Consider the following 72089-nt stretch of genomic DNA (forward strand, 5'->3'; position numbering starts at 1 on the left):
CTGCCTTAGCCAGGCTGCAATTCCACTCAGAATAACCAGTTTGTTTTTCTTGGACATTCCAGGAACTAACTGGCCACCCCGTGTAAAACCCCAACAGGAATGTTAGGGGGGCCCCTTGCAACTCAAGCATTTGCTGCCTCGTTCTCCCTCAGGCGGGGTCGGGCCTCTCTGGGGGTCACTTGAGGGCTCTCCCTTTGCTCCCTGTGGCTCCTTTATCCCTGAGAGCCTGACTTGGTGCCCAGAGCTGTGGGGAGAGGTCGTCAAATGGGTAATAGGAGCACCTGATCCGTTCATCCACTGCTCTCTCCGTGCCCTGCTAAAGGCGTCGTTTACTGAACTGTCCAGTCCTTAACCACATCCCAGGAAGGTGTGTCGAAAGTGTTTACTGCTCCCATTTTACAGATGGTAAAGCTGAGGCTCGGGGAGGTTACCTAACTTCTCCCAGGTCACCCAGCTGGGACTGAAGCCCCCCCAGCACTGGTCCGAAGCCCAGGTTCCTCTTACTGCCCATCTGGTCATCCCACCCCTCCCCCAGCCTGGGGGGCGGTGTCCTTGTTGGTTATATTGTTGTGAAGGGAGTGCCCTGGGGACATCTGGGTGACAGCTGGTGAGAGGCGGTGCTGTCATCACAAGCCCCGCCTTCTGGTTTTGACACCCTCACTTTAGATTGGGTTGGCTTGGGGCCTTCCAGCCCCTGGGGGTTTTGCTGCTTCCGGGATCTGTTGAACCCCTGGCTCCCAGCAGGGCTAAGAGGCCCACGCGGTGAAACGAGCATGGGCAGGGCCCGGCCTCTCTCCAGCCTCAGCTTCCTCTCTGTAAAATGGTAATCGGGGATGGAGAGGGGGATGGGCACGGGGCTCAGATGTCTCGGGCCTCTGTTTGCCAGGCAAACAGATTCCTGCAGCTAGGCAGGGCCAGCAGGGGGAAAGCGGGTGCCTCTGGTGGGGTGGGGAGCCTGGAGCTGAGGCCTGGCAGGCGGACAGTGATAAGAGCCTTGTGAGGGCGGCCGGCTCAGGGGACAATGGACTTAGTGTGGGAGGCCTGGGCTGTTGCTTTCCCTCTCTGCTCCCAAGAGAGGTTTCCATGGCACCCAGACCGGACTTGGACACAAGTGTCAATGGAGACATTGTGTGGGAGTCCTTGACTCCCAGCCCCTCTCTGGGGGGTGGGAATGGTGGGGAAAACCCGCCCTAGGCCTGCAAATGGCCCCTAGCACCATGCAGAGGGACATTCTCTCCCACCCAGGAAAACGGGGAAGATGTTGGGGGTTTTCCTGGGAGGGGCCTGTGTGAGGTCTCCATTGAGGCCTGCTCATCCCGGGAGGGGGGCAGCCAGGTGACACTTATCCTTTTTGTGCATTTTTCCCAAACCTAAGCTAATAAATGAGCTCTCCCTTCTACTGACTCATCTGTAGGAATGATAAATTTTGGTGCCAAGTTTGGCAGAACGGGAGGCATTTTACAAATTACCAAGCCATGAGGACATGCCACTCACTTTTTTTTTTTTTTAAAGAAAGAAGCATTGTAGCTAGTTAACCTAGTTAAGCCTTAGTACAAGGCAGCTAATGGCAAATGCTATCATTAATGTACAAACAAAATGCTGCGACAGTGGCCTGGGGGTTCCAGGAAGGGTTTGTAGAAGAGCTGGTATAGGAGCTGGGCCTCAGCAGGTACAGTCAGTAGGAGCAAAGGTGAAGAGGTGGGAATGTTTAGGGAATCTCGGGGCATGGGAGTGAATAATGGAATATGGCCTGCCATTTCAGTAAACAAAGGATGTCACAGTCATCAGCCATTGCAGCCACCACTGGTGAGCTGGTGAGCCCTGAGGGAACTCAGGAAAGAAGAGAGTACCTGCCATGTAGCAGCCATCAGACTGCAGCCACTCCCCACTGTGAGCCCTGAGGAAACTCAGGATGCGAAAACACAGGATACTGGCCACAGATAGCTGAGGTGCAAATCAAAAGAATGATTTAGGTGAGCCCAGATTCTTGCATCTTTCCATACATAGAAAAGCATGAAATTCCTTAACCGAGATATTTAGTTTTCTTAACAGTAATCTTTTCTTCCTACTACCTGCCCTTTGTTGCAAAACTGCTATATATCCTAGCTCCCCGCCTAGTCTCCTGGGAGCAGTTCTCTCAGGGTTACTTGAGATACTGCCTCCCGGGCTTGAAGTCCTAAAACTTCCCACCAAATAAAACAGAACTCTCAACTTTTAGGTTGTGCATATATGTTTTTAGTCGACAGGCACGTGGTACCAGGTAATGGGAGATGAGGTTCCCACAGATCACATGACCCTGGATTGGGCTCACAATCTAGACTTTATTGGGCAGGTTGGGGAGACACTATTCAATTAAAATGGGTCTTCACAGAAATAAACCCATGCACCTGTGGTCAATTAATCTACGACAAAGGAGGCAAGACTATACAATGGAGGAAAGACAGTCTCTTCAATAAATGGTGCTGGGAAAACTGGACAGCTACATGTAGAAAAATGAAATTAGAACATTTTTAACATCATACATAAAAATAAACTCAAAATGGATTAAAGACCTAAATGTAAGACCAGATACTATAAAACTCTTAGAGGAAATCATAGGCAGAGCACACTTTGACATAAATTGCAGCAATATCTTTTTTGAGCTGTCTCCTAGCGTAATGGAAATAAAAACAAAAATAAACAAATGGGACCTAATTAAACTCAAAAGCTTTTGCACAGCAAAGGAAACCAGCAACAAAATGAAAAGACAACCCACAGAATGGGAGAAAATATTTGCAAACGATGTGACTGACAAGAGATTAGTCTCCAAAATTTACAAACAGCTCATGCGGCTCAATATCAAAAAAGCCCCAAACAACCCAATCAAAAAATGGGCAGAAGGCCTAAACAGACATTTCTCCAAAGAAGACATACAGATGGCCAAGAGGCACATGAAAGGATGCTCAACATCACTAATTACTAGAGAAATACAAATTAAAACTACAATGAGGTATCACCTCACACTGGTCAGAAAGGCCATCATCAAAAAATCTACAAACAATAAATGCTGGAGAGGATGTGGAGAAAAGGGAACCCTCTTGCACTGTTGGTGGGAATGTAAATTGGTGCAGCCACTATGGAGAACAGTATGGAGGTTCATTAAAATCTAAAAACAGAGGGACTTCCCTGTTGGTGGGTAATACTTCACACTCCCAATTCACGGGACCCAGGTTCTATCCCTGGTCGGGGAACTAGATCGCACGTGCATGCCACAACTAAGAGCCCACATGCACAGCTCAGAAGTCCGCATGCCGCAATGAAGATCCTGCACGCCACAACTAAGACCCAGCTCAGCCAAAATAAGTAATAAGTAAATAAATATTTAAAAAAAACAAAAACTAAAAATAGAGCTATCATATGATCCAGCAATCCCACTCCTGGTCATATATCGGGAGAAAACCATGGTTCGAAAGGATACGTGCAATCCAATGTTCATTGCAGCACTGTTTACAATAGCCAAGACATAGAAGCAACCTAAATGTCCATTGACAGATGAATGGATAAAGAACACGTCGTACATATTTACAATGGAATATTACTCAGCCATTAAAAAGAATGAAATAATGCCATTTGCAGCAACATGGATGGACCTGGAGATTAGCATACTGAGTGAAGTAAGTCAGACAGAGAATGACAAATATCATATGATATCGCTTATACGTGGAATCTAAAAAAATGATATAAATTAACTTATTTACAAAACAGAAACAGACTCACAAACTTAGAGAATGAACTTGTTAGCACAAATTCACGTGCCTGATACACAGTGAGGCCAAACAAGCCAAAACATCGGAGTCTGGAACAGAGAAAGGTTTATTGCAGGGCCATGCAAGGAGATGGGTGGCTCATGCTCTAAAATCCCCGAGCTCCCTGAAGGGTTTTGGCAAAGCATTTATTTTTTTTTTTTTGTACTTGATATTTACTTTTATTCTGATTACATAAGCATTGATTTTTTTTTTCCAAAAAATATGGAACGCTTCACGAATTTGCGTGTCATCCTTGTGCAGGGGCCATGCTAACCTTCTCTGTATCATTCCGATTTTAGTATATGTGCTGCCGAAGTGAGCACTGGCAAAGCATTTTTTCTTTTTTTTTTTTTTTGCGGTACGCGGGCCTCTCACTGCTGTGGCCTCTCCCGTTGCGGAGCACAGGCTACGGACGCGCAGGCTCAGTGACCATGGCTCACGGGCCCAGCCACTCTGCGGCATGTGGGATCTTCCCAGACCGGGGCACGAACCTGTGTCCCCTGCAGCGGCAGGCGGACTCTCAACCACTGCACCACCAGGGAAGCCCTGGCAAAGCATTTTTAAAAGCCAGGTTTGGGGCGGCAGGTTGCAGGGTATGTGATCAGCTCGTGCAAAATTCTCTGACTGGCTGATGGTGAGGTAACAGGGTGGTGTCACAGGGGTTAACATTATCAACCTATAGGCTCCAGGAGGCCTGGGGCTCCAAGCTCATGGCCAACAAGTAGTTAACATCTTCCATTTGGTAAGGGGTTTTCACATCTGTAAAACAACTCAGGAAATGTGCATCAAATACTGTTATCTATGTTCTTCAGAGAGGAGCTAAAGCAGAGGTTATGGGGGAAGGCCTGTCACTGGATGGCCCCATAAGGTCCAGCTTGGTTACAAACTTATGATTACCAGGGCGGGGAAGGGTGTGTGTGGCGGGGAGGGATAGATTGGGAGTTTGGCATTGACATGTACACACGGCTATATTTAAAATAGGGAACCAGCAAGGACCTACTGTATAGCACAGGGAACTCTACTCAATACTCTGTAATAACCTAAATGGGAAAAGAGTTTGAAAAAGAATAGATATCTGTATATGTATAACTGAATCACTTTGCTGTACACCTGAAACTAACACATTTCTTTTTTATCTTTTTTGGCTACGTGGCATGCAGGATCTTAGTTTCCTGACCAGGGATTGAAACCACGTCCCCTGCAGTGGAAGCATGGAGTCTTAACCACTGGACTGACCGTCAGGGAAGTCCCCTAACACAACATTTCTAATCAACTATGCTCCAATATAAAATTAAAAAAATTTTTTTAAATGGGGCTTCTGAAAGCCCACTCTGCTAAAGAGCTCTGATCAGGAACAATGCTCTCACATAACTGCCATGAAATGGCTAATTGTGAAAGCAGTCATCAATCCCATTTTCCCCAGTAAAATGTCCATCCCATATGAACCCGTGCCCTGCTGTACCACCTCCAGAGCCCTGGTGAGTGCTGTTGGGTGAAGTGTAGAGGGTGGATTTGTAACAGGGAAGAGACAAATCTGACCCCATATTGGATCTGTTTCTTATAGGTTAACATTTGCTTTCCTGTTGCTTTTCTTATTATAATCATACATAATGGCCTGCCACAGAGAACCCTGCCCCTCTGCCTGAATGTTAAACTAAAGGGCCTTTGTTCAGCTCACAGGGAGGCATTCTGACCCTGCCCACGTGTGAATGGCTGCAGGAAAGAAGAAATTAACACATCCCCTCCCCCATGCAGGCCATGCGAGATGCTTTGTAAGACTGATGGCCGTTTTACTTTACTTCCTCACCTCCCCCTCCCCCGGTTCTATAAAAGAATCTGACATCTAGACCCCATAAGAGGGTTATTTGGGGACCTTAGTCCGCCATCTTCTCGGTCTGCTGGCTTTCTGAATAAAGTCACTATTCCTTGTCTCAACACCTCATCTGATTTATTGTCCTGTCGTGTGGCGAGCAGAGTGAGCTTGGACTCCGCAACAGATTGGGGAGGGGAGACCAAATAAGGGACGGTGGAAGTAGGGACCGTGGAAGGAAATGGAGGGTGATAGGTAAGACACAGGGGGTGCAGTGACCTTGGCAAAGGCCTATTTTACAAACGAAGAAACTAAAGCTCAGATAGGTAATACAAGATCTGGCCTTGCCTCTCTGCAAAACTTGTCTTTTTCCTTTGAGACCCTGAGTGTCAGGTGAGCAATTCTCCAGGAGGACAGATGTGCAGGAGCATGGCGGTGGGGGGCATGTATGAGAGGTGGGCGAGCTTCTTTTCCCCCCACCCCAACCCCACGGAAGAAGATACAGGGCTCAGCAGGGTCAGAAGGGAAAGACCTGGGGGGCACACTTGATTCTTCTGCATCATCCTTTCTTTCCACCGGTGGCAGAGTGGTCCCCCAGGAAACAGACTCTGAGGTGGAGATTAGTGGGCAGGAAGTTTATTGTGCTGTTCCCTGGGCTTAATGCCCCTGGGATGGGGAGGTGGAGGCATGGTGGGGAGAAGCAGAAGCAAGCAATAGGAGAAACTGGGCAGCCAAGAGGTCTCAGCAACGGCCACAGCCCAACACACAAGGCACTCTGGAGCTGGGATGGCCTCTGAGAGCTGTCCTGAGTTGGAACAAGAAGGCTGGCAGCTGGGGAAATAGCCCCCTCGGTCCTGGAAGAAGGTCTGAGGAGCACTACACACAGTCCAAGTGGGACCAATGTCTCCAGCAAATGCAACTTCCCTCTGAGTTCGAGAGGTCACATTCCTGAGACAGAGAATGTGACTGACCCAGTTTGTTTTTCGGAGCCAGGATACACAGGTCAAAGGCCACTGACCAGCCCATGGACTGGCTGTGTTTGGGTAAGCCATGCAAGCTTCTCAAAACTAGAATTCCTTTCTTTCTTTTTTTAAAAACAAGTATGTACAACAGGAACTAACACAGTATTGTGAAGCAATTATACTCCAATAAAGATCTGTTAAAAAGAAATGAGTATGTGTAAGTTTTGTAGTCAGGAAAAAAAAATACATTTACGTTGTAAAAAATGGACTTTTGGGGGGCTTCCCTGGTGGTGCAGTGGTTGAGAGTCCGCCTGCCGATGCGGGGGACGCGGGTTCGTGCCCCGGTCCAGGAAGATTCCCCATGCCGCGGAGCGGCTGGGCCCGCTGAGCCTGTGCGTCCGGAGCCTGTGCTCTGCAACGGGAGAGAGGCCACAACAGTGAGAGGCCCGCGTACCACAAAAAAAAAAAAGGACTTTTATTTGTGCATTTATACAGCTGTGTGCTGTGAGGGAGGAAGGTGAGATAACTGCACGGTCTAGGAAGGGACAAGCTGGAACAGGCTTGCGTGGCCACATGCAAACCTATGACTGCGAACACCCGAAAGCCCTATGCTCAGTCTCAGCCAGAGAGAGGAATCTTGCAGATGCTATGTTGAGCAAGAGATGCCCAGAGAGTACATCCGGCATGATTCCATTGATATGAAATTCAAAAGCAGGCAAAACTAATCTATGGTGACGGAAAGCAGAATGGTGCTTACCTTGGAGGGGAGGATTTGACCTGGGAGGGAACAGAGGGAGACTTCTGGGGAGACAGAAGTAGTCTGTGGTGATCTGGACGGTGTTAACCTGGGGAGATCTGTCTATCTATCATCTGTCTATCTATCTATCTAACATCATCTATCTATGTAATAAGTCATTAGGCCACACTCTTAAGATGTGTGCTCTTTGTTACACACGTTACATTGGAATTTTTTGAAAAAACAATAAAAGAGCAATTTTCTACTCAGCCAGAAAAAGAAACAAAATAGTGCCATTTGCAGAGACGCGGATGGACCTAGAGATTGTCATACAGAGTGAAGTAAGTCAGAAAGAGAAAAACAAATATCGTATAATATCACATATGTGGAATCTAGAAAAATGGTACAGATGAACTTATTGGCAAAGCAGAAATAGAGTCACAGAGGTAGAGAACAGACTTATGGCTACCAAGGGGGGAAGGGAGGGTGGGATGAATTGGGTGATTGGGATTGACTTGCATAAACTACTGTGCATAAAATGGATAACTAATGAGAACCTACTGTTTAGCACAGGGAACCCTACTCAATGATCTGTGGTGACCTAGAGGGAAAGGAAATCTAAAAAAGAGTACATATATGTATATATATAACTGATTCACTTTGCTGTACCGTAGAAACTAACATAACATTGTAAAGCAACTATACTCCAATAAAAATTTAAAAAAATAAAAATAAAATAAATAAAAAAGAGCAATTTTCTCATGAAGTTATTTGCACTGAAGTTCAGTGGGGATCTAGGCCAAAAAAGACATTGGCTCTAATGATAGAACATTACGTTTTTCTGGAGGGCCAATGGAACCTTGAAGATACCTTCTAGGCTGTGGGATTCCATTTTCGTCAGCTCTCTAAATTCTCCCTCAGAATCTCCTGGTTCCCAGGCCACTAATATCCTGCCCCACATGATAGGGACTATTTTTAGAGATGATTCAAGAAAAACTTCCTCTGGACTCAGCACGACTCCTATCTCATGCCTGCAGAAGGGGGTGCTGGCTGAGTGCAGGGCTCCTTGGGGTGGTCTGGGCCTCCTGAAAAACTGGGTGTCCCCTGGGCCCTCTGCTTACTTTTAAAGACTCTATTCCAACAACATATCAAACACGTTAAACACAACCTGCCCTATGATAGATGTATGTATATATACATATAACATAATCACATATACGTGTGTGTATATTTTTTTTATTGCCAAGTATTTTTAACTGGCTTTAATAATTTTGCTTTTTAAAATAATAGGATATGAACAAACAACACACGTTATTTCTAGGCGATCTCCACGCACTCTTGCAGAGAAAATGTTACTTTCAATTCATTTTTCAAATGTAACAAAATTATTATAAATACTAAATTTACCAATTAATGTAGCTGACATAATGGTCCACTTTGTAGACATTTAATTAAACATGTATTCATTTTGATTATGCAGTTTTTCTTTGTATATTTTGGAGCAAATTAATTTTTTCCCTGGAACTCAAATTTTCCTGTGTGGATAGCGGTCAGTGGATAAACTGGGTCTGCCTGGGCTTACCTTTTGGGCCAGCTGGGTGGGCCTGGTCAGGCGCATGGAGATCAACAGCAGACCCCACAGCTGGGGTGGGCAGACAGGTTGTGGGTTGTGGGCAGTGAGCATGGGATGGTCTCAGAGAAGAGTCGGTCATTTCCCAAGAGCTGGTGAAAGTCGTCTTTTCTGTCCTGTGGTGATGGGGAGAAAGTCAAACTTAGAAGATCCTCGGAATCATGGCGTTCTATTGAGTCTGACCAGAAATATGAGTCTGATGAATCATTTTATTTATTTACTTATTTACTTATTTATTTATTTATATAACCGAGGCTTGCGGCATGCGGGGTCCTAGTTCCCTGACCAGGGATCGAACCCTCGCCCCCTGCTGTGGAAGTGCAGAGTCCCAACCACTGGACCACCAGGGAAGTCCCCTGATGAATCATTAAAATAAGTCCTCTCGCATGGTAGATCTTTATGAGCTGATGTGAAAAGATGTCCAAGGCAAGTCAAGTGGAAGAGGCAAATCTTAGCACAGTGAGTAGTAGCATCCTGCAGTATGTGTGTGTGTGTGTGTGTGTGTGTGTGTGTGTGTGTGTACACACAAGCACAGACAAATCTGGAAGAATGCACCAGGGACTAGAAACACTGATTATATCTAGAAAGCATAATTATGGGGAACTTTCACTTTCTAAGTCACCCATATCTGTGATGTTTGAATTTTCACGAGGAACATGTAAATCTATCTCTTGATTTATGTGATAAGTCCTGAAATATGTCAGTTCACTCAAGATGCTTACCTCAAAACTTCAAAATAAAGAAATCAAGAACACTAGCGATATATTCCAGTAGGTTGAAAACAGCATGCCAGGAGTGTCATTTCTTGTCATTCATTAAACATAGGCAGAAGATTACCCAAATAAACATATATGAATGATTATTCAAGAAAAAAAAAGGCCACCTGGCAAAGAGGGCACCTGCAGCAGTGAAGCTGCCGGTGGTGGCTTTGGCCTATAACCATTAAGAATGTGTTTCTCCTTTTTCTCTGTTTTTGAAAACCTTGCTTCCAAAATGTTTGCTGTGAGCGACATTTCAGTCTTTGTCCTTTAAAAAATTGTGCAGCTGTTTGATAAGGTGAAATTTGGTTGCAAGGTGAAGCTGGAGACCATTTCTCTAAGGGCTGACAACTTTTTGGTGATAACGTTTTCGCCACCTGTTCATCGAGGATCTCCCAAGGGTATCAGCTGACATTTTCTGTCCTGATATCCCTACAAGGTAAGCTCCCGGGGGAATACATGTCCCAAAGTGTCATCTCAGATCACACACAGGACACAGCTTCCAGGGTAACTGGGAGCCCATGGCACTTTGCATCATGCTGTGAATGTCACCAAGTTTCTGAACTTGGTGGTCATGGAGAAGACCCAAAAAAGGAAGGCAGGCAGGTTATCCCAAAACAAGCTCTGTATATTTTTAAGGAATTAATTTCTTTAGCAATTTTTTCTAAAATGTGTAGAAATGAATACTGTGCAAGTTGACTAATCAGAATAAGTCCTGCAAATGAAAATTTCAAAGGAGAGGCTCCAGCTCTGGGTGTCCAAGTTTCCATTGGTTGATTTGCTTATTCATTCATTCAGCGTTGGCTGCCCCTAAAGGAAGGGCTGAGGGAGGCTGATGCAGCAAGTAGAGTGAACATGTAGACAAGCCGTATATGATGGTAAAGAACTCACAGTCTGGTATTTCCCAAACTCTGAGCACCATGGTTGCATTTTTTGCTGTATCTGAGTACCACATGTACTATCGTTTACTTAAGATTTTTCTTTAGGGCAACTGATATTTTTTCCTTCAGTAAATTTGTTTCTAAGGGAGTCTAGGTATCTATTACGGACTCTTTGTGTCCCTCCAAAATTCTTATGTTAAAAACCTAACCCCCATGTGATGGTATTAGGAGGTGGAACTTTTGGGAGATAATTAGGTCATGAGGGTGGAGCCCTCATGGATGGGATTAGTGCCCTCATAAAAGGGACCCCAGAGAACTCTCTTTCTCACCAAGTGAGGATATACTGAGAAGGTGGCCATTGGCAACCTGGAAGAGGGCTCTCACCAGAACCCTGATCTCACACTTCCAGCTTCCAGAACTGTGAGTAATAAATTTCTGTTGTTGGTAAGCCACCCAGTTTATGGTGTTTTGTTATAGCAGCCTGAACTAAGAGAGTACCACTGTGAAATATAGATTGAATGTGATACTCATAATTTTTCTAATGTACATTAAAATAAATATAAACTATTAAAATGGCAGGACGGCATGTGGGATCTTAGTTCCCCAACAAGGGACTGAACCTACACCCCTTGCAATGGAACTGCAGAGTCTTAGCCACTAGACAACCAGGGAAGTCCCTAAAATGTTTTAAATACCTGCTCACATATCACCTAAAGACATCTTGATTATCACCCACAGAGTGAGCAGCAGTCAGGGAAACATTGACTTTGTAGAGGAGATTGGACATACACAATAGGCGTTAATAATCATAACCTAAAACAGGGCCCAATTCATGGGTGTGAGACCAGGGCAGTCACACAGGCCCCATGGTCAGAAATGCCCTGCATTGGGGGTTTAACGCTCTGTGGGCAGTCTTGAAGTTTTGTTAGTTTTTTTTAAATAAATTTATTTTATTTATTTATTTTTGGCTGCGTTGGGTCTTCATTGTGGTGCGTGGGCTTCTCATTGTGGTGGCTTCTCTTGTTGCAGAGCACGGGCTCTAGGTGCATGGGTTTCAGTAGTTGTGGCTCGCAGGCTCAGTTGCTGTAGCACGCGGGCTTAGTTGCTCCGCGGCATGTGGGATCTTCCCGGAACAGGGCTTGAATCCATGTCCCCTGCATTGGCAGGTGGATTCTTAACCACTGCACCACCAGGGAAGCCCTGTCATCAAGTTTTTGATTACTTTTTAAATTGAGATATAATTGACATATAACATTATATTAGTTTCAGGTGATTCACGTTAGTTTCATAATGATTCTATATTTGTGTATATTGCAGAATGATCACCACAATAAGTCTAGTTAACATCAGTCACCATTCATAGTTACAAAGTTTTTTTTCTTGTGATGAGAATCTTAAGATCTACTCACTTAACAACTTTCAAATATGCAATACAGTATTATTAACTATAGTCACTATGCTGTATATTACCTCCCCATGACATATTTATTTTATAACTGGAAGTTTATAACTTTTGACCACCTTTACCCATTCCTCCCATCCACATCCCCAATCCACCCCTTCACCACCCTACCTCTGGCTACTTCCAGTCTGTTCTCTGTATCTGTGAACTCAGTTTTGTCGGGTTTTTGTTTTTTGGTTTAGATGCCACATGTAAGTAAGATCATATAGTGTTTGTCTTTCTCGATCCGACTCATTTCACTTGGCCAAATGCCCTCAAGGTCCATCCATGTTGTTGTAAATGACAAGATTTCATTCTATTTTATGGCTTAATAATATTCCATTGTGTATATATCTGGTTGGATAGATGGATAGATAGATAGATACCATATTTTCTTTATCTATTCATCTGTTGATGGACACTTAGCTTGTTTTCATTTCTTGGCTATTGTGAATAATGCTGCAATGAACATGAGGGTGCATGAAGCTTTTAATAATCTTATCTTTGAGTTTGTATTTTCTTTTATTTTTTTAATTTTTAATTTTTAAAAATGGGATCTTAGTTCCCTGACCAGGCGTTGGGTCTGAGCCCCCTGCTTTTTTTTTTTTTTTTTTTTGCGGTACGCGGGCCTTTCACTGTCATGGCCTCTCCTGCTGCGGAGCACAGGCTCCGGACGCGCAGGCTCGGTGGCCATGGCTCACGGGCCCAGCTGCTCTGCGGCATGTGGGATCTTCCCGGACCGGGGCACGAACCTGTGCCCCCTGCATCGGCAGGCGGACTCTCAACCACTGCACCAGCAGGGAAGCCCAGTCCCCTGCTCTTGAAGCTCACAGAGTCTTAACCGCTGGACGGCCAGGGAAATCCCTTTGAGTTTGTATTTCGTAAGTGAAGTCCGATGGGACAGTGAAGCATGTCCTGGTGGCTTGGAGCCTTGGTTCACACACCATGCTGTCTTCCTTCACTTCCCTGGGATGTGGTCTTGGCTGCCCACTCCCCTGACCCACAGTGTTCCAAGGTCTCCCAGCTTCCCTCCTTGCTGCTGCCCAGAAACCACTGCCCCTCTTAGCCCTGGCTGGAGGGGCCTGGGAACACGGGCCCTGCTGTGTCTTGGGACAGGGTATGGTGGCAGCCGTCTCTGCCCTGGGCTGGTACTCAGCAGGGGCAGACCTCTTGGTCTCCCCTGATCCAGGTACCTAGTGCATCCCCCTTGGGGATTGCCCGTCTGCCATGGGTTGGGGCACAGGCCCACGGGAAGGGAGATGCCTGGCTCTGCTGATCCAGCAGCTGTGGTGGGAGGGGAATCAGTCAACCAGTGATGGGTGAGCGCCCAGTTGCGGAGAGCAGAGGTGGCTGGATGCCTGTGAGAGTCTGCCATCAGTATCGCCATGCCTGAGGGACCACCAACACTAAATAGAAAACAAAAACACCATGACAGGTCAAGAGAGAGCTTTCGGAAGAAAGGAAAAAGCTTTATATTTTAGCTTTATACCTTTAATGGTACCTTTTTTAGCTTTATACCTTTAATGGTACCTTAATTTATACCTTTAATGGTACCTTTTCTTTTTTTTCAACAGAGGCCCCTGTATTTTCCTTTTGTACTGAGCTCACAAATGAAGTAACCGCTCTTGACCCAAAGCAGCACCTGGGAAGTCTCACTGGGGCTGTGCAGGTAGTTTCCAGGGGGCACTGGAGGACGTTTCCTGGTGGCCGGAGGCTCCAGGGAAGCGTCGCGGTAGATGCAGCCCCTGCTTTGGGAGTCAGATGGGATTTGGACATGCAGGGCTGAGGCAAGGCGCACTTCGAGAAAAGGAACAGAGGTGGGAACTCAGGGTCTGCCCGGGGGACTGCAAAGGTGAGGTCTGGCTGGAGCACAGGTCAGGGAACAGGAACTGTGGGAAATGACTCAGAAAGTGGGTTGACTCAGGTCAACTGATGCAGGAAACTGGTTGTAGTCTGGGACTGCAGACAGGACGACCCTGATAGCTGCTAATCAGGGAAGCAACAGCTGGGAGACTATGATGGTGGTGATGGCAAAAGGCCTAGGAAAGGAAATCCAAGTCTGGGAAAGGGGTGAGATTGGACCCCTTGAGGTGATTATACAAGTAGCAAGTCACCCTTTTCTTTTTTTTTCTTTTTTTTAAAAAATTTTTATTTTATTTATTTATTTTTGGCTGTGTTGGGTCTTCGTTTCTGTGCTAGGGCTTTCTCTAGTTGTGGCAAGTGGGAGCCACTCTTCATCGCGGTGCGCGGGCCTCTCACTGTCGTGGCCTCTCTTGTTGCGGAGCACAGGCTCCAGATGCGCAGGCTCAGTAGTTGTGGCTCACAGGCCCAGTTGCTCCGCGGCATGTGGGATCTTCCCAGACCAGGACTCGAACCCACGTCCCCTGCTTTGGCAGGCAGATTCTCAACCACTGCGCCACCAGGGAAGCCCCCACCCTTTTCTTTATAAACCTTGAGAGGTGAGGAGCTGAATTGCAGCAAGAGGTAACTCTGTGAGGAGAGAATGAGACTAAAGGCAGGGTGGGGCATGGGGAGAGTCCAGAGAGGAAAGAGGCTAGATGTGTGTTATCCAGGCCAAGAAGAAATGATCTATCGCAAGTGTCTCCAAACTTTTTGGATCACACAACCATAAGGTATTTTTTTGAGCACACACCCTAAGATATATATCTTATTTATGCATAAATTATGCACGTGCACAATTCTATTATGGTTGTTATGAAACAAAAGCAAAACCAACTTTTAAAAGGATAACTAGGGAATTCCCTGGCGGTCCAGTGGTTAGGATTCCGGGCTTTCACTGCCGGAGATCCAGGTTTGATCGCCGGTCGGGGAACTAAGATCCTGAAAGCCACGAGGTGCGGCCAAAAATAAAAAAATAAAATAAAATAAAAGGATACCTAAAAATGAGGATAAAAAGACGTCCTGCTGTCCTCTTTCACCCCACAGGGGGCTGCCATCTTGTCCGTGCTGGAGCTCTGGAGCCTGGTATTTTGCCTGGAGGCCTCTTGCCCGGTTCTGTGTCCCCAGTGGCAGTTCAAGACTGTCCTCCCAGATCTTGTCAAGTAAAAGGGGGCTGGGCTTCTGGGCAGTTTGCATCGTACATGTGTGTGGAGAGCGTTGTGTGCAGAGTTGTGCAGAAGAGTCGGGCGTCGGGGCAGCAGACGCCGCCGAGCGTCTGGGAAATTCCTGGGCGGAGAAGCCTTGGAGGATCCTCATAGCACCCCCTGGGCAGAAACTGTTGCCTCGAGGTTACCAGTCACACAGCTTGGCCAGGATTCAGACCCAGGTTTGGCTGACTCCGGAGCCCGTGTCTGCCCCACTGGGCTGCATCACCTCCTCTGGTCAACTTTGGGTCGGGTCTGTGTTTCTGAAGAGGAGTAAGCTGTTGGGTTTTGCTCCATCGCCAGAGCAGGACTGGTTGTTGGAAGGGGAAAGTCACTGCAGAAGGCCCTGCCAGCACCCTGCCCACACTTGCCAAGGGCATCCACCTGCAGGCTGGGATCCCCATCCCAGGGTTTTGTCCTGGGGTACACTGGAAGTTGAGGGGCATTGGAGGAAATCTCCCCCCTCCGTCTCCTCTCAGGTGGGACAACTCTGAGGGGTGGTCCCCACTCTCTCCCAGAGGAGCCCCAGCCGAGTCTCAGATGCTCTTAGAGGCGACCTACCTAGTAAGGCACTCTGCTTGGGCTCCCTCCCCTTCCCTTCCATCCCTTCCCTGTTTCAATCCCTGTTCCTGGTATCATTTCTTTCCTTTCCTTTCTTCCTTTCTTTTTTTTTTGGACCGAGCCACATGGCATGTGGGATCTTAATTCCCCAACCAGTTATCGAACCCGTGGCCCCCTGCAGTGGCAGCACGGAGTCTTTATCACTGACTGGACCGTCAGGGAAGTCCCCTGGTATCGATTCTTGAACAAACTGCTTGCACAAGAGTCCTTGTCTGGAGTCTGCTTCTGAGGAAGCCAATCTCAGCAGGGCCATCGGGAAGGAGCCTTGTCTCAGGGGAATATAACTTGCCTGTCCCATTCCCTCTGCCTAGGCCTTGGCAGACATCGCCAATCAATCATGCCCTTCCTCTCTATAAGCCCAGATCTCTCCACGGGGCATCTCAGGACACTATTAACAATCGGTTGGAATTGACGAGTGAGTTGGAATCTGCTTGCCAGAGACGGAGCCTGAGTGGGGGTCACCACAGGGGAATATACTCCTTTGCTTCCAGCCCTTAGAGCAAAGAAAACCCACCACCAGGTGAGCAGAAGGGAGGGGGTGAAGTGGAGGGAGCGGGTGTCTCCCCTACCACAGAGCACCCCTCCCCATACAGCTTTGGTGACAAGTCCCAGCAAGCATAGGAACGGAGAATACAGTTAGAGGTAAAGCTAGTGCCATTTATCAAGTACCTGCACCCTTTAAAACCTCACTGCTAACCTTCATCTGCGACCCAGGCCTCACTAGGCAGCAGGTGCAAGTGCAGGGCCTGTTGCTGGTAAGGCCTGTGTTCTTCCCACCCTGTGCCGCCCTGCACACAGCACAGGGCCTCCCAGTTCAGCCCCCAATCGAGCAGCTCGTTATTATTTGCCATCACGCACGTGGCGAACGTACATCCCAGTTTGTCCAAGGTGGTCTGGCTCGCACAGCCCTTTACTCTTTTCATTCCAGCGTTCAAGCCAGGAGGGGTAGAGCCAGCCTTTGCCCCACTTCTATATAGTACAGATTACCGATATATTATAATCTGTATGTAAATACGATTGCAAATCTGAAATCATTTGTCAGACTACGTGCCCTGGTGATTTTCATTTGGAGACCCTGATTGTTGTTGTGTCTGGGCCAAACCTCCAGCGGGACTGGGGTGCCAGAGAAGGGCAGCGTCAAGGGGGTGTCATTTCTGAGCCACGGGCCTCAGTTAGGTCTTTGAGTTGGGCTTCCTTCTTTGGAAGGTGGCAATATCTAGGCCTTGGGAACAGAGCACTGCTTCCTCTCTGGAGTGTGTTATTGAAACACCCAGCACATTTGCATGCTTTTTCTCTGCATCTTTAACATTTCTGGGAACTGCTACAACTTTTTTTTTCTTTTAAAAATATTTCTTAAACTAAGGTGTCAGGCTTCTGCATTTCCATACAATTTGAATTTATTTGCATTCAGCACAGGTTGTAAGACCTGTTGTAAGTGCTTGGGATATGCACTTGGGTGGGCGAGACTCCTGGGAGAAGCTGCTGGCATTCTCCAGAAGCCAGAAGTTTACCCTGGAAGCTTTTGCTCAGGGTCCCCTCCTGCCCCCCGGCTGATCCGTCCCAACAACCCAGCTCTGGGCAGACCCAGCTTTTGCCTTTTTAAGGACAAGAAATCTTTCCCTGCATGCCCCATTTAAGACACATTATTTCAACACCTCCTGGAAGGGTGACAGAAGGCTCAAGCTGGGTGTCCCCGAGGGCTGAGGGACAGGAAGGCCCTAGGCTCCCAGAAAAACCAAGTTCCTTCTCATCTGGGCTGCACCAGTTCCTCTAGGTAATGTCCCCCCAGCTCCCTCCCATCTGGTCTTCCATCTGACTCCTAGTCCGAGATGATGGTGTTTAAAGTCCTGGCTTTACCTTTAGGGAAGTCTTGGTTTTACCTCTTCTATAAAGTGAGAACACCACCCTCTTCCTCCTAGAGTAGATGTGGGATTAAATGAAATGTGAGAGAGAGCCTGGGAGAGCTCTCACCGTGAGGCCTGCCCTGAGATGAGTGGGTACCCCGGAGGGGGTACGTGTTTACTGCCTCAGTGTCCATATCTGTAAATGGTGATGGTTACATTTCACTCACAAGGGATTCTTGTGACATGGAAATGAAATATTCCATGTAGAAACTCCCACCCAATAAGTGGCGGTAATTAGTTCCCCATTGCTGACAATTGCTCATGAAGCCTCTGTTGTCCCACCTAACCCCGGAACTATGTGAGCGATGAGATTTCTGAGCCAAACATTCTTAGGAAAACCAATGGATACCTAGCACTAACCCAGTGCCAAGCACTGGGGATCAGACATGGAGGTGAGAGATGAGACACCATGGCGTCTTTAAGGAGCTTGCACACAGACCAGAGGAGGAAGACAGACTGGTCCCCGCCATCGACAAATGTTAGGAGAAGGTGCATAGAGCAGAGCGGAGGCACAGCTGAGGGAGCGTGTCTGATCTGCCGGGAGCTGGGGGAGCTTCCCAAGGAGACCCTGGCACTGGAGTGATGGGCCTGAGCTTGTCAGGCAGAGGAGGGGGAGTAGGGATTCCGGGCGTGGGGAAGAGAGTGACAAGGATACCTGAGCGGGAAGTCATCTGGAGAGGTGTGGGGAAGTTGGGTGGCTTGGAACATAAGACAAGAGGTGAGGCTGGAAAGGGGCCAGGGTTTGGCTTTTGTTCCAGCATCACTGATAGAACATCAAAGTCCCTGCCATTCCCTGTTCTCTCTCTGTCTAGTGTCTGGGAGTTGCCTCTCTGAGAAGAAAGAATAAGGAAGGACTTGAAGGGGACAGGGAGACGGGGGTGGGGGTAGGTTTGACACTTGATACAGGGTGATCAGAGAAGTCCTCTTTGATAAGATGACATCAAAATAAAGGAGCATGTGGGACTTCCCTGCTGGTCCAGTGGTTAAGACTCCGTGCTTCCAATGCAGGGGGCCCGGGTTCAGTACCTGGTCAGGGGACTAGATCCTGCGTGCCGCAACTAAGAGCCCGCATGCCACAACTAAAGATCCCGCATGCCGCAAAGATGATCCCGCACGTGTTAACAGAGACCCGCGTGCCACAACTAAGACCCGGCGCAGCCAAATAAATGAATTGATTTTTTAAAAAAGTAAATGAGCATGTGACTATCCAGGGGAAATTGTCCCAGGAAGAAGGAGCAGGAAAATGCAAAAGTCCTAACGTAAGAATGTGCTCAGTGCATCCAACAGGGGCCAGTGAAGCTGAAGCAGAGTGACGTGGGGAGGAAGTAGGAGATCAGGTGAGTGGGACGGCAGAAAACAGATAATATAAGGTGTTTGGGCCATTGTAAGGACTTGGGCTTTTGCTCTGTATGAGATGAGAAGTCACAGGACAGTTTTGAGCAAAGGAGCAATTTGATCTGACTTGAGTTTTAAAAGGTTTACTCCAGTTGCTTATGTAGAAGTAAGGATGAAGGCAGAGGCAGGGAGACCACTTAGGAGGTTACAGCAATAATTCCGGCGAGAGTTGATGGTGGCTTGGACCATGTTAGAAGCAGTGGAAAGAAGCACTGGGTTCTGATGTATTATATTTTGAAGGTAAACCAACATGATTTACTAATTATTGCATGTAGGGCATGAGAGGAAGAAAGGAATCAAGGATGACTTCCAAGATTTTTTTTTTTTGCCTGAGCAACTGGAATTGTCATTTTCTGGGATGAATAAGACCAGGAGCAACACTTTGGAGGGATAGGAGATGGTAAGTTTGGGATGTCCTTAGACGTCCAAGTAGAGAGCTCAAGTTGTAAGTTGCAGATAGAAGTTTGGAGTTTGGGGGAAAGATCTGGGCTGGAGATCTAACTCCGGGAGTCATTCAGTCCTTGAGACTGGATGAGGTCAGTGAGGAGTGGTAGAGGGAAGGTCCAAGGTCTGAATCCTGGTGCCCCCCAACATTTAGGGTCAGAGAGATGTGAACAAGCAGACAATGAAGTCAAAGGAGATCCAAGGGGAGTGCATGTTCATACCAGGAATGTGTCAGGAAGGTGGAGTGAGCTGCTCCGTCAAAGGGTCAAACAAGATGAGGTCAAAGAATCGCCCATTAGATTTGGCAACAAAAGGTCCTCAGAAGTCTTGACACAAACAGTTTCAGTGGAGTGAGGTGACAGGGCCAGTGAGGGTGGAACCAGAAAGAAGGGAAGAGGAATTTGTGATAGGAATTGGACAACTCATAAGGAGTTCTGTCCAAGGGGAGCAGAGAGGGGAAACAATGTCTGAAGTGGGATGAGAGATAAATGGGGAGACATCTGTTGTCACTTCGTTTCTCTGTCTTGTCATTGATTAGGCCAGCTGTGCTGAGGTTCTGCCAGGCAAATACAACGGAGGATGTGGGTGTGTGCAAGAAGTCCTCTAACAATGAGCTGTGAACTCTATGTTGGGTCAGGAAGGGAATGAGGCAATGAAGGGTCTAATTATCAGTGAAAACGTGGTTGAGTCATAGATTGTAAGTCCCGACTGGAAGAAGAATTATTGCAGTCTGAATAAGAGAATGAGTGAGCTGGAGAGACAGAGCAGAGTGGCTGGAGAGTGGACCACTAGAAACGGAGATAACGGAGAACTGTAGTCGGTGATGGTGACAGGTCCCAGGGTATGACCATGGGAGGGAGTGTTCGGGGTGGAGGTGTCAAGGTCATGAGTGGAGAGTAGGTCATGAACTGCAAGGCTGGGTGCTATAGACTGAATGCTTGTGTCCCCCTCAAATTCTTATGTTGAAACCTAATCCCCAATGTGATGGTATTAGGAGGTGGAGCCTTTGGGAGGTGATTAGGTCATGAGGGTGGAGCCCTCATGAATGAGATTAGCGTCCATATAAAAGAGACCCCATAGCATTCCCTTGCCCCTTCCACCAGGTGAGGACACAGCAAAAAGATTGTCATTTAAGAACCAGGAAGTCGGTTCTTACCAGACACCCGGTCTATGGATGCCTTGGTGATCTTGGACTTCCCAGTCTCCAGAACTGTGAGAAATAAATTTCTGTTGTTCATAAGCCACCCTGTCTGTGATCCTCTGTTATAGCAGCGCAAATGGACTAAGACACTGAGACATGGGGAGGATCTTCTATGTGGATATTGAAATCCCCATGAGATAAAACAAAAGTAGTGCTGGAGAGAGTGAGTGTGAACCCCAAATCCTCAAGGAGCCTGGGGTGAGCGGATGCTGGCAACAAGCAAGGGGTCAGCTGTATTGTTTGATGAGATTCAAAGGGAGATTCAACCGGCTGGTTTTTTAGGAAGGAAGGAGGAGGGAGAAGGGTTTGGCAGCAGCACCGAGGAGCAAAGATGATACTGACCCTCCCTCCCCTAGGACCTGAGATCTGAGAGCCGGAAGGCCAGCAGCCCCACTATTGGCTGCAGGAGAGTAACAGCTTCATAGGAGCACTTTCTGAGCCGCTGAAAGGCTCTACATATCATTTTCACATCACATAAAGTGCTTGAAAGACAGTACTTTCTGAACCCACACGTGATGCTGACACTGGAAATTTTAACCCAAACCACAATTACCCATTCACTTAACATTAGGACAGTTTTTCTCCTCCATGTACCCTGTAGGTATATATATCTGTCATCTTCAGAGCTTTTTAAAGGTATTTTTAAATGACCTTTAAAATCCCTGTTTACGAAAACATGCAACTCTTTTCCTTGTGAGGTCTTATCTCCAGGGAGACTTACTAAATTTGTATTTAAAGTTTTTTGCCTATGTTTTTCACCAGTGTCATCAGATGACCTTTATAAACATACAAACAAGCACTGGTTGAGGTCATTTCAGGCTAAAGCATCTTCCCCAGACAGTTGTCATAACTTAAGAGGAAGGAAGGAAGGAAGGAAGGGAGGGAGGGAGGGAGGGAGGGAGGGAAGAGGGAATGAAGAAAGGAATGGGGAGGAAGGAAGCAAGAAAGCAAGGACCCCCATGTAAGACTACTTGGAGTTAGTCTTTTCTGGGGGATCATTTTCAGAGAAAAGCAGGGCCAAGAAATATTTGTGGAATGAATTAACTGATCGCTATTGCCTCCTAGTCCTAGCAAGGATTCCTTCTTGGCCTTTAGGACCGTGGGCCTGTGGTCCTAAGAAAAACATCTTCCCCTCCTACGCCCACCCCATGCTCTAGGTTTGCTCAGCTACTGAGCTCTAACTTGCTTCTTTTCTCCTCCAACACATGTGTTCAGAAGCTCTTGGCTTTTATTAAATGCAACTGTACTGCTAATACATTACAGAACATAATCTTGTGCCAGCCACACCCTGGCACTGGACCCGGCCGGGTAGGGGGCCAGATTTGGAACAAAGTTCTCCCCGCCAGTGATCAAGTTTGGTTAAGAGGTGGGATATTCACTGCCAGATGCAAAAACTCCAGAATGTTTTTCCATCTGCATTGAGGACGCTGGTGACGGAGTTTAGAGGTACTCTGAACTGCGAGTGTTGTGAGGCAGGAGCTATAACAGAAAGATGTAAATAAAACAGAGGTGAGGGCAGTAGGGGGAGCTGGGTCTGGCCTGGAGGAGAAAATAAACTATGTTGCTATGAGCCTCTCCAATCTTTTACACCCCTAACCCCATCTCTGTCCAGGTAACCTGTCGATGAAAATTAAATTAACTATCAAGTTAAGAAGAAAAAAAGGGAATTTTATTTGAGCCACACTGAGGATTATCACCCAGGAAGCAGATTCCCAGAAAGGTCTGAGAGATGTTCCGCCTGTTAGAATTCAAAGCCACGGTCATACACATTTTTGAGACAAAGGGTCATACATCAAAGTGACATATTGATATTTTACATAAAGTGCATCCGGGATACCTAGTCCAAGTAAGCACTTACAAAGCGAGCAGCAAATCACCTTGTTGCTCATGACCCTCTACAGAACTGGGAAAGAACACTATTCTTCTGGGGACTTCCCTGGTGGTGCAGTGGTTAGGACTCCACACTCCTAGTGCAGGGGGCCTAGGTTCGATCCCTGGTCAGGGAACTAGATCCCACGTGCATGCCACAACTAAAGAGCTCACATGCTGCAACTAAGGAGCCCTCCTGCCACAACTAAGACCCAGTGCAACCAAATAAATAAATACATATTTTTTTAAAAAAAGAATACTATTCTTTCAAGAAGTTGCATTGCTAACATCACAAGAAAGGAAAAATTGATCTTTATGGTCGAGCGGGCGTTCCCATCTTTGAGGAGCTCCGGTCAATGGGTAATGCAGTTGCACACTGCACATTAGGGAGGAAGGAGGCCCAAGCAAACACACACACACAGAATTTTATGTTTAATTTTTTCTTGGTTTGCCTTAAAGTATCAGTTTTATTTCATCAAGTCATTGTCTGGACCAGAGTTGGCTTTGAGAGTTCTGAGAGTGGACATTTTGATAACACATGGTGAGTTTCTAGACCAAAGCCTATGGAGATGGTTGTCTTCGAGGAGATGCATAGTTCATTTCGCAGTCTCTTGTGGGGTCAGGTAGCTTTGTTTCGTTCCACCAAGCACTATTTCAGCCACAAGGGCACAGGGCCGTGGTTTGGGGAAGAGTCCTCACAAACCATCCACTTAGCTCTTGAGTCCTCAAGACAGAGGCCTCATTTGATGACCCAAGTCCTCATGCGCTCCAGTGAGATGAAAAGGAAAGGCTTCCAGAGTGAGGCTCTGCACATACCTTTGAGGATGCTCCAGGTGAAACGTCAGTCACTCGTAATGGCATGGAGAGCACGTGTTCTTCCCACCTCTGCATCCTGGAGCCCGGAAATTTCTGAGACCTTCACCATGCAACTCAAGGCTAGGAAGGAGACAAATATAATTTTAACATAAAAAGGTAGAGCAGAAACGCTAGCAGGAGGTTTATTCTTCTAACGCTATAGATGCAGTGCCCCAAAGCTGATCATCACAGTTCTAATCAAACCCCCCATTCCACCTCTTACCTCCCCCTGCCCGTTCACCAGCCATGGAAACAAATACAGCTGAGAAGGACCTGCCATCCATACTGGAGGGCAGGCGCAGGGGTAGCACATAAAAAACACCAAGGGGCTAGAGAGGCGGGGAGAGCAAGAAGGAGAGGCTCCAGGGGCAGGAAGGGTGGTCTTTGCTCATCAAGATGGCGGTCACGTCAAGTGCCCTGAGGTTTCCATGCTGGGCCACAGCCATAGAGATCCATTCAGTGGTTTGGAGGAGTCACCAAACCCTGACTCTGTGGCTTCCCTGGGAGAGACCTGAAGCAGGGGACCCTGGGCGCCCCCCCCCGTGTGCTGGAGGGCTGGAAAGATGGCTTGTCTCAAGCCCTGTACTGCCCCTCTATCACAGCAAGGGCTTGAGGCGTGGTTACTGTGACCTGTGCTGAGCGCCTCCTATGTACCTGTTACTTTAACACACATAGAGCCCTCAGCTGAGAGAAGCCACGTCCCCTGCGCAAGGTCCCACACTCCCGAGTGAGTGAGAATAGGGTAGAGCTGAAGGCTGATATGTGCATCACAAATGAGCAGGCTTTTTCTTCTTTCTTTCTCTCTCTCTTTTTTTTTGGGGGGGGGGGCCCTGTTCTGCGTAGCTTGTGGGATTTTAGTTGGTTCCCCCACCAGGGATTGAACCTGGGCGCTCGGCAGTGAGGGCTCGGAATCCTAACCACTGGACTACCAACGACTTCCCTTTTTTTTTTTCTTTTTAAAGCACACACTGAGGCCCACCTCCAGTCCGAAACCCCGTCACACCTGCCAAGGTCCTCCAGTTGAGCTGCTATCCTGCCTGGTTCGGTCCTATCTGGTGTGAACCCATTTCACATCCTTCTCTGACTTGTCCCAGGCTGCCAAACATACCACACCCATCACGTTCATTTTGGTATTTTGTTGAAGGTGAAAAAAAACGTGTTGGACGAAAGCTGGGAGAGTAACAAAAAGGAGGAACCACATTCTTTTTTTTTTTTTTTTTTTGCGGTAACTGGGCCTCTCACTGTTGCGGCCTCTCCCGCTGCGGAGCACAGGCTCCGGGCGCACAGGCTCAGCGGCCATGGCTCACGGGCCCAGCCGCGCCAAGGCACGTGGGATCTTCCCGGACCGGGGCACGAACCCGCGTCCCCTGCATCGGCAGGCGGACTCTCAACCACTGCGCCACCAGGGAAGCCCGGAACCACATTCTTGATGCAATTTCTTCTTTTCAGTCCTATTTTCTCCTTGGGAAAGGCCCTCGGCACAGGTCAGCGCTCCCGTCTTGGGGAAAGGCAAGATTACAGAGACTGTCCACGCCTATGTCTTCTTCTTGGTCCCCTAGCATAGACGTTCTCAAACCTTGTTGTGCTGAAGTAGCACTTGCAGAGATTGCTTAAACACATTGCCGCCTCCCACCTCCAGAGACTGACGTTTCAGTAGGTCTGGGTGGGGCTGGGGCAGAATCATCATTTCTTTTTTTTTCTTCTTTTCTTCTTTTGGCCGCACTGCACGGCAGGCGGGGTTTTAATTCGCCGACCAAGGATCGAACCCATGCTCTCTGTGGTGGATGCGCGGAGTCCTAACCACTGGACCACCAGGGAATCCCCACAATCATCATTTCTGACGAGCTCCCAGATGTTGTAGATGATACCCCAAGATACGGCACTTTGACACATCGAATGTCTTGAGCTGAAGGAGTTTGAGAAAATGACAGAAGCAGGAAGGTCAGTCTGATCACTGCCTGTTTCCTCCCTGAAACAAATCATGAAATTCCCATGTGAAAGGTGCCCTCCCTGTACCAGGAAGAAGGAATACATTCTTATCACCAGAGACAGGGAAGTGGGGGCCAAGAAATCTGGACAAACAAACATTGTTAAACTAACCCTTTTCTTCCTAGTTAATTCTTCACCACTTGCCCTTAGCCCCAACCCCTTTGTTTTGACAACCCTTCAAAAATGGATTCTTTCTTTGTCTAAAGTTATAAAAGCTTCCTGTTCTGGTCACTTCTCTGGCTCTTCATGCTTTTGTGAAATCTCCACGTACATGTAAAAATTCAATAAAACGTGTAGGCTTTTCTCCTGTTACTCTGTCAGTTTAATTTTCAGACCCAGCCTGGGACCCTAAGAGGGTTGAGGAAAACTTTTTCCTCCCCTGCACATAGGCTCTTAGTCAGCAAATGCATTGAGTGGCACTGCCTTAAGGATGACACAAGTGGATCTTCTCATGTCCTGGCTGGATTTGTCTGCCAGTGCTGGGAGAATGGAGAACTTTCTAGATTGCCCTGAGGGCTCCTGGGAAATGTGGTTCCTTAGGGTGTTACTCTTACCCAGGAATATCAGACTGTGCCCAACTTTCTCTTCCTCACACCAGCTTGGTGGGGAGAGGTTTGGAAAGAAGTGGAGCAGGTGGTAAAATGAACTTTGCTGGGTGGTCATTTTGCTGAGACCATCCCTGCGAAGAGGTTTATTAGAAAACATAGCTGTGTTTGATCCAGATCTGAAGACTGGAGGTTGGACATGCATATCAGTTTCCTTATTTGTAAAATACAGAAAATACTACTACCTTGGGGATTGTTACGATTAAAGTCACAAAAAATAACTGTTGCACCAGAGCCAAAGTCTGGTTTCTCAGAACAGTGCACGTATTAGTAACAACGGTATTAGTGGTTCCCATGGAGCGAGTGCTCAGTAGGGTGCAGGCAATGTACTAATTGCTCCATAGACAATTTTCCATTTAAGTCCCACAGTGCCCCAAGGAGCAAGATATTATTATTCTTACCGTACCCCTGAGGAAGCCCAAGCTGAGAGATGACGTAACTTGCCCACCGTCACAGAGCGAGGGCTGGAACCCAGGACCCACCCACAATGAGGCTGTTACCACCTCACGAATCCCAGGAATCTTCCCATCCGTGCCTCTCAATAAACTATCAGATTGGTTGCAGCCCAGACAGGGCTGGGAGCGGGGAGACTTGGGGCACAGTACTGACGCTGCTATCACAGAGCTGTGTGGGCATGGGCAAGTCACTTCCCCTGTCTGGATCTGTTTCCTTACCTGTAAGGTAGTGTCTAAGGCCCCTTCCAGTGCTAACATGTCTGTACTCTACTACTTTTTTGTTAGGGCTTGGGAACCAAGTTGGGTTCCAGAACTTTCTCACATTGCCCTGGAACCTCCAGCTTTCCAGCAATAAACCAGGCCCCAGGAGACTACTTAGATGCCTGTAATTCTCCCCAGCTTGTAGAGAAGGGGCCTCTAAGTTAATTAAAAAATTTTAAATCTAGATCAAAATACAGAATTTTCTAGGAAAATACAAATTACCAAAATTTATACAAGAGGACATAGAAAACCTGAATACACCAATAAGCACAGAAGAAATTAGAACTATTGTCAAAGTCCTTTCCCTTAAAACAAAACAAAACCAAACCACAGGCTCAGATGGTCTTATTGGTGAACTACATCTAATTTTCAAGGACCTGATCGTTTCTAGGATACATAAATTCTTCCAGAGTGTAGGAAATGAACAAAGCTTTATATCAAGCTGCAAAGGGTATCATGTGTGTCAACTGCGGGCTCTGGGAAGCACATGCTGGTTGGAGTTGGGCATACAGACAGTTTATTGTGGAGTAAAACCGTGAAAGGGAAAGGGCAGGATCCAGACTGGGCAGGGAAAGCTGTCAGACCAGGATGCGGGTCTGACCAAGTCTTTGCCAGCCCAACAAGAAGCTCCAGAGCGAAGACTGCATTAGAGGATCCTACAGAAATGGGCAGGCACTTGTACCTTCTTTCTAGTCTTTTAGTCATTACCTGGAAGCCTCCTGAGAAAGGCGTGACCTTGGCTCACCATATCCCATTAAGGAAGGATAGAAGGAAAGAAAGAAGGATGGAAGGGAGGAAGGAAGGAAGGGAGGGAGGAAGGAAACTATAGGTTAATTGCACTAAAAACTTAAAGGCAAAAGTTCTAAATAGACTATTAGCAAATGAAATCCAATGGTATTTTAAAAGGATTATATGTAGGGACTTCCCTGGTGGTTCAATCAGTAAGACTCTGAGCTCCCAATGCAGCGGGCCCGGGTTCGATCCCTGGTCGGGGAACTAGATCCCACATGCATGCCGCAACTAAAGATCCTGCATGCCGCAAGGAAGACCCGGTGCCACCAAAATAAATAAATAAATGTTAAAGAAAAAGGATTATATGTAAAGAATCCAAAGATGGTTTTCAGCAGAGAATCTATTAATTTGCTACAGGACTAGATTAAAAGGGAGAGAAGATATTCCCATTACGATAAATGCTTCTTTTTTTTTTTTTTTTTTTTTTTTGCGGTACACGGGCCTCTCACTGTTGTGGCCTCTCCCGTTGCGGAGCACAGGCTCCGGACGCGCGGGCTCAGCGGCCATGGCTCACGGGCCCAGCCGCTCTGTGGCATGTGGGATCTTCCCGGACTGGGGCACGAACCCATGTCCCCTGCATCGGCAGGCGGACTGTCAACCACTGCGCCACCAGGGAAGCCCACAATAAATGCTTGGATGAATGAATTCGATAACTTATCAACAGATGCTTATTTCTAAATAAGAACATAAAATTCTTGGCAAGCTGAGGTGGAAGGAATCTTTCTTACCCTGATGAAGTCTAACTACCAAAAACCGTTAGTAAATATCCTATTCAATGGTGAAAAATCAGACATTCCAGAAAAATCAGGAAGTAGACAAGAGTGACCATAACCACCAGCACTACGTAACAGTCTACTGGTGACACTAACCCATTGAATAAGGGAAAAAAAAATTTTTTTTAAATTGCCATTCATTGTTTTGAAGTCGATTTTGGAGGTGACTGCACATTCTGTGAATATAGTAAAGAAACGTTGAATTGTACCCTTTAAATAGGAAAATGGTATGGTATCTAAATTATACCTCCAAAAGCTGTTAGAAAAATCATTATCTTCTCTATTACAAGATTTTACTATTTAGAAGCTACTTCTCTATTTAGAAAATGAAAGAGAACACACTTAAAAACTAGTCAAACTGAGAGTTTAGAAAGGTGACCAAGTACAGTCAACATACAAAAATCATGTTCTAATAAGCAAACAGTAGACAATTTCAAAACATGACAGAAAAAGAATCCTATTAACTATACACAAAGCTAAGAATAGACCTAATAAGAAATGTGGAAGACTTAAATTTAAAAACAATACAATCTTTTACTGCTGGAAACAAACTGGTATAAAGCATTTCCTGTGCCCCAGCCCCCCATTCAGGAATGGCTGGGGGGAAGTTCTTTTCAGAAGTGCCTCTGGACATCACAGGGACCATGAAGAATGTGATTTATGAACCATATTAAACGCCTGGCACAAAGTCTGGTGAAGAGTGAGCATTCTACAAATGTTAATTATTTTTCCAGATTCCATGTACAGCTAGAACTCAGGATCACAGAAATGGAAAACTGAACTTGATTCAGTGGTGTTGGCGGATTGGCTGGGATGGTAGAAATGCTCAGGAAGGAGCGTGACGTTTCTTTGAACAAAATATGCCCCTGAGATGAGGGGATCTGACTGGATACAAGAGCTCCTAGGAAGATGAATCATTATAGTTCACAGACCTGACTCACTCAGTGTTTGTGTTTGGGGGTGGGGAGAGCTGTCTTACTTGTGGTGACCAGATCATGAGACAGTGGGGCTCCCTTATCCCCAAACTCCCCACCCCAACCCCAAACCCAACAGCCGGCACCTGCCCCTCATTCTCAAAGGGCTATCCTGAGGCTACAGAGAGAGGGACCGCCTGGGAATTTACTTTCCCCCAACAATTAATAGGGGGCTACAGCTGACCTCTGTTCTAATAGGTTGGGGGCCTGAATTCATCAGGGTAAATTGAGCTTCTGTAACACAAAATGTAGAGTGACTCAAGGATGAACACAGCTTATCTTTCAGATAACGTCTAAAATGGGTGTTCTTGATTTCTGGGTGGGTCTCCTCTAAGTGGGCATCTGGGGCCCAGGCTCCTTCTCTCTGCACTTTGCCCTCTGAGCGCATGTCTTCCAGAGTCACTGTTCCTGAAAGATGTGGGGGCTGGGCCGGGAAATGGCACACATCGCTTCTAATTACAAGGAGGCTGGGGAAGCTGGTCTAGCTGCCGACCCAAGGAGAAAAGGAAACTCGTTAGGTAAGCAGCTAAGCAGTCTCGGCCACTGTACCTGTGCCACCTTCGTGGTTAACTATTTCGGATGCCGACCCCGGTCAGAGGACGTGGATCTGAGGCTCGGCTTAAATCGTAACTGAGAGACTTTCAACAAGATTTTTAACCTCTCTGAACCTCAGTTTTCTTTAATCTAAAACAGTGATGATAATAACAACCCCTTCAGGGTTATTTGGAATTATACAGAAGGTTGTTTGTTAAAGGCCCTAATAAATGACAAAGCCCCCTGGAAATGCTCTTCACTCACCTACCTGGAACGCGCTGCCGTCCCCTGCCTTTATTTAGTTTCTATCCCCCATTCAGAGGCTGGGTCTAATTCCTTGTGAAGACTTCCAGAGTCCCCTATTCTAGCAACTGTAGCCCTTTGGGGTCCTGGCACCACTGAATGGAAGACAAAAACCAGATTGCTTTGAAGTAGTTTGGGAATTTTTATTACCTGGGAAACCTGAGGGCAATTCTGACCACGCAGCACTTACTCCTAATTCAGAATTGTTTGTTTCCTCTCCTGGTGAGCTTTTAGCAATTTGTGACATTCCTCCTCAAAGCACTGTGGATTCTTGGCCAGTGAGTAGCCAAATCCAACCACCAAGAAGGTGAATAACTCAGCATAAGAGACACAGAAGAGAGGCTAGAGTCTTATTCATGCTTCATATTAGAAGAGCTATGACTTCAGATTCCCCCAAATGTAAGTGGGGAGCCCAGGGCGGCTCTCTAATCCTCATTAATGTCCCCTTAACAACCACCTCTGTTATAAAACATTCTCAAATGTTACCAGCTCAAATTAGGCTCCACTTTCCCCCAAGGGATTGCATTTGCTAAATGCCACATGACAGAGCTCCCACTTCAATTCAAATCCTTCCCTTGTTAGTTTTGCCTCTCACACAGATTAAGTTACTGGAGATCAGGGACTGTGTCTTTTGATTCCACACTAAAGATATGCAGACAGGGGCTTCCCTGGTGGCGCAGTGGTTGAAGAGTCCGCCTGCTGATGCAGGGGACACGGGTTCGTGCCCCGGTCTGGGAGGATCCCCTATGCCGCAGAGCGGCTGGGCCCGTGAGCCATGGCCGCTGAGCCTGCGCGTCCGGAGCCTGTGCTCCGCAACGGGAGAGGCCACAACAGTGGGAGGTCCGCGTACCCACAAAAAAAAAAAAAAAAGCAGATATCAGTAAAAATGTGTTAATCAAGGACATTCCGTGGGGAGTGGCATTACTGGAATGGGATAGTTGTGTTCTGATCCTAAACCCACAATATAACGGTTAGGTTCTCTGGATCCTTGAAATGTGATGTTCTTGGGCATTTATCGACGCAGGTTAGCACTGCTCCATGGCACTGCTCAGAACTGAACAGAGGAAGGGTGGATCATAGAAGGGTTTCCATTCACTCCATTCGTTCTTTCATCCAACAGATAATTACAGGGTTCTAAACTGTTCATAGCACCAGCAAGGAGCTTAAAGAGAAAAGGGAGATAAAGACTCATTTTCCAGTCTAGTAGAGTGAGACCAGGACAGAGCAGACCAATAAAGTTGGACAAAGGACCAGGCAAGCAATTTAGAAGCAAGGTTGGGGGTAGGTAACTTTAGGGGCAGGCATGTGGGAACATGACCCAGAAAGAGGCCCAGAATGGAACAGATTTCAACAGCTGTCTTTGCTTTTCAGACTGACAAACATTGAAAGATTGACAACACCAGGTTCTGCTGGGGTGTGCAGAGCCGACTCACACATATTGCTGGGATGGTGTAAATTTGGGTCAACCTTTCTGCAGGGCAACCTCACAAAATGTGTCCATGTTTAAATCGCACATACATATGACTCAGCTATTCCAAACCAGGCACTTATCCTGGACAAATGAAGGATTGGACAAATGAAAAAAGATGTCACTATCAGTATAGCACATTCATTGCGTCATTACTTGAAGAGGGGAAAATTGTAGGCATTGGATTGGGTCACATGCTCATCCTTGAACGAATCACAATGGCCAGAGGGATCAGGTCCTCTGATTGGCTGAAATTTAGTCATGCATCTCTCCTGTGTTGCCAGGGTATGGAGGAGAACCATGATGGACAGGCAAGGATTAGGTCCAGGGGAAGGGAAGTGGCCCAAAGGGAAAAAAAGAAGAGCACTGTTACCGGTAGACTGAGGATGAGAATGACTATTGAGTAAACAAAATCTATACCTGCTTCCATCCACTATAGCAGGAGTAGCTGGGGCAGAGGGAGGGATGTTTCATGCACAGAGAATAGATTATTCTTAACAGATCCTCAGGGAGCCTTTATAGCCTGTGATGAGGCTCCTTGTCCTGAGAGGATGAGAAGGGACATTGGGGAAGGTCAGCCCTTTGGAAGGAGAGCCAGACTGATAAATCCAGACACATGAATAACTGAATAATTTGAGACTGGGGGAGGGGGAAGTTTTAAGCAAAACATAAACAGGACAGTTGAGAATGCTATGAGTGGGATCAGGAAAGGTTCTGACCCTGGATGGGTCCATGTCATGTCCACATATGTCAGGGTAACATTGGCCAGAACTGTCTGGGGACATTGGACAGATGGCTTAATCACTCGAAAGCTCGGTTTCCTTACCTCTAAAACTGAAAGAAGAAACCAACCTCATGGGCTGCCTGGGAGAATTTCATGAGACTGTGTAGGTGAAAATCCCTAACACAATGTGAGTTGACTCTAAGGAGAAGGGCAGGCCAGAAGGAACCCTCAAATTTAAACAAAAAGAAAAACACTTTGCGTGGAAGGCGTTAATTACGGTGGCCCCAGGCAGTCTGAAAGCCAGAGCTTTGTTCTAAGGCAAAGGGAGCCCTGGAGTTTAACTTGGGGACAGTAATGAGGGTTACAGTTCTACTTGTAACCTGAAACTATGTTGAAAAACCAGAACTTGCCCTTCTGCAAGCTCTTAACCGTGTACAAATGCAACAACTGTTTATTTTTACGTTTTTATTTTTCATGTGTACTTTTGCAGGCTGAGGAAACACTTGAGAACAGGAGCTACTTAAACTCCCCGAGGCACCCAAGCCCCACCACCCTGTTCCTCCACTTTGCCCTGTGCCCAGGGTACCTCGGGCTTTGCTTCTGCCTCACGTGCCTCTTCTCAGGATGGAGGATGGACCACTCATACAGAGGCTGCCTTGAATACCCTTTACCTCCAGCTCAGAACCAGTGAGTCTTGTGCCAACAGGGTGGCGAGCGTGTGTTGCCCTGTCCAGGAAGGAAGGAGAGGGCACGCCCCTGGGAAGGAGTGAGTGGGGAGAGAGCCCAGACGCTCCCACCACTCCTGACCCCAAAGTGGTCCCGTCTGCATGCAAAGAGCCTTGAACCTGGAGCCCAGAGGCCGCTCTGTGTGGTACTGGACAAGGCCTGGCCTCTCCAAGACCCTTTCTTTTTTTTTTCCCCTCCAGGAAATATTTTATTTTATTTAAAAAAATTTTTTAATTGGAGTCTACTTGCTTTACAATGTTGTGTTGGTTTCTGCTGTACAGCAAAGTGAATCAGCTATACGTATACATATAGCCCCTCTTCTTTGAATTTCCTTCCATTTAGGTCACCACAGAGCACTGAGTAGAGTTCCCTGTGCTCTGCAGTAGGTTCTCATTAGTTATCTATTTTATACGTAATATCGAGAGTGTATATATGTCAGTCCCAATCTCCCAATTCATCCCACCCCTCCAAACCCCTTTCTTCACCCTTAAAATGGTGGCAACGCCATCTCAGAGGACAGCCGTGGGGGATGGGAGAAACCCTGCGATGACAGCGCCTCGTAAACAGCGGGGCCCCGAGCAGGTGCCTGTTATTATCACCCTTCCACGTCTCACGGGGTTTACAGGGCATCGGAGCTGCGGTCTACGTCCCAGGGTGAGAAGTGGGTGGTCCATCTGGGTCAGATTACCAGGCACAAAATCAAAGCCAAAAATCAGCAGTCACTTCTGAGAGCCTGTCTTGGGTTTTTGTATGGGATCCAAAGCAGTGCTGTTGCCATGGACACCGGGAGTTCCTTGCCTGTGTCCAGAGGGAGAACCGATGTGGTGGCCAGGAGCTCTCAGAGCTGTTTGTGGATCAGGACGGAAGCAACTCCGTTGCACCCACAGAAGTGTGTTCCCGTGGAGAGGAGCAGGGAACAGAACAGGAAACAAGGAAGGAAGCAGAAGCGAACTTTCTCTCCCTTCCCTGGCACCTCATCACACGTCCCGGGGCTTAACCAGCCCTGGCATCAGAGCCCAGCCACCGCCAAATGGCCTCATCCCACCACCAAGCGGTGGGCTCTCCCTAGAGGTGAGGTAGGGGCGCCACCAGAACAGATGGTAGCGCTCTGAGGCAAACACGGCGTTCCAAACAGCACGCGTGAGACAATTCCTACACGCCTGTCCTCTGCTTGGCGCTTTGGGAAGAAACCAAAGACACGAAAGGACCTGCTGCCACAAGATGCTCACAACAAACAGCTGTTTTTGTGCGGTCATCCCTGAAGAGGGACTTCCCTAGGCCACCAAGTAACATAGGTGCCAGTAGGCTCACCTTCAGGCACATCACTGGTCACTGGTGTCCAGTGTCCAGAGGGACGGCCTGAGGGACAAGAGGGTGGGGTTCGCTGGAGTGTCGTATGGCCCCCGGCCAACATGGAAGGGGCCCTCTGGAGGTTAGGTCAGGTTACTTGGCTTGAGAGAAAACACCAGATCAGGGCAGGGCAAATCCAGCAGAAGGAAGGTTGTACCGTCAAAGGGTGTGGCAGAAGCTCTTTCAGGAACACGCGTGGCAGACAGGCCAGGTGTGCTTAGGTGATGAGGGGCGGGGCCCTGCTCGTGAGGACGCAGCCCTCTTCTTTCCCTCCCCCCGCCCTTCTCCTCCCCCTTTTCCTTCTTTCCTTTGATTCAGCAGCTTTTGACTTGATTCTTTCCCAAACAGCTGGAAGTCTTGGAGATTTTACTGCTCTCACGGCCACTGAGAATCTGAAAGCTGCCCTGATGGTTCCAGCCCTTCAATATTCCTTAGTTGTCCAAAAACATTTCTTCTGAGGGGAAGGAGTAGCTGCACCTGCCAGGCTTATGTAGATTTTTTAAAAAATAAATTTATGTATTTATTTACGGCTGCGTTGGGTCTTCGTTGCTGCGTGCGGGCTTTCTCTAGTTGCTGCGAGCGGGGGCTACTCTTCGTTGCGGTGCAGGGGCTTCTCATTGCAGTGGCTTCTCGTTGCCCAGCACGGGCTCTAGGCACGCGGGCTTCAGTAGTTGTGGCACTCAGGCTCAGTAGTTGCGGCTCTCAGGCTCTAGAGCGCAGGCTCAGTAGTTGTGGCACACTGGCTTAGTTGCTCCGTGACATGTGGGATCTAGTTCCCTGACCAGGGATCGAACCCGTTTCCCCTAGTATTGGCAGGCGGATTCTTAACCGCTGCACCACCAGGGAAGTCCCTTATGTAGATGTTTTGTCAGTTAACTTCTAGCCCAGGGTCTGGTGAAACTCTGGGAGAACACATTCTGCTGCAGGAAACCCCTTGTCTCATCAGCAATACACAGGCATCTCTCAGGTGGATCATTTCCTCAGAAGGTCACATACTTTATCCAACTCTCTGGAGTGTTGCTCTGAAGCTCAGGGCCACGTGGATTGATCCTTCCCGCACGTATTCAGGCCTTGGGCCTCTCTTAGCATGTAGGCTCTTTCTTGGGCCATCACACCCTCACAGGGTGAACTGAAGTGGATGGAACATGCCTAGAGCTTGTGCTTGGCCGCCCCGGGTGGAACCTTCCCTCTTTCCACCACGGGCACACTCAGGCCATCTAGTTTCCGTGGAACACATGCCCCAGCATGTTGAGATCTGAATGGAATCTTTCTAGATGACAGTTGCCTAACAGTCTCCCTTATCCCCCAGACCACCCCCAGGCTGGCCAGAACTATTTAAAATGCCCATCTGAGCCATCCCTCCAGGTGCCAGGTGAAAAGCATCTCTGATCTTCATCATTACATCTGCAGCCCAATCGCCGCCCTTTATTCTGCCCCAATAAACTGCTCAGAACGACTCTACCCCCGACTCCTGCCAGTACCCACCGCTCACCACCAGCTCCTGATAACGCTCTGTGTGCGCACACCATGCCTCTCCCGGAAAATCGGTCCCCATTCTCCTACGTCCAGAGCAGACATGGCTGCACTGTGCACCTTCTCCTCCCACAGGCATGCTGTCATTCTGTTCTCAGAAGCTGGCTGTGCCACCCACATGGGATAATGGTACCTCAGCTGTTTAGCATCTACCCCCACCCCCTCTACCAGGGCAGCTTGAAGGCAGGGGCTGAGCTCAGCACTTGATAGGTGCTTATTACTTATCTACTGCTGCAGATAAGACAGAGGCTAAAAGCTCTAATTGGAGAGGAATAAAAGTGCATTGAGTACGTACTACGTGCCAGACATTATTTAAGCTCAGTTAATACTCACAACAACCCTATGGGACAAGTACTCTGACAGTCCTTACTTTACCGTTAAAGAAGCAAAGAATGGTTAAGTAACGTACACAAAATCTCTCAGCTACTAAATAATAAAGCCAGGATTTGAACCCACAGTTTCCACTCTTAACCACTAACTTGTAATGCTTTTCAAACTAAGTAAGAATGGTCAAGAACTCAGTTTTAGAAGTTTAGAGCATCAAATGGACCAGGATACAAACTTTGGCTCTGACCTTGACCTTGCTCAACCAGGCTGAACCTCAATTTCCTCAAATGTAAAATGAGCACAAGAATAGTATTTTGCCCTATCTACTGTTGGGTTGATTTTAAAACTATACATATCTGCTATAATCTACAACTGCACTGCAGGAGTGTGGTGGCCTTGTGAGGCTTTTAGATTTGAATTACTGCTGCCACCTCGATAATCTCAACGCTCACAGAGAATTTCCTGGAGAATATGTAGGGTATCTCCTTTAGATTTGGTGGAGCCAGATTATCAAAGGCTGTGCACTTGAACTCCTTTTATTGGACACTGACTTTCCCTCAAACTATCCTACTTGCTTCCATGATCAATGCCCTTGGGTGTGGGGCCCTCACTGTGTACCGGAGATGATGGGGTTTCTTGTGGGCGTTGGTGGTGGACACCCTGAATGTGATTCAGTGTCCCTTACATGAGGGTCATAGGGACACTCCTCTAACACGCGTATTGTCTTCATCACAGGCACAATGCTGAAAGGAGGGGAACTGTTTTGATCTTTAATTGCTGTTATTTCTTAGGCAGGAAATAGTGCTTGTTTGGGAAAAGATTTTGATAAGCTGCGAGGCATGGGAGTCGGGACCCAAGATCTGTGTGTTCCCTTAAGTCAAGCAACTCAAGATGAGTCACAGACTGCTCTACCTGAGATAAGGAGAGGAAGCTGACCCCTGAGAAGGAGGAGAGGAAATTCAGGGAAGCCAGGTGAGAAGTGGGAAGGGATCCCTGTGAGATGGTGGGTGTGGTGAAGGCCAGTGGCAGAGGTGCTATATTAATTTCTAGGGCTGCCACAATAAAGTACTGCAGGCTGGGTGGCTTAAACAACAGAAATTTAATTTTTTCACAGTTCTGGAGGCTAGAAGTCTGAGATCAAGGTGTCAGCAGGGTTGATTTCCTTGTCCTGTGGGTGGCTGCCTTCTCCCTGTGTCCTCACATGGTCTTGCCTCTGTACATGTCTGTGTCCTAATCTCCTCTTCTCATAAGGACACCAGTCATATTGGATTAGGGCCCATCCTAATGACATCATTTTTAACTTCATCTTTTTTTTTTGGTGGGGGGGTGGGGGGCAGTACGCGGGCCTCTCACCGTTGTGGCCTCTCCCGTTGCGGAGCACAGGCTCCAGACACGCAGGCTCAGCGGCCATGGCTCACGGGCCCAGCTGCTCTGTGGTATGTGGGATCTTCCCGGACCGGGGCACGAACCCGTGTCCCCTGCATTGTCAGGCGGACTCTCAACCACTGCGCCACCAGGGAAGCCCTAACTTCATCTTTAATGACCCTATCTCTAGGGACTTCCCTGACAGTCCAGTGGTTAAGACTTCACGCTCCCAATGCAGGGGGTCTTGGTTCGATCCCTGGTCCGGGAATTAGATCCCGCATGCCGCAACTAAGACCTGAAGCAGCCTAAATAAATAAAGACCCTATCTCTAAACACAGTCACATTCTGAGGGACTGGGGGTTAGGACTCCAACATATAAGTTTTGCAGGGGAGCAAAATTCAACCTATAATAGGAGCCAAAGGACATTTGAAGACCACCCCCCATTCTCCCAACCATGTCCTCCTGTGTAAATCTTCACTAGCTGCTTTGTGTGAGTGGAATCTTTTGTAGAGGTCAAAGTAAAGGTAAGCCTCACATCTGGGAGCCATGTGGTGTGGAAGAGAGGTACCCCTTGTGGGATCAAGAACTGTGAGAAAGGAAGCCTCCAGGGAAACAGAAGGAAACTTGGGACATTCTTTGGACCTCCCCGGGGCCTGGAGACCTCGGCTAGCATCTGGTTTGTATCACTGATCATGTTTCCTTCTCGGCTTTCATCGTCAGGAAACTCAGAGTCATATTGGAGGTGCCTTATAAGAAATGTTCGGGAACTTATACAGAGTCACTCTCCAAGGTGTATCCTACTACTTGGCCTTCATTTTCTCTTGCCCCTCTATGGTGAACCTTTCTTGTCTTTGTCTACCCTGCATCCCTTCCTTTGAAGCATTTCACTCCCTTCCATATAGTCCCTTCAAAGCTGCCAACCATAGCTCCCGATGGGGAGTCTTCCCCTACACCCTACTGAGCAGTGGCCTTAGAAACCCCTAGACAAGGGGGTCCTTGCAATTAGTAGGAAAGGGAGCAGTTGGTTTGGCTGGACCAGACACTGACTGCGTTGCCTGGGCCGTCCCTCTTTCTGCCCTGCAGAGCGTGGAGCACCCTAGGAGTGCTCTGCATGGTTTTTCCTTCTCTCTGTTACCAAATGGGAGACTTATTGCAGTGTTTCCATTGTCTCTTTGTCACTGGGTGCTGGGTATATTGGAGGTGGTGGTGATGGTGGTTACACTTATCTTTTAGCTATAGGCTAATCCATGAAAGGCCGCTTTGGAACCTGATGGGAGAGGAAAACCCATCAACCAGAAATTCTGGTCTTGAGACTGAATGTGGCAACTAAACCTGATCTTGGTTTTTAGTGTTTGTTTATAGAGGGGTATTTATGGGAAGAAGGATGATTTTGTTTGTCAAGCTTCCTTCCCAGGAAGGACCATTTTTCTGACCCCACGTGGTCTTGAAGGGTCTAGGAGTCAAGACACTCCCATCCCTATTTCCATCTCCACAAAGACGGAACCTAGCCCAGGCTGGTCAATCAGAGAACCCCATCTGTCTATCTATAGCGATTGGTTCAATTATGGACACATGACCTAAGCAAGGCCAATCATGATTGACAGATGAGCATTAGATAAGAGAGGTCCTCTTTACCCAGAGAAAGCTGAGGAAGTAAAAGCAGCTTCAAAGTCAGCATTTTCTGAAAGGTTCTCCAGTCATTCTACCATCAGAGGTTTTTCCCTAGCAGTTTCACCTTGTAAAAGTTTGGAATCACAGACCATCAGTTTTTCTTTGACCCATGACATGAGTTATTTAATTGATATGTTTTAATTTACAAATCTATAGATTTTTTGTTGCTACTGACTGAATTCATTGTTTTTGTTAGAGAATGAGATCTGTATGAATCTGTATGTGATAAGTGTGTTCAGTTCTTTGAACATTATTTAGACTTGCTTTATGTACTAGTGTGTGGTCAAGTTTTGTAAAACATATCTTGGGTGCTTGGAAAAAACGTTTTCCTAAATTGATTAGTGCAGAGTTCTATGTAAGTCAAGGATTTTTGCGTTGTGCAAATCATCAATATTCCTACTGATTTTTATTTGGTATTTTTATCTACTTAGTCTGTAAATTACAAAGAGGTGTATTAAAATCTCCTATTATGATGACAGAGAAGTCAATTTCTCCTTGTTATTCTAATTTTTGTTTGCTATTTTTTTAAAAACAACAACTTTTTTAGAGCAGTTTTAAGTTCACAGATAAATTGAGCAGAAGGTACAGAGATTTCCTGTCTACCCACTGTCCCCATACATGCATAGCCTCCTCCACTATCAATATCCCCCACCAGAGTAGTACATTTGTTACAACTGATGAATTTACATTGACACATCATCACTCAAGGTCCATAGTTTACATTAGTGCACACTTGGTGTTGTATGTTCTATGGGTTTGGACAAATGTATAATGATATGTACCCACCGTTATAGTATCATACAGGATTGTTTCACTGTCCTGAAAATCCTCTGTTCTCTACCTGTTCATACCTCCATCAATGCTAATCCCTGGCAACCACTGATTTTTTATTAATTAATTAATTATTGGCTGCATTGGGTCTTCGTTGATGTGCGTGGGCTTTCTCTAGTTGCGGCGAGCGGGGGCTACTCTTTGTTGTGGTGCGCGGACTTCTCACTGTGGTGGCTTCTCTTGTTGCGGAGCATGGGCTGTAGGGTGTGCAGGCCTCAGTAGTTGTGGCTCACGGGCTCTAGTGCTCAGGCTCAGTAGCTGTGGTGCACAGGCTTAGTTGCTCCGCAGCATGTGGGATCTTCCTGGACCAGGGCTCAAACCCATGTCCTCTGCACTGGCAGGCGGATTCTTAACCACCAGCAAAGTCCAGCCACTGATCTTCTTACTGGCTCCATAGTTTTGCCTTTTCCAGAATGTCATAAATTTGGAATCATACAGTATGTAACCTTTTCAGATTGGCTTCTTTCACTTAGTAATGTACACTTAAGGTTGCTCCATGTGTGAACGTAAATCTTCCACTCCTTTGGGTAAGTACCAAGGAACACAACTGCTGGATCCCGTGGTAAAACTATGTTTACATTTTGTAAGAAACCACCTAGCTCTTTTCCAAAGTGGCAGCTGTATTTGGAATTCTCACCAGCAGTGTATGAAGAGTTTCTGTTGCCCAACAACCTTGCCAGCATTTAGTGTTGTCAGTGTTCTGGATTTTGAACATTTTAATGTATGTCCAGGAGTATCTCGTTGTTTTAATTTGCATTTCCCTGATGACTTATGATGTGAAGCATCTTTTCATATTTTTATTTGACATCTGTATTTCTTCTTTGGTGAGGTGTCTGTTAAGGTCTTTGACCCATTTTTTTAAATTAATTTTTATTGGAGTATAGTTACTTTACAATGTTGTGTTAGTTTCTGCTGTACTCTCTGACCCATTTTAAAATCAGGTTATTTTCTTACTGTTGAGTTTTAAGAGCTCTTTGTATATTTTGAATAATAGTCCCTTATCAGATGTGTCTTTTGCAAATAGGTACTTTCAGTCTGTGAGTTGTCTTTTCATTCTCTTGACAGTGACTTTCCAAGAGCAGAAAGTTTTACCTTTAATGAAGTCCAGCTTAACAATTTTTTCTTTCATGTGTGTCATGCCTTTGCTGTCATATCTAAAACGTCACCACCAAATCCAGGGTCATCTAGATTTTCTCCTATGGTATTTTCTAGAAGTTTCATAGTTTTGCATTTAACATTTAGGTCTATGATATAATTTTGGGTTAATTTTTGTAAAAAGTGTAAGGGCTATGTCTACATTCTTTTTTTTTTTTTTTTTTTTGCATGTGCATGTCCAATTGTTCCAGCACCATTTGATGAAGAGACTGTTTTTTTCTCCACTGTATTGCCTTTGCTCCTTGTCAAAGACCAGTTGACTATATTTATGTGGTCTATTTTTGGGCTCTCTATTCTGTTCCGTTGATCTATTTGTCTGTTCTTTGGCCAATACAACATTGTCTTGATTATTGTAGCTTCATAGTAAGACTCAAAGTTGGGTAGTATCAGTTCTCCAACTTTGTTCTCTTTCAATATTATGTTGGCTATTCTTTTGCCTTTCCGTAAAAACGTTAGAATCAACTTGTCAATATCTACAAAATAACTTTCTGGGATTTTGACCGAGATTGCACTGAAACTGTAGATTAAATTGGGAAGGACTAACACCTTGACAATCTTGAGTCTTCCTATCCACGAACATGGAATAACCTCTTCTTTAGTTCTTCTGTGATTTCTTTCAACAGAGTTTTGTAGTTTTCCTTGTACATATGTTCTTGTACATATTTTGTTAAATTTATACCTAAGTATTTCATTTCAGAAAATGATAATGTAAATGGTATTATATTTTTAATTTCACATTTTACTTGTTCATTTTTGGTATATGGGAAAGCAATTAACTTTTGTATATTAACCTTGTATCTTGCAAACTTGCTATAATCTCCTATAGTTCCAGGAGGTTTTTTTTTTTATTCTTTTGAATATTCTACATAGATAATCATGTCATCTTTGAACAAAAACAGTTTTATTTCTTCCTCTCAAACAGTATACCTTTCATTTCCTTTTATTATCTTATTGCATTAGCTAGAATTTCTAGCATGATGCTGAAAAAGGGCAGTGAAAGAGGACATCCTACCTTGTTTCTGATTCTAGGGGGAAAGATTCTAATTTCTCACCATTAAGTATGACATGATATTTTTTTCTCAGGGTGAGGAATTTGCCTGTATTTCTAGTTCACTCAGAGTTTTTATCATGAGTGGGTGTTGGATTTTGTCAAATGCTTTTTCTGCATCTATTGATATGATTTTTCTTCTTTAGCCTGTTGATGTGATGGGTTACATTAATTGATTTTCAAATGCTGAACCAGCCTTGCATAGCTGGGATAAATCTCACTTGGTTATAGTGTATAATTGTTTTTATACATTGTTGGATTCAATTTGCTAATGTTTTGTTGAAGATTTTTGCATCTGTATTCATGAGAGATATTAGTCTATAGTTTACTTTTCTTGTAATATTTTTGTCTGACTTTGATATTAGGGTGATACTGGCCTTATAGAATGAGTTAGGAAGTATTCCCTCTGTTTGTATCTTCTGAAAGAGATTGTATATAGAATTGATAAAAATTTCTTCCTTAAATGTTTGATGGAATTCACCAGTGAACCCTCTGGGTCTGGTGCCTTCTGTTTTGGAAGGTTACTAATTATCAATTCAATTTCTTTATAAATATAGGCCTATTTAGATTGTCTATTTCTTCTTCTGCCTTTTGTTATTTTAAATGAGCATATTGTGTCTTTCAAGGAACTGGTCCGGTTCATCTGTGTTATCAAATTTGTGGGCATAGAGTTGTTCATAGGATTCCTTTATTATCTTTTTAACGTCCAAAGGATCTGTAATGATGTGTTTTCATCTCTCTTCTTACAGTGCTCATCTGTTCTTGCATGCAGAATATTTTATCCTTAGAGACCTTAGCATATTAATCATAGTTATTTTAAGTTCCCTGTCTGATAATTCCAACATCCAAAGTCTGGTTCGAATGCTTGATCTATTTCTTCAAACTGTTTCTTTTTCCTTGCAATTTTTTCTTTTTTTAAAGAAATTATTTAATTATTTATTTACTTATTTTTAGCTGTGTTGGGTCTTCGTTTCTCTGCGAGGGCTTTCTCTAGTTGCGGCGAGCGGGGGCCACTCTTCATCGCGGTGCGCGCGCCTCTCACTGTCGCGGCCTCTCTTGTTGCAGAGCACAGGCTCCAGACGCGCAGGCTCAGTAGTTGTGGCTCACGGGCCTAGTTGCTCCGTGGCATGTGGGATCTTCCCAGACCAGGGCTCGAACCCATGTCCCCTGCATTGGCAGGCAGATCCTCAACCACTGTGCCACCAGGGAAGCCCTCCTTGTAATTTTTTCTTGATAGCTGGGCATGATGTAATGGGTAAATGGATCAGTTGTAAACAGGACTTTAGTGATGTGCTGGCAAGTATAAGGAAAGGGGCAGCATTCTATATAGTCCTATGATTAGATCTCAGTCTTTTGGTGAGCCTACGTCTCTGGACTATGAACTTCACAGTGTTTTCAGTTTTTTTCTGCCCCTTAGGTGGGACAGGAAGAGTAGAGTGGGCTGGAATTGGGTATTTCCCTTCCTCCAGGTCAGTTAGATTTCTGATAAAACCCAGCAGGTTAGGCTTTGGTTAACTAGTTTCTTCTAAGGGCAGACCTTGTTAAGAAGAACAGAGTGTCTTGTATATTTAAAAGTAGTTCCTCCCCCGTCCCACACCCTGCTCAGAGCACAAGGGGATTTTTTTTTTCTTGATATTTACTGTGAGAACAGGGTAGAGCTCCTAGAGATAAAACTCACAAAGCACACTCTTGCCCCTCCCCCCATAATTTTTAACTCTCAAATTTGTCCAGCAATTCATCAATTATAAGTTTGCCCTGCCCCACGCTGCTTCCTGCATAGACTTCTGCTCTGGTATGTTGTGATTCTCTTTAACCACTTATCTGTTTCTCCAACTTGGGGACCAGAAGTTTCTCCTGTGACCTTACTTCTCTCACAGATCTAAAAAGAATTGTTAATTTTTCAGTTTGTCCAGCTTTTTACTTGCTGTTAGGATGGAGTGGTGACTTCCAAGCTCCTTATATGCAGAAACTGGAAATCGCTCTCTATATTTGGAAGATGTGTTAGTAGATATTTGCAAGTCTGGAATTATTAAATCTTCCTGTGAAATAAATTTTGTATCAATATGTGTAACTCTTCATAACTAGTAATATTTTAAACCTTAAAGTCTATTTCATTTATGATCAGTCTAGCTGCCCCAGCTTTCTTTCAATAGAATTTGCCTGATATATCATTTTCCATGCTTTTAATTTCAACCTTTATTATTCTTATGTTTTACCCTTGAGCTTAAAGACAACATATAGCTGTAATATAAAAAGAATCAAGCTGTTAATCTTTGTCTTTCAACTGGAGATTTTTGCCCATTTACATTTATTACAGATTAAAAAAAATTTTTTTTGGCCATCTTGCATGGCATGTGGGATCTTAGTTCCCAACCAGGGATCGAACCAGCACTCCCTGCAGTGGAAGTGTGGAGTCTTAACCACTGGACTGCCAGGGAAGTCCTTATTACAGATATATTTGAATGAATTTTCTTTTCTCCTTTTATGCTATTTATGTTACTTTTATTTTTTCTTATTTTCCATCCTTTTCTTTTTTACATCTTTATTGGATTATAATTGCTTTACAATGGTGTGTTAGTTTCTGCTTTATAACAAAGTGAATCAGTTATACATATACATATGTTCCCATATCTCTTCCCTCTTGTGTCTCCCTCCCTCCCACCCTCCCTATCCCACCCCTCTAGGTGGTCAGAAAGCAATGAGCTGATCTCCCTGTACTATGCAGCTGCTTCCCACTAGCTATCTACCTTACATTTGGTAGTGTATATATGTCCATGCCTCTCTCTCGCTTTGTCACAGCTTACTCTTCCCCCTCCCCATATCCTCAAGTCCATTCTCTAGTAGGTCTCTGTCTTTATTCCTGTCTTACCCCTAGGTTCTTCATGACATTTTTTTTCTTAAATTCCATATATATGTGTTAGCATATGGTATTTGTCTTTCTCTTTCTGACTTACTTCACTCTGTATGACAGACTCTAGGTCCAGCCACCTCATTACAAATAGCTCAATTTTGTTTCTTTTTATGGCTGGGTAATATTCCATTGTATATATGTGCCACATCTTCTTTATCCATTCATCCGATGATGGACACTTAGGTTGTTTCCATCTCCAGGCTATTGTAAATAGAGCTGCAGTGAACATTTTGGTACATGACTCTTTTTGAATTATGGTTTTCTCAGGGTATATGCCCAGTAGTGGGATTGCTGGGTCATCTGGTAGTTCTATTTGTAGTTTTTTAAGGAACCTCCATACTGTTCTCCATAGTGGCTGTACCAATTCACATTCCCACCAGCAGTGTAAGAGTGTTCCCTTTTCTCCACACCCTCTCCAGCATTTATTGTTTCTAGATTTTTTTTTTTTTTCTTTTTTGCGGTACACGGGCCTCTCACTGCTGCGGCCTCTTCTGTTGCGGAGCACAGGCTCCGGACGCACAGGCTCAGCGATGGCTCACGGACCCAGCCGCTCCACAACATGTGGGATCTTCCCAGACCGGGTCACGAACCCATGTCTCCTGCATCGGCAGGCGGACTCTCAACCACTGCACCACCAGGGAAGCCCCTGTTTCTAGATTTTTTGAAGATGGCCATTCTGACTGGTGTGAGATGATATCTCATTGTAGTTTTGATTTGCATTTCTCTAATGATTAATGATGTTGAGCATTCTTTCATGTGTTTGTTGGCAGTCCGTATATCTTCTTTGGAGAAATGTCTATTTAGGTCTTCTGCCCATTTTTGGACTGGGTTGTTTGTTTTTTTGATATTGAGCTTCATGAGCTGCTTATAAATTTTGGAGATTAATCCTTTGTCAGTTGCTTCATTTGCAAGTATTTTCTCCCATTCTGAGAGTTGTCTTTTGGTCTTGTTTATGGTTTCCTTTGCTGTGCAAAAGCTTTGAAGTTTCATTAGGTCCCATTTGTTTATTTTTGTTTTTAATTTCTATTTCTCTAGGAGGTGGGTCAAAAAGGATCTTGCTGTGATTTATGTCATAGAGTGTTCTGCCTATGTTTTCCTCTAGGAGTTTGATAGTGTCTTGCCTTACATTTAGGTCTTTAATCCATTTTGAGCTTATTTTTGTGTATGGTGTTAGGGAGTGATCTAATCTCATACTTTTACATGTACCAGTCCAGTTTTCCCAGCACCACTTATTGAAGAGGCTGTCCTTTCTCCACTGTACATTCCTGCCTCCTTTATCAAAGATAAGGTGACCATATGTGCGTGGGTTTATCTCTGGGCTTTCTATCCTGTTCCATTGATCTATCTTTCTGTTTTTGTGCCAGTACCATACTGTCTTGATTACTGTAGCTTTGTAGTATAGTCTGAAGTCAGGGAGTCTGATTCCTCCAGCTCTGTTTTTCGTTCTCAAGATTGCTTTGGCTATTCAGGGTCTTTTGTGTTTCCATACAAATTGTGAAATATTTTGTTCTAGTTCTGTGAAAAATGCCAGTGGTAGTTTGATAGGGATTGCATTGAATCTGTAGATTGCTTTGGGTAGTAGAGTCATTTTCACAATGTTGATTCTTCCAATCCAAGAACATGGTATATCTCTCCATCCTTTCTTGACTCCACTTTAACTGATTGGATTTTTCCCTCTCTTTCCATTTGTTTTTCTTACTATTTTTTAAATGGCTATTTGAGAAATTTTAACACAAATATTTAACAAAGTCCAAAGTTAGTATGCATGCTAGTTTGGGTTGCCTCCGAAGCAGAACTTGAGGTAAGAATTTGGGTAAAATAGTTTATTGGGGAGATGGCTTGAGTAAACACTGATAAAGGAAAAGGGAGATGAGACAGGGAAGGGAAGGACACTAATCAAGGGTCTCTATTTTTGTTACCAACGTGGCCAACTAGAGCTAAACCCCAATAGGAAGCTCAAGGAGACAGTGTAGAATGTGTGCCAAGGAATGCAGGAGCTGGAGTATTTATCAGCTAACTCCTATCAGTTCCTAGTCGAGGGTTTCTTTTGGAGACATTAATTCCTCAGCACTTCCAGCTTGTCCTGCCCATGTACAGGGGAGCTGTAATGGCCAGAAGAAGCCCTCAGGAAAAGGTTCAAATGTTTCCAGTTATAAGTTAAGCTAGAGTCCAGAAATGGTAAAGCCCAAGGCTATACAGGCAGGGCATTGATAGCACCTGCACAGTTACTATCTTTACCTTCCTTCCCAAAATACAAAGGCCTTAGAATGCTTTAACTCAAACTACTCTCTCCCAAATTATATGCTATCGCTGTCCAGAATTTTAGTTCTTTTTAACCACACAAATTAGAGATTACGATGATGATGATTTTACATGGTCGAGTGTGTATTTAGATTTCTCCATATGGTTATAATTTTTATTGCTCATTTTTCATTTCTAACACCTTTGATTGTTCTTCTGAGGTCGTTTTTATTTTTCCTGAAGTATATCTTCTGAAGTTCTATCAGTCAAGGGTCTGTGGGTATAAGTCCTGTCTGAAATGTCTTTATTTTGCTCTTGTTTTCAAATGAGAATTTCCCCGGATATAAAATTCTACACTGACAGTTTTTTTCTCTTCATGTTTTGAAGATATCATTGAACTGTTTATTGGCCTCTGTTTGTGTATTGAGAAGAGAATTGAATTCCCAATTCAGTTTGTCATTCTTGAATTTAGTCACATGACCACACCTAGCTATAAGTGAGGCTGGGAATTACAGAACTTTAGTAGGTTGAATTACCTTCCCATTAATTTATTTATTTGCTTTTTTGTTTGTTTGTTTGTTTGACTAGCAGAAAGACAACCTTCCTGTTTAATCATGCAGTTTGAAGATATCCTACTATTCCAATACTGATAAATCACTCACAGCTATGTCACACTAGGAGGAAACAGCTGACCCACTGGCTCTTTGTACACCCAAGATGAATGTGTCTTTAAGACAGAAAGGACCCCCAGTCGGCCCCACCCCCTCCTCCAAGAAGTGTGTGCAGAGGACCTGATCACAACAGCCAGCCAAGGGGAGAACTCTGGAAATTAGCAAAAACCGGACACAATCTCATGAAGTTAACACAGGGCGGTTAGCACTGGGTTGGAAATTACTCAGACACACAGAGCCAGATCAAGTGACAACTGTCAGATGAGATCGTTTCAGTGAGGATTAAGAGGTAAGCTTCTTAGAACTGATTTTTTTTTTCCAATCCCTGGCTGAGTATTATGGTCTGGGGAGAAAACAGCAACCACTGATCACCACCGTGCGTGTGGGAAAGGCCCACTTTTGCGTTCCTGACACCAGCTGGCAGGAAGGCTGACTCCACAGGGCTCCACTAACCTGTGGCAAGTCAAGGACAGGTCCAGCCCAACCAGAATTTGGTATACATTCATCTATCTGTACTTCTGAACATTAAATTAGCTGGTGGAATAATCACTATTTCCTGTCAACCTCCCAAATTTAAAGGCTGGATACATTTCAGGAATGACAGGTTAATAACTTGGCAGTTCAAGTGATTATTAACTCCAGTGTCCACAGATTGACTTGCTTATTGTGTTTTGTTTTGTTTTGTTTTGTGGCCTCTCCCGTTGCGGAGCACAGGCCCAGCGGCCACGGCTCACGGGCCCAGCCGCTCCGCAGCATGCGGGACCCTCCCAGACCGGGGCACGAACCCGCGTCCCCCGCCTCGGCAGGCGGACTCTCAACCACTGCGCCACCAGGGAAGCCCGCTTATTGTGTATTTTGTTGAACTTCCTCAAAGGAGTTTCCTTGTCAGACCAGGTGCCATGATTAACGGCATCTGTGCCTCATTTAGGAGACGCGCACCATATTTCTCAGCTCCACCCCACGCTCAACCGTTCAGACCTAAGGAAGGAAAATTACAGCATCAAAAGGGATTAAAACAAGCGATTTGCTGTTGGAGCCTTTCAAAAAGATCTGGAACACCTATGATTCAGCAAATGGAGAATAACTTTAAGAAATAAAAAATCATTTAGTTGCCAGGACAATGTGCTCCATAAAAGTAAACACTCTATGGAAACCCATTTCCTAAAGGGTGCCTCCAGGTAATGAAGGTTTAATATATGCTCTTCCATTCCCGTGTTCATATGCCATTTTTATATTCCGACTCGGGCCTGTCTACTACTTCTTTCCATGCCCTTTGTGGGGTTAGATTAGAGAGGTAGGGTGTTAATAGGGGACTTGATGAAGATTGAAGACCCACTTTCTCCCCCTGGAGACCAGCCTGATTTGAACAAATGGAGGAGAACAAAGCAGCCCTTCTGTGTCCTTGGAAGGAAACCTGCTCTGTGTCCGTTTCTGCAGCCAGGTCTGCTCCTCCCAGGGAGGGATGGGGGGTCGTCCACAGGGATCCCGGCTCGGGGAGGACACGGCTCCTGCGCCATCTGGGCCCACCCGAGTCACTCCACACGTGCACCACCTTCATCGGTGCTGCTGGATGGCTGAGTAGGAGTTGGAGCCTGGGCTGGAAGGCAGTGAGTTGCCGCTGGGGGCCTACAGGACATGCAGGTTGAGCTGTTGACTGGCCAGGCTGGTGTCCCCTGTCCCCAATTCCTCACTGTTTTCCTCCTTCTGGCAGCTCTGCTGCTCAGGACACTCAAAGTGGACATAGCAGAACACCTTGTTTGCAGTGTTGTGTGTTCCAACGATTCGGATGAAGGAGGTTGGCTGTCTTTCAAAAGTTACTGATTGCCAGGATTTGCAGGTGACTTTAGTTCTTTCGGCTACCGTGGTCCACTGCTGCTGGTTGGTGGAAACCTCAACATAATAGCTGTAGCTCTGATCTTCACAGTCCCACAGTAATAACCACATTGACCCGATCATGTATGGCTGTGACAGTTGAACCCCGATTGTACCACTTCCCAGCTGATGACATGTATAGCCAGAATCCCAATCAGAGCTCTTGGTGTCCTCGTTCAGCAAGGTATTTTGGCCCCGACTGACCCCTTCAATCACACTGGCACAATCAGCAATTGTTGCAACGTTCTCCATGGGCACTATCAGCCCCTCCTCCAGAGTGAAGGTTTTGTTTGTAAACATACATTCAAGAGCCACAATGTGAAAACTCTTATTCACTGTGTTATGAGTCCCAACTATCTGAATATACCTGTTGACGTGGGCTGGAAGATATAACTTTTACCAAGAACGACCCAGATATTGTGAACGATCAATTACCCTGATCCAATCAAGTTCATCCATTGACACTTCAATGGAATATGAGTGAGACCGGCTATCTCGGTCCAACAGGAATATCCGAATATGATTGCTAATGGACGGCTGACACGGCTTAATCTCGATGCCAGAACGGCAGTCATTATCAGTCAGATGCCTAGAAAATCCATGATCCAAATCATAATCTTGGGTGGCACCCTCTGATAAGACAGACTTCATCTGCCCTTTTTCCATCTGGGCTCCATACTTCATAGTTGCAATGTTCTCTTCTGGTATGAGCATGCCTCTATAATTGAGGTCCATGTCCCGGCTCTCTGATTGAACTTTAATAGTATCTGGAATGGCATCAGGGGACAACAGTCCCAAAGGCCTCACATCATTCAGAAGTTCAGTGAGGCTCATCAAAGGCAAACACACAGCCTGCATGATTTCAGCATGATTCTCCTTTGAATTATGCTTACACAAGTTTAACAAGGCTAGGAAAATATCTTTTTCGGGAGCTGCAAATGAATCTTTTAATACGACGTTTAAAAGTGCTGTTTTAGAAAGGGAGAGGAAGGCTTGGCTTGAGAACACCTCCTGAACATTTCTGTCCACAAACGTGCTGCACATGCAAGTTAACTTGGGAAGTGAGTAGAGACTGGAAACATCAAAAGTCATACAGACATTCTGCATGTTAAGTATGGTGCAGAGGTACTCAGAGGTAGAGTCCTCCAGCTCTGGAAATTCATATTATAGCCAGGCTCAAAAAGTCCAGCAGCACCTCCTCCTTCTTTTTTTTTTTTTTTTTTTTTGCTGTACGCGGGCCTCTCACTGTTGTGGCCTCTCCCGTTGCGGAGCACAGGCTCCGGACGTGCAGGCTCAGCGGCCATGGCTCACGGGCCCAGCCGCTCCGCGGCATGTGGGATCTTCCCGGACCGGGGCACGAACCCGCGTCCCCTGCATCCGCAGGCGGACTCTCAACCACTGCGCCACCAGGGAAGCCCGCCTCCTCCTTCTTATCTGTCAGCCTCGCCTGCCTAGTGTATTGAATAGATATATGGAAGTAGCATTGCGACTTCTGCAGTGGTGTCCTGGAGAGGGATTTTGACTTCAGGCTGAGATTGTCACATTCCACCATATAGTAATGCTCCAAAATATTGGCACCTGACTGCTAAAATTACCCTGTGGGCAAGAAAACATTTCTTTTGCACAACAAATGTGACATGGCCATATTCTTCCCCAATCAACAAGGCACGAATATGGTCAGAAATATGGGCACATGGTCAGTTCCCCCCACTTCAGCAAAGCGCCAAAGAGGGTGGCTGTTACTCGTCTTGTAGAACAGTTGATAGTCGTGGATCCCCACAATGTTCCTCTGAGACCTCACCGCCCTCACAGACGCCTCTTCCACCCATTCCGCACCCCCATCGTAGCCACGGCCCCCTCCTCCGCCGTCCTCGCCACCCCTGCCTACCTTCCCATTTAAATTTGTGGTTCTGACATAAGGAAAAGGAGGACAACGGCTCCTGGCACAGGCAAGTAGCAAATCTCTATCACAGTCTGTCTTTTGGCTGTTAAACATCCATTTTATACTCCCTTCCCACATCTAGAACACACTCATCTTCCAAAAGAGAACCCTCAGAGGTCTCACCCTCTGACATCTAGCTCGAAGTCCTTCTTTTCAGGCTCAGATGTGACTCTTCATGTTCCAGTGACCTATAAACTAAATGACAACCCATCTGCTAAACAACCATTGAGAATAGGTTTTAGTGGTTAAAACTCTCATTCAAAAAAGGGGGGCATGGGCAGCACACAGCCGTCACTGGTCTGTAGCAATCACCAAGTGCAGTTGAGTAGGATAGCGGAGACCTCCAGCCCTGGCAGTAGGGTCCGCTGCCTGGTTCACTGCCAAGTTCTCTGGGTCTTTTATCTCATCACCCCACTGCTTTATAGCCCATGGTTTCCTTTCTCAAGGTCCAAGGTGGCTTCTGGAGCTCCAGCCCTCACACCTATGTACCAGTCGGTTGGATGGTACAAGGAAGGGAGAGATGCTAGAGGACATAAAGGTCCTTTGTGGCTGTGGCTCAGTTTCTTCCCTGTCTCTCATCCTCCGTGGCCACCTCTGTGTGGGCACTGGAAGGTCTGCTTCTCGGAGCCTCATTGTCTTCAGTCTGCTTCTGCTGGTGCAGACTTGGGGTGTACAGTGTACTTTGGAGTGGTTTGAATTAACTCTCACAGGTTATATCAGGCCAGTCTTGGGATTTTTTTGGCAGTAAAGTTCCATTGAAAACTTAGTAGACTTCCAGACTTTTTTGCTTTCACTTGGAACCAAGATTGTTTCTTTTAAGCCTCAAGACCATCATCTTTCAGTTACTGTCTCTGTGCTGTCCATCCTTCTCCCTTTGAAATACTCTATTTCATGGCTTCCAAGGCACAAATTTCTTTCTTTTCAGTTTTATTGAAATGGAACATATTTACATAAAAGGGTGCAATTTACAGTATGCAGCTTGACAAATTTTCACAAACTGATCAACCCTATGTGACCGACACTCAGCTCAAGAAACAGAACACTACCCGGAGTATAAACCTTCTAGCTACTGCTTGCCTCAAGGGTAACCACTATCCTGACTTCTAACATCATAGATTTGCTTTGTTTTGCCTACTTTGAAATTTATAAAAATTATATATAAATGGAATAATCAATATATGATTTTGTGTCTGGATTGTGTTGTTCAAAGCCCTAAATGTGGGTATCAACCATATTATTTTGTGTGGCCATAATTTGTTTATTCTTATCGTTGTGTAGTATTCCACTGTGTGAATATACCACAGGTTATTAATTTATTCCACTACTGATAGGCATTTTGAGGTAGTCACCAGTTTGGAGCTAGTACAAATAGTGCTGCTATGAATATCCTTGTATTTATATTTCAGTGAATTTATATACATATTTCTGTTAGGTATTGTCTCAGTTACCTATGGCTGCATGACAGTCTCATTTTAGTATACTCATTGATTCTGTGGGTAAGGAATTTGGATAAGATACAGAAGGTACAATTTGTACTCTGCTCTATCTTGTCTGGGGCCTCAGCTAGGAAAACACAAATGGCTGGGGGTGATTCAATGGCCAGGGGCTGGAATCTTGTGGAGACTTCTTCCCTCACTTATCTGGTGTCTGGGCTGGGATAACTCAAAGACTGGGCTAAACTGGAACTAGACTTCAGGGTACTTGTCCACAGTCTCTCCATGTGGCTGAGGCTTCCTTACAGCATGGGGGCCTCATGTAGTCAGACTTCTTACCTGGAGACTGGGAGCTCTAAGAGAAAGTATTCTAGCAATTGAAATGGAAGCTGTAAGACCTTTTATGAACTGGCTTCAAAAGTCACACAGTGTCAGGACTTCCCTGGTGGTCCAGTGGGTAAGACTCTGTGCTCCCAATGCAGGGGGCCCGGGTTCGATCCCTGGTTGGGGAACTAGATCCCACATGCATGCCACAACTAAGAAGTCCAAGTGACGCAACTAAAGATCCCGCACGCCACAACAAAAATCCCACTTGCCGCAACTAAGATCCGGTGCAGCCTAAATAAATAAATAAATAATTATTTTTAAAAAAAGTCACAGTGTCACCAACACCACACTTTATTGGTCAAAACAGTCATAAACCCTCCGTGATTCAAAGGCAGTGGATATAGACATCTGTTTTTTGATAAAAGGAGTGTTAAAGAATTTGCAGCTGTGTTTTAAAACTGCCACATACCTTGAACTAGAATTTTGGGGTCTTAGGATATGCCTATGCTTAGCTTTTAGTACTGCCACCCAGTTATGTGGTATAGTTGTATCAATTTATTACATGAGCAATGTATGAGAGTTCTGGTTGCTCCACACTTCTGCCAACGCTTGATGTCACCTTTTTCATTTTAGCTACTCAGGTGGTTGTAAAGTAACAGCACGTTGTGATCTTAATTTGCATTTGCCTGACAACTAATGATGCAAGATTGAGTGGGCTGAATGGTGCACTCAAAAGACATCAGGTCCTAATTCCTGGAAGCTGTAAATATTATCTTATATAGTAAAGTGTTTGCAGATGTGATTAAATTAAGGATGAGATGAAGAGATTATCTTGGATTATCTAGTGGGCCCTAAATGCTATAACAGGTATCTTCAGAAGAGAGAGGCACAGAGGGGGAGGTGGAGGGAAGATGGAGGTAGAGATTGGAATGATGCAGCCTGAAGCCAAGGAATGCCAGCAACCACCAGAGACCAGAAAAGGCAAGGGATGGATTTTCCCTCAGAGCTTCCAGAAGGAGTGTGACCTTGCCAGTGTCTTGATTTCAGACTTTTAGCCCCCAGAATTGTAAGAAAATAAATGTCTGTAGTTTTAAACCACCAAGGTTATGGGAATTTGTTACAGCAATCCCAGAAAACTAATATAAGAACATTTTCATTATTTATTGGCCATTAGGATATTCTCTTTTATGAAGTGCCTATTCATATATGTTGCCTGTTTTTGGGGGGATTGTCTGACATTTTATTTATTGATGTGAAGTGGTTCTTTTAATGTATTCTGGATATAAATTGAACTGATTTGAGTTCTCTGGGAAGCAGAGACCGAGGTGGAGTAAGTAGTATGAAAAGCTTATGGTGGAGTAGCACCAATGAAAGAAAAGGAGAGAAAGCAGGATTGGGAGGGGGCCATCAGACTACAGTGTAGACCTGAAGCTCTCTGACAGCCCAACAGGGAGCTCTGGAGCAAAGGCTGCCCATTAGAGGAGCCCCATGGTGGGATGGAAACAGCTAGGACCTTGTACGAATGCCTTGTTTATCTTTGGTTGAGGAACACCCTGCAAAGAACATGGTTGGTTATCAGTGCCTTTCTCAATCATTGGTCAAGAGCCACCACAGGTACATGACCTGGGCTCAAAAGCTGATGTGGACCTGAAGGAGCTAACAACAGGAGGTTGTGAGTTAACCACACTCCTCACAGGTCTGCAGTGAGTCCTCTCTTGAAGAGGGATCTGAATTGTGCATCCCAGCCTGCCATGTGAGTCCTTTATTGTAAATATCTTCTCCCACTCTGTGCTTGCCTTTTCACACTTTTAATGGTGTCCTTTGATGAACAGAAGTCTTTGATCTGAATGTAGTCCAATGTATCATTTTTTTCCTTTATAACTCGTTATTTTGTGTCATGGTGAGAAACATTTGCCTACCTCAAGTTTTATCCTAAAAGATTAGTTTTTTAACCTTTCACATTTAGACCTATAATTTACCTAGAACTGATTTTCATGAATGTGAGGTAGGGAGTCAAGATTTATTTTGTCTCTTGGGCTATTCAATTGCCTTAGAAAAGAACATCTTTTCCCCTTTTCCCCACTGTACTACTGCAGGTGTTGCCTTTGTCATCAATCAGGTGAACATATATGTTGATTTGCATTTCCCTTATGACTAATGATGTTGAGCATCTTTTCATGTGCTTATTGACCATTTGTATATCTTCTTTGGAGAAATGTCTATTCAGGTTCTTTGCCCATTTAAAAACTTGGGTTATTTATCATATTATTATTGGGTTTGTAGGATCTCTTTATATATTCTAGACACAAGTCATTTACCAAATATATTCTTGGCAAAAATTTTCTCCCATTGTGTCATTGTCTTCTTACTTTCTTGATCATGTCCTTTGAGGTACAAAAGTTTCAAATTTTGATGAAGTCTAATTTTTCTCTCTTTTTTTGTACTTGTGTTTTTAGTGTCATATCTAATTCAAGATCGTGAAGATTTACACCTATCTTTTCTTCTAAGAGCTTTACAGTTTAGGCTCTAATATTTCAGTCTTTGAGAATTTTGAGTTATGTTTTGTATATGGTGTGAGATAGGGGTCTAGACTGATTCTTTTGTATGTGAATATCCAGTTGTCCCAACACCATTTGCTGAAAAGATTTTTCTATGCCCCATTGAACTGCTTTGGCACTCTGATTGAAAATCAATTGACTCTAAATGTGAGAGTTTATTTCTGGACTTTAAATTCTATTCCATTGATATATATGTCTGTCCTTACGCCAGTACCACACAGCCTTGATTACTTTAGCTTTGTAGTAAGATTTTTTAAATTGAAATATAGTTGATGTACAATATTATGTTAGTTTCGGGTGTACTGTATAGTGACTTGACATTTGTATACATTATGAAAGGATCACCACGATAATTCGAGTAACCATTGGTCCCCACATAAAGTTATTACAATGTTATTGACCATATTCTTTATGCTGTATATTACATCCAGTGGATTATTTAGTTTATAACTGGAGGTTTGTATTTCTTAACCCCCTTCACCTATGTCACCCCCCCACCCCCAGCAACCACCCATTCGTTTTCTGTATCTATGAGTCTGTTTCAGTTTGTATTGTTTGTTCATTTTGTTTTGTTTTTTAGATTCCAGAAATAAAGGAGATCGTATGGTATTTCTCTTTCTCTATATGACTTATTTCACCTAGTGTAATATCCTCTAGGTCCACTGATGTTGTCATAAATAGCAAGATTTATTTTTTTCATGGCTGAGTGATATTTTGTTGTATATATACACCATATCTTCTTTATCCATTCATCTATTGATAGACACTTAAGTTGCTTTCATATCTTGGCTTTGTAAATAATGCTGCAATGAACTTTGGTGTACATATATCTTCTCAAATTAGTGTTTTTGTTTTCTTTGGGTAAATACACAAAAGTGAAATTGCTGGATCATATGGTGGTTCTATTTTGAAGTTTTTGAGGAACCTCCATACTATTTTCCATAGTGGCTGAACCAATTTACACTCCCACCAACAGTGCATGAGGATTCCCCACATCCTTGCCAACACTTGTTACTTGTTGTCTTTTGGATGATAGCCATTCTGACAAGTGTGAGATGGTATATCATTCTGGTTTTTATTTGCATTTTCCTAATGATTAGTGATGTTGGGCATCTTTTCATGTTCTGTTGGCCATCTGTATGTCTTCTTTAGAAAATGTCTATTCAGGTCCTCTGCCCATTTTTAAATTGGGTTGTTTGCTTTTTTGATGTTGAGTTGTATGAGTTCTTTGTATATTTTGGGTATTAGCCCCTTATTTAGTATATCATTTGCAAATATCTTCTCTCATTCAATAGGTTGCCTTTTCACTTTGTTGATAGCTTCCTTCACTGTGCAAAAGGTTTTTAGTTTGATGTAGTCCCATTTGTTTAATTTTGCTTTTATTTCCCTTCAGTGAGGAGACGGATCCAAAATAATGTTGCTAAGACTGATGTCAAAGAGCATACTGTCTATATTTTCTTCTAAAAGTTTTATGGTTTCAGGTCTTACATTTAAGTCTTTAATCCATTTTGAGTTATTGTGTATATAGTGTGAGAAAGTAGTCCAGTTTGATTCTTTTGCATGTAGATGTCCAGTTTTCCCATTTTTTGAAAAGACACCATTTAGTGAAGAGACTCTCTTTTCCATATTTTATATTCTTGCTTCTTTTTTTTTGGGTGGGGGGCTGCACCATGTGGCATGGGCTCAACCAGGGACCAAACCCACATGCCCTGCAGTGGAAGCATGGAGTCTTAACTGTTGGACTGCCAGGGAAATCCCTATTCTTGCTTCTTTTGTCATAGATTAATTGATTATATAAGTGTGTGTTTATTTCTAAGCTCTCTATTCTGTTCCATTGATCTATGTGTCTGTTTTTGTGTTGGTATCATACTGTTTTGATTCCCATAGCTTTGTAGTATAGTTTGAAATCAGGGAGCATAATACCTCCAGTTTTGTTCTTCTTTCTCAAGACTGCTTTGGCTATTTGGGGTCTTTTAGAATTACTTGTTCTAGTTCTGTGAAAAATACCTTTGTTATTTTGATAGGGATTGAGTTGAATCTGTAGATTGCTTTAGGTAGTATGGTCATTTTAACAATATTAATTATTCTAATCCATGAGCTTGGTATATCTTTCCATTCGTTTGTGTCATTTTCAACTGAAGAAAGTCATCAATGCCTTATAGTTTTCAGAGTACAAGCATTTTACCTATTTGGTTAGATTTATTCCTAGGTATTTTATTCTTTTTGATGCAATTATAAATAGAATTGTTTTCTCAATTTCTCTTTCTGATAGTTTGTCATTAGTGTATAGAAATGCAATAGATTTCTGCATATTAATTTTGTATCCTGAAACTTTACTAAATTCATTGATGAAATCTAGTAGTTTTCTGGCAGCATCTTTAGAATTTTCTATATATAGTATCATGTCATCTGCAGACAGTGGCAGTTTTACTTCTTCCTTTCCAATTTGGATTCCTTTTATTTCTTTTTCTTGTCTGATTGCTGTGGCTAGGACTTCTGATATTATGTTCAATAAAAGTAGTGCTAGTGGGTATCTTTGTCTTATTCCTGATCTTAGAGGAAATGCTTTCAACTTTTCATCATTGAACATGATGTTGGCTGTGGATTTGTCATATATGGCCTTTATTTTGTTCAGGTATATTCCCTCTATACCCACTTTGTCGAGAGTTTTTATCATAAGTAAACATTGACTTTGTCAAAAGCCTTTTCTGCATTTATTGAGATGATCATTTAATTTTTATTCTTCAGGTTGTTAATATGATGTATCTCAATGACTGATTTGTGGATATTAAACCATCCTTGCATCCCCAGGATAAATCCCACTTGATCATGGTGTATGAACCTTTTAACGTATTGTTCAATTCAGTTTGCCATTATTTTGTTGAGGATTTTTGCATCTATGTTCATCAGTGACATTGGTTTGTAATTTTCTTTTTGTGCTGTTTTTTCTGGTCTTGGTATCAGGGTGGTGCTGGCCTCATAGAATGAGTTCAGAAGCATCCTTTCCTGTACAATTTTCTGAAATAATTTGAGAAGCATAGGGGTTAATTCTTCTTTGAATGTTTTGTTGAATTCACCCGTGAGGTCATCTGGTCCTGGACTTTTGTTTGCTTGAGATTTTTTAATTTAATTAATTAATTAATTAATTAAGGCTGTGTTGGGTCTTTGTTGCTGTGTGCAGGCTTTCTCTAATTGCAGTGAGTGGGGGCTACTCTTCGTTGCAGTGTGCAGACTTCTCATTGCGGTGGCTTCTCTTGTTGCGGAGCATGGGCTCTAGGCACACAGGCTTCAGTAGATGTGGCATGCAGACTCAGTAGTTGTGGCTCACGGGCTCTAGAGCGCAGGATCAGTAGTTGTGGCGCACAAGCTTAGTTGCTCCACGGCATGTGAGATCTTCCCAGACCAGGGCTCGAACCCATGTTCCCTGCATTGGCAGGCAGATTCTTAACCACTGCACCACCAGGGAAGCCCACTTGGAGATTTTTAAATTACTGATTCAATTTAATTACTGGTAATCTGTCTGTTCATATTTTCTATTTCTTCCAGATTCAGTCTTGGGAGATTGTACATTTATAAGAATTTGTCCATTTCTTCTAGTTTGTCCATTTTATTGGCATATAATGGTTCATAGTCATCTCTTATTATATTTTGTATTTCTATGGTGTCAGTTGTAACTTCTCCTCTTTCATTTCTTTCTTTCTTTTTTTTTTTTTTCAGAGACATCAGTGGTTTAATGGATGGGGGAGCTTACACATCTGAAGCAAGGTCCTGGAGCAAAACCCCACCATGTGCAGCAGACAGTGGACAGGACATGGTGACAGTCTTTGCTCTCATTTCTGATTTTATTTATTTGGACCCTCTCTTTTTTCTTGATGAGTCTGGCTAAAGGTTTATCTTTTTTTTTTTTTTCAAAGAAGCAGCTCTTAGTTTCATTGATGTTTTCTATTGTTTTTCAGTCTCTATTTTATTTATTTCCACTCTATTATTTCTTTTCTTCTACTAACTTTGTGTTTTGTTTTTTCTTCTTTTCCTAATTCCTTAAGCTGTAAGATTAGGTTGCTATTTGAGGTTTTTCTTGTTTCCTGAGGTAGGCTTGTATCGCTATAAACCTCCCTCTTAGAAACACTTTTGCTGTATCCCATAGATTTTGGATTGTCTGTCTCCATTTTCATTTGTCTCCAGGTATTTAAATTTTTTTCTTTTTGATTTTTTCAATGACGCATTGGTTGTTTAGTAGCATATTAGATTCCACATGCTTGTGTTTTTTTTGCAGTTTTTATCTTGTAGTTGATCTCTAGTCTCATACAGTTGTGGTCAGAGAATATGCTTGCTATCATTTCAATCTTTTAAAATATGAGACTTGTTTTGTGGCCTAGCATGTGAGCTATCCTGGAGAATGTTCCATGCACACTTGAAAAGAATGTGTATTCTGCTGGTTTTGATGGAATGTTCTATATATATATTAATTCCCATGGGTCTAATTTGTCATTAAAGCTAGTGTTTCCTTATTGGTTTTCTGTCTGGATATCCATTGATGTGAGGTGTTAAGTCCCCTACTGTTATTGCATTACTTTCAATTTCTCCCTTTATGTTTGTTAAATTTGCTTTATGTATTTAAGTGATCCTATTTGGGGTGCATGTTTATTTCTCATCATTATATCTTCTTGTCAGATTAATCCCTTTAGCATTATGTAATGTTTTTCTTTGTCTCTTGTTACAGTGTTTGTTTTAAACTCTATTTTCTCTGATATAAGTATTGTTCCCTCAGCTTTCTTTTTCTTTTTTTGGTTGTACCAACCAGCTTGCAGGATCTTAGTGCCCCGACCAGGGATTGAACCTGGGCCATGGCAGTGAAAGCCCAGGGTCCTAATCTCTAGATCATTAGAGAACTCCTTCCCAGGTTTCTTTTTGTTTCTGTTTGCATGAAATACCTTTTTTCATCCCCTAACTTTCAGTCTGTGTGTGTCTTTAGATCTGAAGTGAGTCTCTTGTAGGCAGCATATATATGGGTCTTGTTTTTGTATCCATTCAGCCACTGTATGTGATTGGAGTGTTTAGTCCATTTACATTTAAAGCAATTATTGATATGTATTTACTTATTGCCATTTTGTTACTTTTTGGAGTTTTTTTCATAATTCCTTTTTTTTTCCTTCTTCTTTTGCTCTCTTTACGTGTGATTTGATGACTGTCTTTAGTGTTATGTTTGGATACCTTTCACTTTCTTGTGTGTGTATCTATTATAGGTTTTTGGTTCATGGTTACAATGAGCTTTATAAATAACAACATGTGTGTATGTGTGTGTGTATATATATATATAATCATATATATGTTATTATTTTAAGTTGATGATCTCTTTTTTTAATAAATTTATTTATTTATTTATAATTTAATTTTTTTTGGCTGCATTGGGTCTTTGTTACTGCACATGGGCTTTCTCTAGTTGCGGCGAGAGGAGCTACTCTTTGTTGTGGTGAGCAGGTTTCTCACTGCAGTGGCTTCTCTTGTTGCGGAGCATGGGCTCTCGGTGCGCAGGCTTCAGTAGTTGTGGCACTCAGGCTCAGTAGTTGTAGCTCATGGACTCTAGAGCGCAGGCTCAGTAGTTGTGGCGCATGGGCTTAGTTGCTCCACGGCATGTGCGATCTTCCCAGACCAGGGCTCGAACCCGTGTCCCCTGAGTTGGCAGGCAGTTTCTTAACCACTGCACCAGCAGGGAAGCCCAAGTTGATGATCTCTTAAGTTTAAATGTATTCTAACCACCCTATGTTATTACTCCCCCACCATGTTTAATTTTTTTTTTTTTTTGCAATATGCGGGCCTCTCACTGTTGTGACATCTTCCGTTGAGGAGCACAGGCTCCGGACGTGCAGGTTCAGCGTCCATGGCTCATGGGCCCAGCCGCTCTGCAGCATGTGGGATCTTCCTGAACCGGGGCACAAACCCGTGTCCCCTGCATCGGCAGGCGGACTCTCAACCACTGCGCCACCAGGGAAGCCCTGTTTAATGTTTCTGACATCATATTTTACATCTTTTGTTCCGTGTACCCCTTAACTGCTTATTGTGAATATAGGTGATTTTACTACCTTTGTCCTTTAACCTTCCTACTAGCTTTATAAGCAGTTGATCTACTACCTTTACTGTATATTTTCCTTTACCAGTGATAATTTTTCCCTTCATAATTTTCATATTTCTAGTTGTGGCCTTTTCTTTTCCATGTAGAGAAGTCTCTTTAACATTTCTTATAAAGCTGTTTAGTGGTGCTGAACTCTTTTAGCTTTTGCTTGTCTGTAAGACTATCTCTCCTTCAAATCTGAATGATAACCTTGCTGGGTAAAATGTTCTTACCTGTAGGTTTTCTCCTTTTATCACTTTGAATATATCATGCCACTCCCTTCTGGCCTGCAGAGTTTCTGCTGAAAAGTCAGCTGAGTCTTATGGGAGTTCCCTTGTATGTAACTACTTGCTTTTCTCCTGCTGCTTTTAGGATTCCCTCTTTATCTTTATTTTTTGCCATTTTAATTATAATGTATCTTGGTATGGACCTCTTTGGGTTCATGATGTTTGTTGTTTGGGACTCTCTGTAATTCTTGGATGTGAGATCTGTTTCTTTCCCCAGGATAGGAAAGTTTTCAACTATTATTTCTTGAAATAAGTAATCTGCCTCTCTCTCTCTCTCTCTCTCTCTCTGTCTCCCTCTCTCTCTCTCTCTCTCTCTCTCTCATCTCCTCTGGGACCCCTATAATGTGAGTGTTAGTAGGCTTGATGTTGTTTCAGAGGTCTCTTAAGCTATCCTCACTTTTTTTTTTTTTTGCACTACGTGGGCCTCTCACTGTTGTGGCCCCTCCCATTGCAGAGCACAGGCTCAGCGAGCCGGCTCCGCGGCATGTGGGATCCTCCCGGACCGGGGCACGAACCCATGTCCCCTGCATCGGCAGGCGGACTCTCAACCACTGCGCCACCAGGGAAGCCCTATCCTCACTTTTTAAAACTTCTTCTTTTTCTGTTTGGCTCGGGTGATTTCCACCACTCTATCTTCCATATCACTGATCTGTTCCTCTGTATCATTTAATCTACTCTTCATTACTTCTGATGTATGTTTCATTTCAGTTATTGTATTCTTCAGCTCTGTTTGGTTCTTCTTTATATTTTCTAACTCTTTGTTGAAATACTCCCTCTGTTCATCCATTCTTCTCCCAAGTTCAGTGAGCATCTTTATGATTGTTACCTTGAACTCTTTATTGGGTAGATTGCTTATTTCCATGTCATTTAGTTCTTCTTCTCTGAGGTCATATATTTTTCCTTTGTTTGGAATATATTCCTCTGTCTCCTCATTGTGCCCAATTCTCTATGTTTATTTCTATGTATTAGGTAATTTGGTTATGTTTCCCAGTCTTGGAGAATTGACCTTATGTAGGAGATGTTGTATGGGGCCCAGAAGCATGCTACCCTCTGGTGACCTGAGATATATGCTCTAGGGATGCCTCTTATGTGGGGTGCATGAGCCCTTCTGTTGTGACAGGGCTTAATACTGTGGATGTGCTGGTAGGCAGTGCTGGCCCCAGCCCAATTGGCTGTGAGGCCCTGCCTTGAGCAGTGGCTGCAGTCCTACTGAAGTGGGGGGGGGGTAGGCCTCTCACCCAGTTGACTGTGTCCAGGGGGTCGAGGGGCTGATGACAACCTGCTGCAGGGCAGGGCCAGGTCCCTGCATGCTGGTCGCACAGCCCCATGGGGCTTGGGGTTGGTGCCAATGTGCTGGAGGTTTTTGTTGTTGTTGTTCTTTTGGTTTTTTTTAATTAATTAATTAATTTATTTTTGGCTATGTTGGGTCTTCGTTTCTGTGCGAGGGCTTTCTCTAGTTTTGGCAAGCGGGGGCCACTCTTCATCGCGGTGCACGGGCCTCTCACTGTCGCGGCCTTTCTTGTTGCGGAGCACAGGATCCAGATGCGCAGGCTCAGTAGTTGTGGCTCACGGGCCCAGTTGCTCCGCGGCATGTGGGATCTTCCCAGACCCGGGCTCGAACCCGTGTCCCCTGCATTGGCAGGCAGATTCTCAACCACTGCGCCACCAGGGAAGCCCTGTGCTGGAGTTTTAAGTTTGGTGTTACATAAGGATTATGAATTCCAGCTCCTAAAACAAATGTAAATAGGCTTATGATTAGGGATTATTAGAAGAGATCTTTTTTCCATTTCACTCAGAGCCAAGGCCTAGACAACACTTTGAGGGTTGAGGCTTTTTTCTAGTTCACCAACCGAGACTGTTACCTTTCAGAGGTACTGGCTTGATGAAAGAGCCTCTAATCCTACTTCCCAGCCCATATACATCCCAGAGTTTGTTCTTGTTGCCAGTACACAAGACCTAGCACAGTACACAAGCTCTAGGCCCCCAGGGATTGGCAAGTATCTTCTGGGTGAGTTCTAACTTCAGTATTTGCTTACCTCTGTATTTGGGTTTGCTCATCTTGGACCTCTACAGAGTTCTCTTACTTTCCCTCTACTTTAACCCTATATTTTAAAAGATATTTTAAAAAATACTGTATCCAGGCCTTCCCTGGTGGCGCAGTGGTTGGGAGTCCGCCTGCCGATGCAGGGGACATGGGTTCGTGCCCCAGTCCAGGAAGATCCCACATGCCACGGAGCGGCTGGTCCCGTGAGCCATGGCCGCTGAGCCTGCGCATCCGGAGCCTGTGCTCTGCAACAGGAGAGGCCACAGCAGTGAGAGGCCCGCGTACCACAAAAAAAAAAAAAAAAAAAAAAATATATATATATATATATAGTATCCAGCATTTCTGAGTAGTCTACATTGGCAGGGTTTCTCTGGCACCTTTGCTGGGAATGATCAAGTCTGGATGGCTGCCTGCTGACAAATTCAGCTCCAGGTTGACCTGAGCATGTCCAAACCTATCAGGTAACCAGAGCTGAAACAAAAGGCCTATTGCATAACAGATTTTCTTCTTTGTAAGGCAGTTGTAGTTGATCATAGAATTTGTTCCTTTCTGTTACAGTTCATACAGATGATTTGGAAATGATCAGTTTCTCTCAACTGGGGGCAATTTTGTACCTTCCTTCCCCACAGGAGACATTTCGCAGTATCTGAAGACCTTTTTGGTTGTCACAATTGAGAAGGGGGTGCTACTGGCATCTAGTGGGTAGAGGCCAGGATGTTGCTAAACAACCTACAATACACAGGATAGCTCCCCTGTAACAAAGATGATCTCCCCCCAAATGTCAAAAGTTCCATGATTGAGAAACTTTGGACAGTAATCAAAATCTTTTAAAAATCTTCCTACAGGAATCTTGAGTACAAGTGTGACTGTTAACTGTCTCTTCTAACTCCTTTGGCTTAGATATAAAAGTTGAAAATATTTACTTGTCAAAAATAGATGAAGGGAAAAAAAAAAAATAGATGAAGGAGGATGAACATTGCTACCATCGATGGAGCACCTTTTCTGCTCCAGGCATGGTGCTGTGTTAATGAAGATGGTACCATTCATTTCATCATTTTCTCCAGAACTTGGGTGCTTTGGGTCAAAGGTTGATATAAAGCTTTCAGAGCAAATGATAGGTAGTCTGCAATTTTCAAGTAAATTATGCAATTCAAAGCAGAAACAATTTCAGTTGAGTTTCTAGGTATAAAAACATGTGGCATTTTGAAGTTAAATTTTCTTAGGTCAACGTATCATAGTGTGATTGATGTGACCACAATAACTTTCCTCTGACTTTTAGAAAAGTTAGAGACACAGAAACGAGCCTGACTTAGCAGCACTGGGAGTCAGGCTGCAGGTAAGAAACGCTCCTAGAATCACTTCCCTGGCCTCCATGACCCTACCTGTATCAGCCTGTGTGGTCTTCCTTGCAGGGCCTCCCTTTCAGGGAAGGGGGAACTGATTAATGACTTGAAAACTTGATCAGCAGCATCAAGCCCACTTGACTGGTTAGAAAGAAAAAAAAAGGTAACAAATATTCTCACAAATATAGTGCCATTTGACTTGCAAAATCCCACAGGATTGTCCAGGGATCGGGGCAATGGACAGGGATGGACCAAGCAGCTATAAATAAAAAATGGAATAAAGGTTTTCTCTTGATTAGGAAGGACAGTGTAGGGTGCTGAGAGTGAGCCTGAGGCAGTGTCCAAATGCAATGGGAAAGAGCACAGTCATCAACTCATGATAATGGGTTTATGCCATATTTGCAATGTCTGCTCTAATGTCCTGCTTTCATTTGAGAAAAGCATGAACCATCAGGAAAAGTTATGGGCTGTCTCAATTATGCCATTTATATGGGGTTAGGAGCAGGGTCATCCCACCCTTATTAGCATGCACGGTAGATAGGGTACAAATCCAGCTGAGTGTAGGCTCATGTCATCAAATTCATCCAAGCTTCCCCATTGTCTTATAACAATTTCTGGCTCTCATCTTTCCTGGACCTAGAATTGGTGGGTTACAGCGGATGCACATTTACTGTCTTGGTAGAGGTTGCCAGCTACCCTACAGCAGTATCGCTCCATTTTTTTGGTTCCCATCAGCAGTAGATGATAGTGCCTGTTTCCTCACATCCTGCCAAATTTGGGTGTCATCATTCTTCTCAATATTTGCCAATCTGATAGTTGAAGATAGCTGCTGATTTTGATCCACTCTTGTTGGCTCACCTTTCAATCTTGTGTTCTTACATTTCTGCCCCTAAAATTACTGTAATTACTCCATAGTCTAACTTTTACCTAGCCCTTGGGCCCAGTGGTTGGGTCTCTACCACTAGAAACAGATCTTGGAGGTCAGGATTCTTATATCTCAAAATTTGATTTCCTTTTCCAGGGCCTTAAGTATTTTGGGAGGGTACAGGATAGCCCCAAAAATGCTTGCTGAAATGAGTGGATTTAGGCCAATGTCCACGTAGAGGAAGAGTGGAATGTTGGCTCCTGAATGGTTGGGAATTGGGTGTGGTCAGCAGATTTGGGATGCACATCTCCCAAAGACCCTTCACTTGGGAAGTGCTCTGCACCCCTCCAGAAAAGGGGGCAGCCTGAGTGGCCATATTTTCTTGGGAGACTCACCCTTGGTCATAACCGATTGGACCACAGGGAAGAACTGACCCAAGCTGAGCCAATTAGATTCTCGGGCATTCAAAGTAAGAGACACAGAAACCAATCTATTGTGTTGTATTGTGGGCCACTGGAGTTGTAAGGTCATGGAGGGCTGAAGCTGTTTGGGGTAGAATGGTAACTCAAAACAATGAATTATTATTACAAAGCAGGAGATATTCAAAGCCTGAAGCAAAAGTTAAGAGAAGAAGAGATGAAGGAACTCAGGGAGGGAGGGATTGAGAGAGAGAGAGAGAGGGTGGAGAAAAAAGCCACCAGATCCTGTGAGTCCTGGCTTCTGCAGGTGTGTTCCCTGAGGTTACCTTGTATCCTTACAATAAATTCTCCTTTTACTAACCCATCCTTGACCAAGGCTATGAAATTATTGCATAAGTCCAACTCTGTTTGCTCATTTTTCACAGTTCCCAAACAACCTTCTGAGAACTGCCCTTGACAACACGATATAGGAAAACACACCTGTCCGTGTATGTTTGCCCATTATAAATGAGTAATTACAAAGGGGTTACTGAGTAACCTCATGTGTCTGGCGCTATGCTGGGGGCCATGTACACACCAGAAAAGTAGAGGACATAATTCCTCACTCCAAGGAGTTAAGGTGGGAGATAAAACTAATATATGAAAGAATTACACCCCCATTTATCCTAAGGGCTGGGCCAAGAATGTCTTTCCTTGAGAAGACTGCTGAGATCAGATTGACATGTACCAGACACAGCTGGAAGGCACGAGGGGCAGCTCTAGAGAGGAGACGTCAGGCTGTAGTTGGAGGGACTATCCTTCGTGCGTCCAGCCACCACACAGCCATGTCCCGGCAAACTGGGGACCTCCCAGGAGGCTGATATGCCCTCTGGGGAACAGCCCTAAGGGCCAGTAGGTGTGCCCACAGTAGCGTTGCCCTACAAGCTGTCCTTTGAAAGGGGTGAATTGTTGTCCTTGTTTTGGGCTTTGCACAGAGGCAGGGGGAGTGGGAGAAGGCATCGAGCTTACCAGCCTGGGTGGGATGGAGGGGTCAGAGGACCTGGTCCACTCCAGACCCTGGACTCTCCAGGTGAAAAGCCTCCATCTCATTTTCTCTAAAAAGAAGGACACTTTGCTTCCTTCCCAGGATAAGTTTGAAGACTTCAAGAAGCCAATGTGTGGAAATTACATTGCAACTTTTAAAATGCTATTTGGAAGAGAACTGTGGCTACCCTGGTGATTATAACACTGAATGTTTTTTTTTTTTTTTTTTGACATTGAGCATTTGTTTTAAGGTAGTAGCCAGTTGATTAGATGTAAGTCCACGCCTGCAGGCCCAGCCTGCCCCCTTTTCTGGACCCATTCCTGACTTGGGGTTTAGGGGCCCAGTTATGGCTGATGTGAATGGACACATCGCATGCCACGTAGTTCTAGGTGCGTTACATACATTACCTGTCTCCATCCTCCAGAAGTGAGCATTACAACGATTCTACTGAGGTCGAGGAGGCCAAAGGACCTTCCCAAGGTCACACAGCTAGGAAGCGGCAGAGTCAAGATTCAATCCAGGCAGGCTTATCCCGGAGCCCTTGCTCTTGACTCACTCTGTTGCCCTTGGAAACCTGCCTGACCGGGGTGCTTTCCTCCTGATCAATGCCAGCACCGTGGGCCACCCCTTCCCCTGTGTGCTCCAAGCATCCAGATGTGAGAAATTCCTTTCCACTCTTTGAATAAACCCATTTCTCTCTTGCCTCGGGGTCTTTGCACCTACTGCTCATTCCTCTCCATCCTTCTTTACTTGAACAATTTTCCATGTTGTTAGGGTCTCAGCTTAGACCACATGCCCTCGGGGAAAGCACTTCCTGAGCGCCCTGGGTCTGAATTAGTGCCCAACTCTGGGCTCCTACAGAACTTCCCCTATAGTAGGGCTCATCGCTTTGGATTGGAATTGCCTTTTTATGTCTCTGTCTACGCAGCTGTTAGCATAAGGGCTGCATTCGTTTCCCCCCACCCGCCAGGGTTAAGCTTGTTCCCTGAGTATCCTGAGTGGTTAGCACAGTGCCTGGCACATAGGCACCCATACATACTTGATGGAGAAGGGATTAACTAATGACTGCTCGGCCCCGCTTCCCTCACTGTCTCCACCTTGGACCGTGTGCGCGCTCTCTGGGCTCCCGGGAGCCCTTCTCAGCATGTGCTCGCCTGGCAGTGGGGCCCTGTCTTGCACGGTGCTGACTGCTGGCCCAGAGCCCGCCCTCCAGACCCCTTGTTTGTCTGCTGGACTGGATGCCCTCGTGGTGCCCCACGTCTGCCCCACCTGGAGAACAGGTCTGGCTGGTCTAGGTCTCTCCTGGGACTCTCCACTGCTACCCACTGGGCCATATCCTGCTGAGTATCCACCTACGGCTCCATTCACAGAGATGGGCTTAATCCATAGTTATTTTTTATTATTATTTTTTTGCGGTACGCGGGCCCCTCACTGCTGTGGCCTCTCCCATTGCGGAGCACAGGCTCCGGGCACGCAGGCTCAGCGGCCATGGCTCACGGGCCCAGCCGCTCCGCGGCATAGGGGATCTTCCTGGACCGGGGCACGAACCCGTGTCCCCTGCATCGGCAGGCGGACTCTCAACCACTGCGCCACCAGGGAAGGCTTAATCCATATTTAGAAAACATAAGTTTGACCATCATAAAAGACCTCAAAGCAGGCAAAGCTACCTTTCACCCATTCCCTGAGGACAGGAATGACAGTCAAAATACAGTTAACAGGTATATCATGGACCCCAGCTGATCACAACCAAGGGACCAGAATCTGGTCTGGTCCTTGATATGTAAAGCAGTAACCCTTTATTACGGAATCTGGGGAGTGTGGGCTTCAGGGGCCTAGGGACAGCAGGTGTGTGTACAAACTGATACAGAATTATTTCAATACCTAACAACTGATAATAGCACCTTGGTGTGTTCTAGCGTTGTTTATGATACGGAATTGGAGTGATTGGGCTGAATGACTGGAAAGGCAACTTGTCTGCCGTTGCCTAAAATAGCATCATCAGTGCATATCAGCAAATTATTCATGGTCAAGATGGGGAGACAGACAATCCGCCCCTGGTGACATTTCCCTGTGACCTGGGGATTGAGAAACACACTGGAGGCTGTGGAAGGACAAAAGCTGGTACCAACTCCGTTCCTGCCCAGAACAAGAGTTGACAAGAGTCAAGTGAGTGAACGTGTGTGTGTGGTGTCTAGATGTGCACTATATGTGTGTGATGTGTGTTTATGTGTGGTCTGTATTGTGTGTGGGGTGGGGGGTAGCATAAGAATGGTGTGTGGTGTGTGTGTTTCTGCGTTGTGTACCATGGATGTGGTGTGGAGGTGTGGTTGTGTGTCCATGCCTCTGCGTTCTGAATGAGACCAAGAAGATGGTGGCTGGGAGAAAAAAGAATGGAGGGGGGCCTCCCTTAGCCAAGCCCTTGAAGTACATTGTACGCCATCATCCCAGGAGGCAGGGAGAACAGGAGACTGGCTGGGACCAACCAGCAACGGCAGCACTCAGCAATGGTCTCCCCTGATGGGGAGGTTCTTCTCACCTCTGCAGGGTGGGAAGCGAACCGCATTCCAAAGACAATTTAACAAAAAAGGAAAGAAAGGACCTTCCAGCTTCCTTTGCAGCTTCTACACTGTTTTTGGTTGGTATGTTGTTTTTTTTGGTATAGCTCTTTGCCAGAAGAACTTGTCCTATCAAGCCTGTTGGGGAAAATTTACAGCCTGAGTCAGTCTCAGGTCACATCAAACAAAGCAAAGCCTTCAGCCCAGGGGAGATTTCCGCCTTTCCTGGCAGTGACAGTAGCATAGGGATTATAAAGGATTTTCGTCAAGGGAATGTCATAATGAACGAACTGTTCTAGGAGCCTGAGGCCCTGGGTAGATTGGAGCAGAGGTAACAAACTCCTTGTCCAAGGTCACCGCACTGTTTCTTTCCGGCTGGGTGTCAGCATGGCTGGGGATGGATTTTTCATTTTTTTGCTTTGTTTTGTTTTGTGTTTTACTTTTTATTTTATATTGGAGTATAGCTGATTAACAATGTCGTGTTAGTTTCAGATGTACAGCAAAGGGATTCCGTTATACATATACATGTATCTATTCTTTTTCAGATTCTTTTGGGGACAGATTTATTGGTCAGTGTAGGTTATTGGAAGAACAAAATCTCACTCCAGGCACCCTGACCCCCAGCTAACAGGATGCTTCAATTCTGTGGCACCTTCAGAATCTCATGATTCACGTGGGGCTGTGACCAAAATGTCACCATCTCTCCAGTCCCCAGGTCTGAGGGATTGGACAAGCCCTGCTCCTCAGCAAGGGAGCATAATGGGACCCTGACATAAAAGTCACCAGTAATGACATTTTGAGTTTACTGAGCAGAACCTGAGAGCCACTTGTAAAATTATTTTAAGAACCTAACTGGGGGGACTTCCCTGGTGGCAAAGTGGATAAGATTCTGCACTCCTAGTGCAGAGGGCCCGGGTTCAATCCCTGGTCAGGGAACTAGACCCTACATACATGCTGCAACTAAGAGTTTGCATGCCACAACTAAGGAGCAACTAAGGAGCCTACCTGCCATAACTAACACCAGGAGCAACCAAATAAATAAATAATTTTTTTTTTTTTTAAAAAAGAACCTAATTGAATGGACCTCATTCTCCATTTTCAGAAACGCTTTCATAAATGATTAACTGATGATACAAAATGAAACTGTTTCCAGTTGGCTGCCGACCACAAGTTCCCCCAACTGCCTCTCCAGCTGGAAGGTCATCGA

At 44.9% G+C, this 72089-nt stretch overlaps 1 non-coding gene and 1 pseudogene across 1 annotated transcript; both read right to left on the reverse strand.

Moving 5' to 3' along the window:
* Positions 1-4001: 4001 nt before the first annotated feature.
* On the reverse strand, positions 4002-4108 carry LOC115842572 (U6 spliceosomal RNA). The gene has a single exon (XR_004035361.1). It is a non-coding gene; the product is annotated as a U6 spliceosomal RNA (small nuclear RNA).
* Positions 4109-49658: 45550 nt separating this feature from the next.
* LOC115842493 (BTB/POZ domain-containing protein 9-like) lies at positions 49659-51714 on the reverse strand (annotated as a pseudogene).
* Positions 51715-72089: the final 20375 nt, after the last annotated feature.

This window comes from Globicephala melas, chromosome 12, assembly GCF_963455315.2.
Source record: "Globicephala melas chromosome 12, mGloMel1.2, whole genome shotgun sequence".
NCBI classification, from domain to species: domain Eukaryota; kingdom Metazoa; phylum Chordata; class Mammalia; order Artiodactyla; family Delphinidae; genus Globicephala; species Globicephala melas.